The sequence below is a fragment of the Microcebus murinus genome, chromosome 16 (assembly GCF_040939455.1).
Source record: "Microcebus murinus isolate Inina chromosome 16, M.murinus_Inina_mat1.0, whole genome shotgun sequence".
Classification (NCBI taxonomy): domain Eukaryota; kingdom Metazoa; phylum Chordata; class Mammalia; order Primates; family Cheirogaleidae; genus Microcebus; species Microcebus murinus.
The window spans coordinates 29,277,935-29,348,701 of record NC_134119.1 but is presented as its reverse complement, the minus strand read 5'-3'; the positions used below and the strand labels follow the sequence as shown (position 1 = coordinate 29,348,701).

Here is a 70,767-nt window from a genome sequence, read left to right as displayed (position 1 = left end):
CTACAAAGACCAGAATGCTCTGCTCCAAACTATTTGAGAAAGGTGGTACCAACTGAGAAGGCCGGGAGTCGGTTTAGACCACAGGACGCTCGCATGCTGGACTTCTCCAAAGCTAAGGAGGATGGATTGCTGAAGGTCAGGAGTTCGAAACCAGCCTGAGCAAGAGTGAGACTCCGTCTCTACTATAAATAGAAAAACATTAATTGGCCAACTAATATATATAGAAAAAATTAGCCGGGCATGGTGGCGCATGCTTGTAGTCCCAGCTACTCTGGAGGCTGAGACAGCAGGATTGCTTGAGCCCAGGAGTTTGAGGTTGCTGTGAGCTAGGCTGACACCAAGGCACTCACCCTAGCCTGGGCAACAAAGTGAGACTCTGTCTCAAAAAAAGTAATAAAATAAAATAAATGTAATGTGCTTGAATCATCCCGAAACTATTCCACACATTGTGTGGAAAAATTATCTTCCATGAAACCGGTCCCTAAAAGGTTGGGGACTGCTGCTCTAGAGGAAAAGAAAAAGAAAAAAACAATCAATTAGAAAATAGCAACAATGAAAACAACAACAACAAGAAAAAACCTGTTCATAATACAAGCAAAAACAACATTTCAAAAAGTAAGCCTTAGACCTTTATGGGAAAATTAAAACCTATAGAACTTTTAATAACTATCAAATAGTTAAATGAGGTTATATACCTTGTTAATAGATGGAAAGACACAATACTAAAGGCCAGGCAGGTGGCTCGTGCCTACAATCCCAGTACTTTGGAAGGCCAAAGCAGGAGGATCTCTTGAGGCGGAGTTCGAGACCAGCCTGAGCAATATAGCAAGACTCTCTACAAAAACATATTAATACAAAAATTAGCTGTTTGTGGTAGCATGTGTCTGTAGTCCCAGCTACTTGGGAGGCTCAGGCAGGAGGATCTCCTGAGCCCAGGAGTTTGAAGTTACAGCGAGCTATGATGACGCCACTGCACTCTAGCAGCTGGACAACAGAGTGAGACTCTATCTTAAAAAAAAAAAAAAAGAGGCCAGGCGCGGTGGCTCACGCCTGTAATCCTAGCACTCTGGGAGGCTGAGGTGGGAGGATCGCTCGAGGTCAGGAGTTTGAAACCAGCCTGAGCAAGAGCGAGACCCTGTCTCTACTAAAAATAGAAAGAAATTAATTGGTCAACTAAAAATACATATACAAAAAATTAGCCGGGCATGGTGGCACATGCCTGTAGTCCCAGCTACTTGGGAGGCTGAGGCAAGAGGACCCCTTGAGCTCAGGAATTTGAGGTTGCAGTGAGCTACGATGATGCCATTGCACTCTACCCAGGGCAACAGAGTGAGACCCTGTGTCAAAAAAAAAAAAAGAAATCCTAGCACTCCGGGAGGCCGAGACTGGTGGATCCCTCGAGGTCAGGAGTTCGAAACCAGCCTGAGCAAGAGCGAGGCCCTGTCTCTACTAAAAATAGCAAGAAATTAATCGGCCAACAAAAAATATATAGAAAAAAATAGCCAGGCATGGCGGCACATGCCTGTAGTCCCAGCTACTCAGGAGTTTGAGGCAGAAGGAAGTACTTTACACATATTAACTCATTTTATCCTAACAGTAACCTCATGAGGTAGGTAATGTTACCATACCCATTTTATAGATGGTAGAAATTGAGGCACAGAAAGATTACACAATTTCTCCAAGGTCACACAATTTGTGTGCCACCGAGTCAGGATTTGAACCTAGGAAGGCCACATTCAGAAACCAATCCCATAACCTTTGCCCTGCACTGAGAGAAAGTTATGGAAGAATTCATAACAAACTAACAATTGTGGGAAACTCAGAGAGAAGAGTTAAACTGGACTTGTAGACAGAAAGGATAGATAATTTGAGCCTTATCTTTTTTTTTTTTTTTTTTTGAGAACGAGTCTCACTCTGTTGCCTGGGCTAGAGTGCTGTGGCATCAGCCTAGCTCACAGCAACCTCGAACTCCTGGGCTCAAGCGATCCTTCTGCCTCAGCCTCCCAAGTAGCTGGGACTACAGACATGTGCCACCATGCCCGGCTAGTTTTTTCCATATATTTTTAGTTGGCCAATTAACTTCTTTGTATTTTTAGTAGACACGGGGTCTCACTCTTACTCAGACTGGTTTTGAACTCCTGATGGTGAGCCATCCTCCTGCCTCGGCCTCCCAGAGAGCTAGGATTACAGGCATAAGCCACCGTGCCTGGCTGAGCCTTATCTTTAATTGTTTAAAAAAAAAGATATTGCCATGTATTATTTGTGTGGTTTGAATTTATTTTTATTTTTTTATTTTTTGGTAATGAAAAGATTGCAAAGGAGCGAGAAGGAGGAGCCAGTGGGATAGAAAGTTATTTCAGCTTTTCAAACTCTGGTTTTAGAAAGTGAAAAAGGGCCATGGTGCTCACCTGTAATCCTAGCAATCTGGGAGGCATGAGGCGGGAGGATCGCTCAAGGTCAGGAGTTAGAGACCAGCCTGAGCAAGAGTGAGACCCCATCTCTACTATAAATAGAAAAAAATTAATTGGCCAACTGAAAATATATATTAGCCAGGCATGGTGGGGCATGCCTATAGTCCCAGCTATTGGGAGGCTGAAGCAGAAGGATGGCTTGAGCCCAGGAGTTTGAGGTTGCTGTGAGCCAGGCTGATGTCAGGGCACTCTAACCTGGGCAACAGAGTGAGACTCTGTCTCAAAACAACAACAACAAAAAAAAAAAAACGTCAAGGCAGGAGAATCACTCAAGGCCAGAAGTTTGAGACCAGCCTGGACAGCATGATGATACCCTGTCTCCAAAAAATAAAAGTTAAAAAAAAAAAAAATTAGTCAGACATAGTGGCACGCCTATACTCCTAACTACTCAGGAAGCTAAGGTGAGAGGATTGCTTGAGCCCAGGACTTCTAGGTTACAGTGAACTCCAGCCTGGAAAACAGAGTGAGACCCTGTCTCAAAAAAAAACAAAACAAAAAAAAAAAACACACGTGTGCAAACCATATATATAGAGATAGAGAGAGAGTTTGAGAGAGAGAGGGAGGGAGGGAACCAACCTCTATCCTCCCTCTTCTAAATCTGATTCTTCTGTGTCTATTAGTTGCCCCACCATCTACCTGGTGGTCACCAGGCTGGAAATCTGGACCTGCCTTCCAGCTCAGGCCTCCTATCTCCTGGAGAACAGCTGCCAGCCAGTCATTCAGTCATTGGCTCTGGGTGGTGACATAATTCCCAGACACCTCCACGCAGGTGACTTCAATCACCCAAAGACACACCCCCGGAGAAGGTTGTAGGTATAAGTCACTGGTGATAGTCATCAAAAGTATTCCCCACAGAAGAGGGCACTATTCTGTCTTCTAGTCTTCTATCCAATCAACTGTAGGGGTGGTACCCCAAAATGGCTTGCTAAGTGCTCAAACAAAGGAAACGGAAATGCCTCAGAAGTAAGCCTCAGAGACAAGGTGACTCTGACCTTCCCCTGTTCCTGCTCTTCCTCAATCATTCCCTTCCAAAGTGCAGGGAGGGGCTGTCACTGAAATTCCCTCATCTGACTGAAGGAAATTCTTCAAGTGTTCTGAACTCGCTGTCTTGAACCCCCTCCCTAGGAATCTCATCAAACATCCAGGGAAGATGAATCACCAGACAGGAGATTAAAAGTCATCACCACACCCAGACAGGCTATTGCCTATTCTACCTGAAGGCTGCTCCAAAATGACTTTTTTTTTTTACCTGAGAGACTTTACCCGAATAATCAGACAACCTTTGTTTGCAGTGCAGTTCTGCCCCTCACCTTCCCAAGACTTGTTGCCACTTGCCCCAGAACCCAGAGGATCTTTGTCCCTGGCTATTATCTGTTCTTACGGCCCATTAATTTCCCCTAAATATTATTTATTCTTCCTCTAAAGTTGCCTATATTCCCCCACTTCCCTCTCTCCTCTGAAGAGAGTATTTAAACTTCAACTCTCTGGCCTTTCTTCAAGTCTCATATTTTGTGTGGCTCTCAGGCACATGTGCACCTTAATAAATTTGTATGCCTTTTCTCCTGTTAACCTATTATCAGTTTATTTCAACAGACTCCTTATATTGAACTTCCAGAGGAAAATCTAAACTTTCCCACATAAGCAAAAGGAGGGCTGCAGGTATTACTACTGACATAGCATCTAATTTGGGGAAAGGGTTACAGAGACCTTTGCACACTGATTAAAAACAAAAGACTGTAGAAAACAACCTCAGTGTCCACCAACTGATGCATGGAGAAATAAAATGTGGTATATCCATACAATCGAGTAGTATTCTTTTTTTTTTTTTTTTTTTTTTTTTTTTTTTTTGAGACAGAGTCTCACTTTGTTGCCCAGGCTAGAGTGAGTGCTGTAGCATCAGCCTAGCTCACAGCAACCTCAAACTCCTGGGCTCAAGCAATCCTACTGCCTCAGCCTCCCAAATAGCTGGGACTACAGGCATGCGCCACCACACCCAGCTAATTTTTTCTATATATACTAGTTGGCCAATTAATTTCTTTCTATTTATAGTAGAGACAGGGTCTCGCTCTTGCTCAGGCTGGTTTTGAACTCCTGACCTGGAGCAATCCACCTGCCTCGGCCTCCCAGAGTGCTAGGATTACAGGCATGAGCCACCACGCCTGGCCAAGTAGTATTCTTCAATAAAAGGAATGAAGTACTGACACATTCAACAACATAGATGGACCAGAAATATGCTATATTAAAAGAGCCAGAGTCAAAAGGACCAATACTGTTTGATTCCATTCATGTGAAGTGTCCAAAATAGATAAATCCCTAGAGATGAAAGTAGTCTAGTGGTTGCCAGGGGCTGGGATGTAGGGATGAAGAGGGATGAGGAGTGACTGCTAATGCATGGGATTCTTTTCAATAAGCCACGTAAGATCAGTCGTAGCCAGGCTGGGGTGGTATCTCTGTCTTCCTCTGGGAATGGGAAGAAAGAAATCCCTTGAAATTCCAACTTCTGCATTTGAAGTGGGCACTGGTCTGGTATTGAGGCCAAGGTACTTTAATACTTGAAACTTCTTCTGTTTAAAAAATTGTTTTGAAATTACAAAAATAGGCCGGGCACGGTGGCTCACACCTGTAATCCTAGCACTCTAGGAAGCCGAGGCGGGTGGATTGCACAAGGTCAGGAGTTCGAAATCAGCCTAAGCAAGAGCAAGACCCCGTCTCTACTATAAATAGAAAGAAACTAATTGGCCAACTAGTATATATAGAAAAAATTAGCCAGGCATGGTGGCGCATGCCTGTAGTCCCAGCTACTCGGGAGGCTGAGGCAGTAGGATTGCTTGAGCCTAGCAGTTTGAGGTTGCTGTGAGCTAGGGTGATGCCACGGCACTCACTCTAGCCTGGGCAACAAAGCGAGACTCTGTCTCAAAAAAAGAAATTACAAAAATAATACATGCTGTGACAGAGTGAGAGTACGTGTCAGGTGCTATACACTCCTGCCTTCATTAACTCATTGCAGCCCTCCTGCCTAGTGGGTGTTATTTCTAATTTCCAGATGAAAAAATTTAGGCTCAAGGCAGGTGACATGACTTGCCCAAGGTCACACAACAGAGTTAAGATTTGAACACAGATCCATCTGGGTTCATGTATACATATGAAGTAAAAAGTAAAAGTACCCTATACCTCCCACCACACCCCATCCTCAATCCTATATCTCAGTTAGAAAATGAATGTTAAAAGATGAATGTGCATCTTTCAGAGACCTTTTAATGCAAATGCAAACCCCTCATATATCTCTATCTATACACATACATATTATATGTATATATTATATGTGTGTTTATATATTTTTAAATTTCCATTTTCTTTTTGTTGTTGTTTGTTTGTTTTTTACCCCAGTAGGTCCACTATCTTGGGAGTGACTCTAATTCCCATTTTATTTTTTTTATTTTTTATTTTTTTATTATTTTTTTTTAAACCCATAACCTGGTCAAGTCGGGAGGAAAATGTCAGGCAAACTCAAATTGAGGGGCATTCTGCAAAATACCTGGCCAGTAATTCTTAAGACTGTTGTTAATGGAAAAGAAGCCAAACTCTGTAAAATAATTCAAAGAGGTTTATTCTAAGCCAAATTTGAGGGCCATGACCTGGAGCAAGTGGACTGGCTGTGGTTGAGTTACAGTTTGGTTTTACACATTTCAGGGAGACAGGAATTACAGGTAAAGTCATAAATCAATTACATAGAAGGCAAACATTGGTCTGGCCCGAAAAGGTGGGACATCTCAAATGGGGCGAGGGGCCTACAGGTTATAGGTGAGTTTAAAGACTCTTTGATGCCGGGCGCGTGGCTCACGCCTGTAATCCTAGCTCTCTGGGAGGCCGAGGCTGGCGGATTGCTCGAGGTCAGGAGTTCGAAACCAGCCTGAGCAAGAGCGAGACCCTGTCTCTACTATAAATAGAAAAAATCTAATTCCCATTTTAGAAAGTAATGCTTTCTTGTTTTTAATACTTAGAAAATACAGGAAATAATAAATAGTAAAGAAAAATAGGCCAGGCATGGTAGCTCACGCCTGTAATCCTAGCACTCTGGGAGGCCGAGGTGGGAGGATTGTTTGAGCTCAGGAGTTTGAGACCACTCTGGGCAAAAGCAAGACCCCATTTCTACTAAAAATAGAAATTAACTGGACAACTAAAACATATATATAAAAAATTAGCTGGGCATGGTGGTGCATGCCTGTAGTCCCAGCTACTTGGGAGGCTGAGGCAGGAGGATTGCTTGAGTCCAGGAGTTTGAGGTTGCTGTGAGCTAAGCTGATGCCACAGCACTGTAGCCCAGGCAACAGAGTGAGACTCTGTCTCAAAAAAAAAAAGAAAAGAAAAGAAAAAGAAAAAGAACTATAATCTATCCTTTAGTGGCAATATGTCTACTATTAGCATTTTAGTATATTTCCTTCTGGCCTTTTAAAGATTGATTTCATTAGATATAGAATAGATAAAAATATATGTGTGACATTTATGAAAAGTATAAAGAATAATGAGGCAGGCCAGACGCGGTGGCTCACGCTTGTAATCCTAGCACTCTGGGAGGCCGAGGCAGGCAGATTGCTCAAGGTCAGGAGTTCAAAACCAGCCTGAGCAAGAGTGAGACCCCGTCTCTACTAGAAATAGAAAGAAATTAATTGGCCAACTAATATATATAGAAAAAATGAGCCGGGCATGGTGGCACATGCCTGTAGTCCCGGCTACTCAGGAGGCTGAGGCAGCAGGATCGCTTGAGCCCAGGAGTTTGAGGTTGCTGTGAGCTAGGCTGATGCCACGGCACTCACTCTAGCCTGGGCAACAAAGTGAGACTCTGTCTCAAAAAAAAAAAAAAAAGAATAATGAGGCAACAAATGTCTCTGTACATATGTACAATTCAGTTTAATAAGAAAAACATTTTCAGGCTGGGCACAGTGGCTCACGCCTATAATCCCAGCACTTTGGGAGGCCAAGGTGGGAGGATCACTTGAGGCCAGGGGCTGGAGACCAGCCTGGGCAACTTATTGAGATCCCATCTCTACAACAAAGTTTTAGAAAAATAAAATTAGCCAGGTGTGGTGGCATGTGTCTCTAGTCCCAGATACTTGGAAGGCTGAGCAGCAGGATTGCTTGAGCCCAGGAATTCAAGGTTACAGTCAGCTATGATTGGGCCAGTGCACTCCAGCGTGGTGACAGAGCAGTATCCTGTCTCAGAAAAAGAAAAGAACAATGTTTCAGTATCTTTCAAGTTCCCAGTTTCATCTTGTTCCTTGGGTTCATCCTGTACCCTCCCCTATTAATGTGCAACAGCTATCTTGAATTTTGTGTTCATTATTCCCTTACCACAGAGGTATATATACCTGTATTGGTTAGTTATTATTGCAAAACAAATTACTCCCAAGCTTAGCAGCTTAAAATTACAAACATTTATTATCTCCTACAGTTTCTGAGGGTCAGGAATGCCACCTAGTACAGTGGTTCAGTCTCAGGGTCTTGAATAAGGCTGTAGTCATCTAAAGGCTTGACTGGGGCAGGAAGACCCTCAGGTGGGAGCAGGAGACTTCATTTCCTCACCACACATGGGCCTCTCCATAGGGCACCCCTTAACATGGCAGCTGGCTTCCTCAGAGTGAGTGAGTGGAAAAAGAGAGAGAGAGCATGCATGCACAAGAGCACAAAGACAGAAGCCACAATCATTTGTACCCAAGACTTAAAAGTAATGACATACCATCATCTCTGCTATTTGCTATTAGTCACACAGAACTCTGGTACAGTATGGGGGAGGTGGTCCACACAAAGGTGTGAATACCACAGGGAGGAATATTTGTGTGCCATTTTAGAGGAGGCTAATTACTGAAAACCTAAATAGTACATTGATTAGTTTTGCCTGTTTTAAAACTGTGTATAATAGAATACTGTCACCCAGGCTGGAGTGCAGTGCCATGATCATAGCTCACTGCAGCCTTGAACTCCTAGCTAGGCTTAAGCAGTCCTCCAGCTTCAGCCTCCCTAGTAGCTGGGACTACAGGTGCCTGCCACCATGCCTGGCAAATTTTTAAAAAAATTCTTTGTAGAGATGGCATCTTGCTATGTTGCCCAGGCTGGCCTCAAACTTCTGGCCTCAAGCAATCCTCCTACTTTGGCCTCCCAAAGTGCTGGGATTACAGGTGTGAGCCACTGAGGACAGCCTCATCAACCTATTTATTGAATGTGTCAGTTTTAATTTTTTTCCTGTGTGATCAAAACCTGGCATAAACATGTGGATAAATCTGCATTTCACTTCTTTTCTTTAAATAAGATTCCAATCCAAGACCATTTTCCAATGATCTTTCAAGAGCCAATTTCAAGGATCTTGAAAATATTGCAAAGCTCCTTTCCCAAAAAACTATATCCATCTTTCCAAAATATAAACTTCTTCATGTTTTTTCTGGTTCAAAAAGCCTACCAGGCTCCTCTGATGCCTATTTGGCACAATGCACACGTGGATACACAGTTACATTCCATCTTCCCTCCTGCACTCCCCTCCAGCCATCCCAGTTTATTTCCAGGACACACCATGGGCTCTAACACTGGGATGCCAGGCCTCTGCTCAGGCAATGCCTTCTGCCTAAAATGCTCTTACTTCCTCTCTCTCCCAGGCAAAATTCTGTTTTCCTTTTGAGGGTCAGTTCAGTAGAGCCCCTGTCTCAGGGCAGAGTTTATCCGCCCTCTGCTGGGCTCCCAAAACACATTTAGACCTTACGACCCTAGAATGTTATTTTTCACATTGAAATAATTGTGACACCACAGATTTTAAAAATGTAAAACAGATCCTGTCCCGCCCTCCACTGCAGTTAAAAACCCTCCAATGGAATAGAATAGAAAGCTCAGAAATCAACACAATATACTTCGGAATGTAGTTACTGATAATGGAGACATTTCAAATCAATAGGGAAAAGGTAATATATGGGGATAATTGGGTTATTCTTTGGAAAAAAGTTTTGGACTCCTACCTCACACCTTCCACCAAAGTGAATTTATGGTAGAACAAGGACTTAAATGTACAATATGTACAAAATGTACCATGTAAAAACTAGAAGAAAACAAAGAAAATTCTTTTTATAATACTGAACTGGAGAATATCTAAGTATGATATAGAACCCAGAAGGCACAAAGGAACTGATAAAATACATACAAAATAAAAATTTTCCATGGTAGTAAATATTAAACTTGAAAACATTTGCAAATCATATGTAGAAGCCGGGCATGGTGGCTCACGCCTGTAATCCTAGCACTCTGGGAGGCTGAGGTGGCCGGATTGCTCAAGCTCAGGAGTTCGAAACCACCCTGAGCAAGAGTGAGACCCCGTCTCTACTATAAATAGAAAGAAATTAATTGGCTAAGTAATATATATATAGAAAAAATTAGCCGGGTATGGTGGCGCATGCCTGTAGTCCCAGCTACTCGGGAGGCTGAGGCAGAAGGATTGCTTGAGCCCAGGAGTTTGAGGTTGCTGTGAGCTAGGCTGATGCCATGGCACTCACTCTAGCCTGGGCAAGAAAGAGAGGCTCTGTCTCAAAAAAAAAAAAAAAAAAAAAATCATATGTAGAAAAAAGGATTAAAAACTTGTATAAATAATGAGAAAAAAACTCAATAGAGGCTGGGCGAGGTGGCTCACGCCTGTAATCCTAGCTCTCTGGGAGGTCGAGGCGGGCGGATTGCTCAAGGTCAGGAGTTCAAAACCAGCCTGAGCAAGATCGAGACCCTGTCTCTACTATAAATGGAAAGAAAATAATTGGCCAACTGATATATATATAAAATTAGCCGGGCATGGTGGCACATGCCTGTAGTCCCAGCTACTCGGGAGGCTGAGGCAGTAGGATCGCTTGAGCCCAGGAGTTTGAGGTTGCTGTGAGCTAGGCTGATGCCACGGCACTCACTCTAGCCTGGACAACAAAGCAAGACTCTGTCTCAAAACAAAACAAAAAAAAAAACTCAATAGAAAGACCAACTGAGGCTGGGCACAGTGGCTCAATTCTGTAATTCTAGCACTTTGGGAGACCAAGCTGGAAGGATTGCTTGAAGCCAGGAGTTTGAGATCAGCCTGAGCAATATCAAGACACTGTCTCCACAAAAAATAAAAAATTAACCCATGGTAGCATGTACCTGTAGTACCAGCTACTTGAGAAGTTGAGGAAGGAGAATTGCTTAAGCCCAAGAATTTGAGGTTACAGTAAGCTGTGATCACTGCACTCCAGCCTGGGTGACAGAGTAAAATCCTGTCTCTAAAAAACTAAAATAAAATACAAAGATTCCCCCCTAAAAGGCTAAAAATATTCACTCCCCTAAAAGGCTAAAAAGTATGAAAAATTGTTCAACTTTACTCACAATAAAAAGAAATGAAAAATGAAAGTGCCTGTTGTTTTTACCTATCTAATTGGCAAGGATAAAGTTTGATAACACATTTAGTGTGTTCAGGATGTAAGGAAATAGGCACTCTCACACTTTATTGACAGGAGGATAAACTGGTACATTTGCTATGTGGACCACTTTGCTAACATCCATTAAAAACCAAAACAAAAACAAAAACGAATTCAAATGCTCATTTACCTGCAATTCCACTTCCAGAATTTTTTTTTTTTTTTTTTTTGAGACAGAGTATCACTCTATCGCCCTATTTCTGCAACCTCAAATTCTTGGGCTCAAGTGATTCTCCTGCTTCAGCCTCCCGAGTCGCTGGGACTGCAGGAATATACCACCACACCTGGCTAACTTTTTAATTTTTTTTTTTTGTAAAGATAGGGGTCTTTTTTTTTTTTTTTTTTTTTTTGAGACAGAGTCTTGCTTTGTTGCCCAGGCTAAAGTGAGTGCCGTGGAGTCAGCGTAGCTCACAGCAACCTCAAACTCCTGAGCTCAAGCGATCCTTCTGCCTTAGCCTCCCGAGTAGCTGGGACTACAGGCATGCGCCACCATGCCCGGCTAATTTTTTGTAAATATATATATATATATATTTTATATATTATATAAAATATATATAATATATAAATATATATTAGTTGGCCAATTAATTTTTCTACTTTTATAGTAGAAATGGGGTCTCACTCTTGCTCAGGCTGGTTTCGAACTCCTGACCTCGAGCAATCCGCCTGCCTCAGCCTCCCAGAGAGCTAGGATTACAGGCGTGAGCTACCATGCCCGGCTTAAGATAGGGGTCTTGCTCTTGCTCAGGCTGGTCTTGAACTCTTGAGCTCAAGCACTGTCCCCACTTCAGCCTCCCAGAAAGCTAGGATTACTGGTATGAGCCACCACACCTGGCCTACTTCCAGGAATTTTTCCCTTACAGATAAACTCCCATATATGCAGAATAATGAATGGACAAGTTATAGCATTATTTGTAATAGGAAAAGATTGGAAATGACCTAAATGTTCCCAAATAGGGGAATGGGCAATTGAATTACGGCATATCCTTATAAAGTTCATTAATTTAAAAAATTGAGGCAGCTTTAAAATGCATAGGTTAGTGAAAAAAAGCAAGGTGTAGAAATGTTTATGCTAGCACTCTGGGAGGCCAAGGCAGGTGGATTGCTCAAGGTCAGGAGTTCAAGACCAGCCTGAGCAAAAGTGAGGCCCCTGTCTCTACTAAAAATAGAAATTAGCCAAACAACTAAAAATATATATAGAAAAAAAATTAGCCAGGCATTGTGGTACATGCCTATAGTCTTATCTACTTGGGAGGCTGAGGCAGAAGGATTGCTTGAGCCCAGGAGTTTGAGGTTGCTGTGAGTTAGGCTGACACACGACACTCTAGCCCAGGCAACAGAGCCAGACTCTGTCTCAAAAAAAAAAAGAAAAGAAAAAAAAAGAAATGTTTCTAGCATGCTATCCATTGTATAAAACATTTATACATACAAATATGCTTTTGAATATAGCTACCATCTCTGAAAGGCTACACTGGAAAGGTGTTAAGAATGATGACCTTTATGAGGAGAACTAGGGGCTGGAAAACAAGGTGAAAAGGATTTAGTTTTCATTCTATGCTCTATTGTTTATTTTTAATATTCAGTGTTCCTGTATACCTATTTTTTAAAGCAATATATCTAGAAGCACACCTGTATGTCTATTTTAAACCAACAAAACTAACATAAAACATTTTGCAATATTTAGAATCAAGCCCAACTCATTTCCATGATCAACTTTCCAACCTTCTCTCACACCATATTTGCCATCCCTGACCACCTTCCAGCCACATTGCTTCTCTTCCAGCCTTTAGAGCATGCCAAGACCTTTCTGCCTTAGGACACTGCACATGCTCTTTCTCTCTGCCTAGGTTGATGTTCTCTAGGCTCTTCCTATGAGTTGGCATTTTCTTATCCTTTATGCCTTGGGTTCAATGTCATCACTTCAAAGAGGCCATCCCTGGACACCCTAAATAAATAATTGTTGAATAAATGCTTCTCTTTCACTCAACAGGGAGGGTAGGGCTTACATCCTTGACCATCCAGTCTAAAGCAGCACTTCTCCCTTCACCGTCTTTATCACAATACCCTGATTTACTTTCTTCATAGCACCATTTACTATGTGTAATTATCTTTTGAGCCTTTAACAATGGAGTGTAAAAATAAAAATTTTTAAAAATTAAAAGTAATAATTTTGTGTATTTTCGTTTCTTTTCGAGACAGAGTCTCACTCAGTGGCTCAGGCTAGAGTGCTGTGATGTCAGCCTAGCTCACAGCAACCTCAAATTCCTGAGCCCCGGCCAGGCGTGGTGGCTCACGCCTATAATCCTAGCTCTCTGGGAGGCCGAGGCGGGTGGATCGTTTGAGCTCAGGAGTTCGAAACCAGCCTGAACAAGAGCGAGACCCTGTCTCTACTATATATACAAAGAAATTAATTGGCCAACTAATATATATAGAAAAAATGAGCCGGGCATGGTGGCACATGCCTGTAGTCCCAGCTACTGGGGAGGCTGAGGCAGCAGGATTGCTTGAGCCCAGGAGATTGAGGTTGCTGTGAGCTAGGCTGATGCCACAGCACTCACTCTAGCCTGGGCAACAAAGTGAGACTCTGTCTCAAAAAAAAGAAAAAAAAAAAATTCCTGGGCTCAAGCAATCCTCCTGCCTCAGCCTCCCAGAGTACTAGGATTGCAGGTGTAAGCCACTCACTATGCCCAGCCCATTCTTGTCTTGTTCCTAACCCTATCGTCAGCAACAATAAACATTTGTTGAATGAATTCAGCAGCACATACTATGGGACATATACTGTTCTATGGACTTTACAAATAATAACTCTTTAAATCCTCACAATAACTCGATGAAAGAGGTTGGTGTTATTACTCATTTTACTGTTAAGACATTGAGGCACAGAGTACTTGATAAACTTGCCCAACTGGTAGAGTTACAATCCAGAGACAAAGTTCTTAGCCACACCACCAAGCTTTTTCTATATATAAACTGATAGATGGGCCGGGGGTGGTGGCTCATGCCTGTAATCCTAGCACTCTAGGAGGCCGAGGTGGGCGGATTGCTCGAGGTCAGGAGTTCGAAACCAGCCTGAGCAAGAGCAAGACTACGTCTCTACTATAAATAGAAAGGAATTAATTGGCCGACTAATATATATAGAAAAAATTAGCCGGGCATGGTGGCCCACACCTGTAGTCCCAGCTACTTGGGAGGCTGAGGCAGAAGGATTGCTTGAGCCCAGGAGTTTGAGGTTGCTGTGAGCTAGGCTGACGCCACCGCACTCACTCTAGCCTGGGCAACAAAGTGAGACTCTGTCTCAAAAAATAAAAAATTATCCATCTTCCATGCTAATGAATTTAAAAAAAAAAATAAAAAAAAATAAAAAATTAAAAAAAAATAAACTGATGGATGAAACAGACTGAATGAATGAATGAATGGAAATGTAAGTATAAATGTTGATTTTTTTGCTTCTAAAGATCCCTCAAAGCTACCGCCAGGAGGCGCCCGCTCTCCGGGCCTGCTGTCAGTCACTCAAGGCGCGCACTCCCTTGCGTCTCGGGCTCGCGCGCGTTGCCGCGGCACCGGAAGTGACTGAGCTTGCAAGTTCCCCCGGTCTCTTCAGGGGAAACTGAGGCCGGCTTGTTCAGGAGAGACGGCGCGAGCAGTCAGCCAGGTAGGCCAGCCCGGGTCCGCGGTGCAGAACACGGCCGCGAAGAGCCCTCACGTCTGGAAACCACCGGGCTGATGAAGGGGGATGTGGCCCCCCACGGCTCTCGGGGCTCGCAGGTGAGAGCGCCACCTCCCTTGTGTTTGACAGTTGCTTCGCCCAATGGGAGCCTTCGCCGTCCGGCTTCCGTGCCGACTGGGCTCGCTGATTGGCTATGTCGTGGCGGCCGGCTGGGGGCGAGACCCCTCCTCCCAGAAAGGTCTAGGGGGCGCCCCTGAGGGAGGGAGGTTGCCTAGCAACGGGGCGGTGGCTCGCCGAGTACCCGGCCTAGCTAGCGCGAGAAGCCGCGAGGCCGCCGCCCGCCCACCCTGGGCTCTGGAGAGGTGCAGCATCTGGCCCCCGAGCCCTCCCTGGGGCTCTAGGAAGCTGCCTTAGGCCTGTTCCCGGGAAAACGTGTTCTCAGCTGTGGGGAGCCTCGAGCAGGCCTCGACCCCTCTTCCTGACCCGAGGAGAGGCCCTGCGCCTCACCCTCACCCCGTCTTTGTGCAGGGCGCCGGCGGCCATTGTGTCCGGGCGGGGAATGGAGGACTCGGCAATCCCCCTCTGCCACGTCCAGGGCCTTTGGGGAATTCAAAGAAAACTAGCGGCATTTGTGGGGGCTCTCCGGCCTTCAGACTCCTGGAAAGGCCCGGGGGTGGCCTTTCCGAAGTCAGATCTCAGATCCGTGGCAGTTTCCCCCTCTTTGCGTCGGTCATCGAAACCTTGAGCCTCATTGAGAAGTCCCTTCAGGGCTTTGGAAGCCTGACCCTAGGCTGCTATTTAAATAAGGAAAAAAACAAAACAAAAAACTAAACTAAACCCGTACCAGCCACCTCCGGGAGAGTTCTCCTGGCTCCCAGTAGGAGGCGGAGAGCCAAGGGGCGTGCAAGAGCGAGGGGGCTGGGCTCCTGGGTGGCAGGAGGCCGCGGCTGCAGAGCGGCCGCCCTCGATCCGGGCGATGGAGGAGGAAGCAAGCGAGGGGGCTGGTTCCTGAGATTCTCAATTCCTGTGTCGCCTTCTGAGCTCCCAGCCTTGCCGGGTCGCATGATCCCTCCAGCTGGAGTTGTTTTTTTTGCCATACGCCGCGAGGCCGGCTGAGTTACCGGCATCCCGGCCACCACCTCCTCTCCTGACCTATGATACAAAAGATCTTCCGGGGGCTGCACCTGCCCGCTATCTGCTGAGACGGATTTGAATGTAGGTGGTGGGGGGTGGGGCGCTGCCCATGAGGGTGACTTTCCGAGGAAGGCATTTCAGAGAAGAGGGGGTGGCTGGGGTAAAAAAGGCCAGTGGGAGATTCAGAGCCCACTGGTGGTTTCAGTTTGACTTCATTAAAGTCTCTTGGAACCTAGACCAGACGTTCTAAGAGCCACAAAGAAACCAGTTCTGGTACCTGAAAGGGGAATGGGTTGGTGTGGGGTAAATGGCATGCATATTAATTTTTTTTTCCTGAAGCTCTTTCTCTCCTTTCAGAATCTTATCTTGGCTTTGGATCTTAGAGGAGAATCATTAAGCAGAGACCAGACTCAGTGAGTGAGCAGGTGTTTTGGACAATGGACTGGTTGAGCCCATCCCTATTATAAAAATGTCTCAGAGCAACCGGGAGCTGGTGGTTGACTTTCTCTCCTACAAGCTTTCCCAGAAAGGATACAGCTGGAGTCAGTTTATTGATGCAGAAGAAAATAGGACTGAGGCCCCAGAAGGGACTGAATCGGAGATGGAGACCCCCAGTGCCATTAATGGCAACCCATCCTGGCACCTGGCGGACAGCCCCCCAGTGAATGGAGCCACTGGCCACAGCAGCAGTTTGGATGCCCGGGAGGTGATCCCCATGGCAGCAGTGAAGCAAGCACTGAAGGAGGCAGGCGATGAGTTTGAACTGCGGTACCGGCGGGCATTCAGTGACCTGACATCCCAGCTCCACATCACTCTAGCGACAGCATATCAGAGCTTTGAACAGGTAGTGAATGAACTCTTCCGGGATGGGGTAAACTGGGGTCGCATTGTGGCCTTTTTCTCCTTCGGCGGGGCCCTGTGCGTGGAAAGCGTGGACAAGGAGATGCAGGTATTGGTGAGTCGGATCGCAACTTGGATGGCCACTTACCTGAATGACCACCTAGAGCCTTGGATCCAGGAGAACGGCGGCTGGGTAAGAACCAAGCCCCTTGAGTGTCCCCTTTTTTTGGCCTCTGGTCAGAGAGATCCCCAACAGCCCTTCCTTGTATCTGTTGTGTTGGGTGATTGTTGGAGGTGTTGATTCTTCAGGAGACCTGACTGGCCTCATTTCACCACAAGAGGTCAACTGTTTGGAAATAAAGATGACCTAGTTCTTGAAGGACCAGGCATATTTCACTCTGGTCACCCTCATGACTCCACTCTTTCATATTTGTGTTCCAATTTCTCAGCAAGGAAAAATCTAGCCGATGTGTTCATTTGGCCCAAAACCTGTGTGAGTGGGAAGTTAGCTCAATTTTCCCTTTACCCTAACACAGTCATTACCCATGTAAAAGGGTGATGAGTATCATACCTGGAGATGATGATGAGCATTATAACCCACAGGCCCCTGCATCCTTTTTCCCCCAGAGGTGTCAGTCCTATCCAGAGCTTCTCTCCCCCAAATCAGGTTCTCTTTATTTTGGAGTTTGCATGTATGGTGTTTTCCTCTCAGACCAGACGGGGCATGGCTGGGCAGGGGTTCCCCTGGCTTGGATGGGTAAGATTGTCAGATTTTAGGGCAGTGCAGGCTGTGTAGGTTGTGTTAGTGCTGTGCACCCTAAGTTCATTTTCCCCAAAGTGTGCAACTTTCTGCATGGATGGCTTGTTTGTGGAGCTCTTGCTGTGTCACGCATTAAGCTTGGGGACTTTGCACCTCACTGCCTGGGTCGGTTGGGGAGCTCCAGCTGCTCTGCCTGTTACTTTCCGGCCAGGGCCCTGGGGCCTCTTCACTGAGCATTGTTTGCTGGCAAAGCAAGAACCTGGTCTGTGGGGCTCTGAGGGACATTAAGATTTGATGACAGACTTTGGACAAAGGTGTAAGTGCCAGCTCTGTCACTCAACTAGCTTTGTGATCTTGGACAGGCCAATTTACCTTCTTGAGTCTTAGTTTGTTCCACTAAAAATATGTGGCAAGCTTTCCTTGCCTTACAGGGTATTGTAAATCTTGGAGATAATATGAGCACAGTGACTGACACTAGCAAGTTTCTTTTCCAGGGAGGGAAATTTTTCTTGCCCATCATGGAGTCAGGGTGAAATATTGGTGAGAGCTGCTTTACCAGTGGTCACTATAGGCAATTTTTTTGCTCTTCAGTGAACTCAGTTGTATTTCCTTGCTTATCTCCTTGCCCCAGGAAGATGCTGGACTTTCGAGAGGTATTCTGTTCTCTTAGAATATGCAGAAAATCAACAGAGTGCAAAATAAGTCATCTATTGAAGGAGCTGTGGTGGAAGGAGCCATGTACCGTGCATTCAGGAATGTCAGGAATGCAATTGTCGCTAGGCTGGGCCTAGGGTGTGGCAGGCACTTCACTTTACCACAGAGCAAGATACTCCTGAGTTTGCCGGGGAACCCCACCCTCTAATTTCCCATTTCCTTGCAACTTTATCAACTCTTCCTTGCCTAAAAGGCAAGGAGGTCAAGTCAGTAGAGGTTGGATGACAGGGGTGGGTTTGGGACTGGTAAAGGTGGTAGGCTTTCTTGAGCTAAGACTGACCAGACTTGAAAACCATTCTGTAGATGAACTCCCTGGGGAGATAAATTATTCAATAGTTCCTGTGGGTTGGTGCAGTGACCTCTCCTATTCCCTCCTGCTTTGATTCTCTTTTGGGGCAAATAGTTGTTCAGCTGATTACAGGAGGGACAGGATTCCAGTGCTTCAGACATACCATCTGAGGTATCTCCAAGTAAGTACTTGGGCTGCTTGCCCACTTTGCCTGACTGTTGTCTTTGGCTGGTGGTCCTAATACCAGGTGGGTTGTTGCCAGCTGTAAACAAAAGGCAGTCTAGGGGAGGGACCTGGTCTGCCAAGGTTCCTGCAGAGACTCTGCAGAGGGCTACCCCAACTAGAGAATTGCCAGCTGCCCAGGGTAGCCTGTGAAAGAGATCTTAGATACAGCAGCTCTGGGCAAGTTCATTAGATCTCCATGGGACTGAAATTTCATCTTCCACCTCTTTGCTTAAGAATTATCAGAGCCCGTTGGACAACATACCACATGTCACTTCCTCTTGGTGAACAGAGGGAATGTGTGCAGAAGAGCCAGTTATGTCAGAACCATTTCTGGGCATGCATTCTCCTCCTGAGGCCAGGGGGTAAAGAACATTTGACTCAGGATCCTTTGAGTCAGGGTACTAGTATCTGCCCACTTCCCTCTTAGGTGCCATCCTGTTCAAACCTGCACATACTGACTACTGCAGTGGCATCTCATAACCTTCCTGGAGGCTGCAGCTGGGAGATCCTTGATTATAGGAGTTATGGGCCATTCTACCCAGGGATATGCTCTAAATTTAGCATCCCTAAAGGAAAGAGGAAGGAAATTAGCCTTTATTGAGTACCTCTTAAGCATTAGGCATTGTGTTAGGTCTTTTACTTAGGCAGGCAATATTTACTGAGCATCTACTATGAGGCAGGCAGTGTGCTAGGTGCTGGCCATAAGCCAGACATAGTACCTTCCTGTATGGAAATTACGTGGTATTTCATATATGCCACACACTAACCTTCCAATATAGGTGAGTTTATTCCCAGTTTACACATGAAGCTTCTAGTGGCTAAGTTACCCTAGGTATCCCTTAGCCAGTTAAGTGTCTGAATGAGAACTTACACTGACATTGGCCTAACTCTAAAACCTAAACACTTTCCATTCATATTAGGTTATCTAGGGAGTAATAAAGTGACCCAGACAGACTGGAACTGGAAGCCAGATATGCTGCTGCCCCAAGCAAAATATGCCTGTGAAGATGCTCCCTCTGGGTTGTGCTCCTGGCATTGTTCAGGTAGCTGTGGGAAGGATAGTGCCTTTGTCAGGAGTAACAGGTTCCCAAAAGCATGTGAGTAGCCTCAGATTCTGGCACTGGTAAAACTCTGACATGGCAGGTGTCAAAGTTTTGCCCAGAGTGGACTTCTTGTTAGTTTTTTCATTGTTAAAACCCTCTCTGTCCTCTGGCATCATTCCTTTAGCCCCATTAAAAAAAAATAAAATAAAAAGAAAGAAAAAATTATAATTAATAAAATTAAAAAAAAAAAAACTCTCTCTGGCCCTGCTAATAGATGATAGTAGTGTGTGTATCGGGAGAAGGTGTCCTGCCCCAGGTATTTCTACTTAATCATGGATTGATGCTTTAAGGACTGGAATTCCAGACTCTTAGCCATACTGTTTCTTGCCTGGAATCACCTGATGAAATGCTGACCCTGTTCTGGTCTCTCTTGTCCATCTGTCTCTCCCACCTGTAAAGTGGAATAATGATAGCCAGCAGCCATAGCTTGACTCATAAATGATCTAGAACAAAAGCCCTTCCCCTACCTTAATTGTAGGGTGGAAGTACTTCTTTTAATGAATGGGCTTCCTCCCTCAGGGAACTGACTTTGACCTCTGGAGTTATTTCTTAAGAATCAAAGCTAGTCCCTGAGATATTTACCTAGAATATTGTATACGTGACCTTCCCTGAAGGGACAGAATTGTTTCTGGTGCTTTCCAATGGGAATATGGGCAAGGACCCAGGTGGGCCAGGCCACTTTGAGATAGCCGTCCCTGAAGAAACCCTTTAGTCTAATGGAAACATCATTGTCAAGAGAAGTGAACAGTGCATGTGGCAAGAAAACATAAAAACATAACTTCACTGGGCATGGTGGCTCATACCTGTAATCCCAGCACTTTGGGAAGCCTAGGCAAGAGGATCGCTTGAGGCCAGGAGTTTGAGACCAGCCTGCATAACTTAATGAGACCCTGTCTCCTTAAAAAAAAAAACCCAAAACTCCCATAACTTGGCCTTTCTCAGGCTGTGTGTCTTCTGTAGGTCTCTTGCCTATTTTGGCTTCTTCAGCATGTATGCTTAGATGTATGCTTCAGGATATTTGCTTAGTGGAAGCACCTCAGCTCCCTTGGCAGATGTTGGCAGTTCTGCGGTTTTCTTGGGGAAATCCCATTAGAAACCCCAAATGTGGAAATTTTTAGTAATCTCATTCAGGGCCCAAAATGAGGTATAAGTATCTCAGGGGCTCCCCCCTGGAACACCTACTTCTTCTTGGTGTACATTTTAGGTTGCTTTTAAAACTCTGATACCATCACAGGGTTTTCCAGACTTCCTAGGAATAATTTCCCCAGTAGCCCCATGGAGCCCTTTATCATCTGGTTGAAAATTACCCAGATATTTTTTAGGTGGCCCCTAAAAAATTTTCTCAGAATAACCAGTTCAGAACCAGGGCAGTCACACAAAAGTCAAGTTTGGGGTGCATAAAGCAGAAATTCTTAGCTGTCCCTTCCCTCAGCAATATCTGTTCTGAGGCCAGTGGGCTGCAGTGTCCTCTGTGCCTGACCTTCTTGGCTTCTCCAGTGCCCTCAGCCTTCCATCATGAGGCTTGCTTTCAGCAGTTGTGGTTCCGCCTGGATTTAGTGTGGATAGATACAGGGGTAATTCCCAGTGCACTGTTCTTCTTTCTACAGACACATAATCTCCTACCACCTTGATTAAGCAGAGCCCTGTCCCCACCCTCAAACTCCAACCTCATTCCACAGTGTCCTCCCTAAGGACTGCCTCCCTTTTCTTTGAAAGAGTCACTCTGCTCCTGGATCCTCCCTCTTCTGTCCCTCCAGCTGATAGTCTGTCTTCCCTATTCCCAGTTGTCAGAACTGAGTTAGACAGTCCCACTGGGTCTTTTTGTTTAGCCTGGGGAAGAGAAGACCCAGGAGAATGTGATCACCAGCTTCAAATATCTAAAGAAAGAAGGACTGAGCCTTTTTATTGGTATGGTACCTAGCAAAACTTAGATAAATAAAAAGAAGTTCACAGTTGGTAGAGCTTAAATTAGTGCAGAGAAGACATTTCTAACAGATTCGCTCTTTCTCGGTTTTAGGAGCTCCTGAAGGTGGAGTACATATCTTGTCCATGCTTGTTTCCTCAGCACTGAGCAGATGTCTTGAGCATAGCAGATACCTAATGAGAAATACGCACTAAATTTCTGAAGAAACCTGACCCTCATCCCAGAATAACAATATTGGAAGTGGCCCTTCACCTAATCATTTATTCATTGATTTAAGCAATATTTATTGAGCTCCTACAGTGTGCCAGGGTATACTAGACACTGGGAGTACAACAGTAAACAAACTAAGTTTCTGTCCTCAGGGAGCTCACATTCTATTGGGGAGGGACAGACAGTAAATATATAATTACACATACATATCAGGTGATGGTATGTGCAATAAAGAAAATAAAACAAGCTGGGGCTTAGGGCATTGCCTAGCAAGGGAGGGTGGGGCTGCAGTTTTAAAAGAGTGATCAAAGAAGATGTAGGGGAACAGAAAATGGCTTCCCGTTGCCCTTCTAGATTCTTTGCCTGGGCTATGAATTAAGTTGACATAAGACAAATTAACAGGACAAAAAAACTATTTTAATCCCACAAAATATGAGACTCGAGGAATAGTCATATGACTGAAGCTTATATAGCATCTTGACTTACAGAAAGGAATAGGGCTTGTGGCTTCTAGGAGGTGGTGCCTATACAAGTTATGGGCTGTGTTATATTGTTATACAGATAAAAAAATCTCTCAGGTATTAAAATTTGACTAGAGCAGCCCCCTTCCTTATACAGATACTTTTACTAATCTAGATTTCCTTATAGGTGTGAATTTCTTTGACAAAGGGACAGATTTTCAGAGCTAGTCCTGTGTCTGCAGTTTCTCAGAATAACCAGCTCAGAATATGCCAAAGAAGTATATTTTAGGGGTGGTATATTCTGATCTCCTACAGTCATATTTGGCAGTGATATGTCCTGAGCCCCAGCAAAGGTATTACCTAAAACTAATTTTTTTATATTTGAGCCAAGACCTGAAGGAGATGAGGTGTTGGATGATGTAGGTACCTAAGAAAAGAGTGTTTCAAGCAAAGAGAATGGACTCAGGAGAGAGTGTGTTTGGCATTTTCAGGGGTGAAAGAAGAAAGGAGCAAGAAGGTCAATGTGGTTGGAAAAGAAACAGCAAAGGGAAGATGAGTGGAGAGAATGAGTGGTAGGAGATGAGGGGAGAGAATATTGTGGAAGAGCAGGGAAAGGAGCTGGGGGCCAGATGACATAGGGTGTTACAGGCCATGGTTAGGACTTTGGTGAAATGAGAGGAGAGAGGCCAAGAGGAGGTTTGGAGCAGAGGTGGTGTGTCTGAATTCTACAAGGTGGCAGTAGGGAGCCCAGTGAAGAGGCTGGTACAACTGCCAGGTGAAAAAGAATAGTGGCTTAGACCTGGAGGTGAAGGTGGTGAGAGGGGACTAAGGCATAAGACCAGTCTTGCATATGGTGTATTGATAGGTCCAGCCATCCTGGAAGTGATATTTTTCAACCACTTGGAGGTCCTAAAATCAGAGCTAAGTAAGCTAGATGTTCTTTAGGAATAGCTCTCTCCAAATGTGGTATCCTGATGAATGATCCTACTCTATTCTAGGAATATGTCTGTCTGAATAACTGAAACTTGTTTGGGTCCATGTCCTAGCTCACCCGTGTTTAGTTGTGTGATGCTGGGCAAGCTCTTTTCACTTCTCTGAACCTTGGGGCAAATAATAATACCTGCCTCACAGGATGGTGGTGAAGACCAATGATGCATGCCTAAGGTGCATAGAGTCTGACACCATTTGGTATTATATTTCTTATTTACCACATATCAGAGACCCATTCACAGAATCTTGAGTGTACACTCTCCTTTTTCTAGACTCCATAGTGACCCACCAGCAAGCACATCCTCTGGGCAGGCCCTAGGGGAGGCGTTCCTGTGGTGGTGGGAGCTCCATAGCGTTCATGTGCTCTCGTGGTACAAGCACTCATCTTGGTGTTGGGATCCCAGTTCTACTCTCAGTCTGCTCCTAGTTTACTGTTTCACCTTGGCCAAATCACTTCACCTCTAGGCCCAGTTTCTTCTTCTGCAAGATGGAGGGTTTGAAGTAGACAATCTATGAATTCTGGTTTTCTTTCACTGGCCTCATGCCTTTTGGCAGATTCTACCATTATGTAATATTTCACATTAGTTATGTTTTAGATGGCTCTTTCCTGTTGACAGATGTAGCAACTTAACTAACCCCAGCGTCACCGTAGGGGAGTTTATCACTGACCCCACAATAATAATACTCCGCATTTATGTAGCATATTATATCTTCCAAAGCACTTGTGTATATCTGCTTTGCCTGTTTGATCCTTAGAGACGCGCAGGAAAGATGCCTTCTCCGTTTCACAGGAGCTAAATCAGGTTAGAAAGATGAAGTGACTTGCCCAAGGTTACATCAGGAGTAAGAGGCAAGGCTTGGACTTTCAAAATCTGAACTTGACTTCTAGCTTGCTGTGTGACCTGGGCAAGTCTTTTAACTTGTAAATGGCTATACTAATAGTTGCTTGTTCTGAAGATACTGTAAATGAATTCATGCCTTAAGGCTTTCAGAATCGTGACTGTTTCTATCTGCAGCACCTTTATTGTCCCAGGGTTCCTTCTGTCATCATTTGGCCTCCCTTTTATTACATATCGATTTTTGTAAATAGTGTTTTTTTATAAAGAAACTGCCTTTGGGACCTTCTGCTACTTGGTTTCATCCCTGATGAGACTCTGAGGCTAAACTGGAGCCTCACTGCAAGCTCTGAGCCACAGGGCTTTTTGGGCAGTCTCCAGTGCTCCCCTCGGAACTAGAGGTTTTTCTCCTGCTCTTCAGGAAATGCCATTGCTATGACTTCCACAGACTGTTTCCTGTCCCAGCCCTGCAGCCTGCCGGCAAGAGTCCCAACCTTGTTGGCAAGAGTGTGGAAACTGGAAAGTAATGTCCCTAGAGGCGCCCCCCTCCCCCAAACTACTTTTTTTGGACATGTCCCTCCCTTTCCTTTTGTCAATTACTTTCTTTGCTCCCCTCCCTTCCCCCTTCACCTAGCTTCACTCTCCAGCCTGTGGTTCCTTTAAGATTTAGAAGATTTCCAGTCCAAGTTTGAAGGCCTGAGGAAAAGAAAGAAATAAAGATTTAGAAAATGCCTTTCTGCTTAGTTCTACCAGGCCATTTCTCCCTAACCCATGCTAAGCTATAGGGAGTCAGTGCTCCTGGGTTCTCTCCTTATCTTCATCACTTAGGAGCAGTTTCTGTCATGGACTTGCCTTAGAGGGGCATTAGACCTGCCACTGTAAAACCCTGTTCCATCCATTAACCCTGAGCACACCCAGGGGATCCCCACCCCAGCTCTGCTTAGGATGGGATTCCTAAGGGAGATCTCAGAGGTTTGGCACATATAAATTCTGCCTCTTGGAGATTGACTATACAGGGTGGAGTGAAACTGAGCCTGCCGCCCTTCCCCCCATCACCTTTCAGGAGGAAGCTAAAAGGTTGAAAACCTTGTTGGACAATCATCTGAGGAATGGGAGCTGGCCTGGGAGGGGATTGGAACGCACTCAACTATGCCTCAGATCCTTTGTTCCGCTCTTGAAAGGGAAACATTCCTCTCCCTCCTCCCTGGCCACACACACACATACACACGTGCCTTTGTTCCCCCAGAGGAGTCAGGCAGGGCCAGGAACACAGTGTCCCTTCCAAAGAGCCTGACTCTACTCCCTAGAGGCTGGCTCCCTGGTCAGTGGGCCTGGGATTTTTGCTCAGGAGCCTTGTGTCCTTTCCATGGAAGAGTCTCATGGAGGCTGAAAACTTGCCTACAAACAGCTGCCCAGGGACTTCTCTGTAATTCATGTGATGCCCATGTCCCAGGATTAAACAGTCCCTCCCTTTTATTCCACTTGGTGATTAATATTATTGTTAACATTACTATTAATAGCACCCAACATGTATTGAGTGCTTACTCTATGCCAGGCATTGTTCAAAGTGCTTTACACATATTAATTGATTCCATTCTCACAGCAACACTCTAAAGTAGGTACTATTATTATCCCCATTTGATAAATGAAGAACAGAGAAGTTAAGCAACTTACTGCAAGGTAGCACAATTAGTAAGTGGCAAAGCCTGGGAGGATAGCTTCCAAGCCCCCCTTTTAAACACTGTGCTGTGTTCCCTCCTCCAGTTCACCATTGTCTGGATGATTTTTGGCATCTATCTATGCTCACTATGTGGCAGACCTTTAGTGACATCATCTGTGTGTTGCTATCCCAGCAACCTTATCATTATAGGACACTGAGATTTGGGAGGGCTCACAGCAGAAGGCAAGAGTCAGGATTTGAAACCAGGTCAGTCTTACTCTAAAGCTGTGCTCTTTATCTCTATTCCTTAAAAATCCTACAAGATGGGTGGTGGTATCTATGTTTTATGGCTGAGAAAAATGAGACTCACAGAAAAGTGATATGCCTATAGCCTCACAGGCTAGTGCCAAGAAGAGCTGGGATTCAAACCTAGAGTGTATGGCTTCAAAACACTCTACTGCCTTATTAGTCTGTAGCATAATAATTTCTTTTATGTACATGATAGTACTTTATAATTTACCAAACTCCTTTATAAAGGTTATTTCCCAGTGAAATAGGTGAGGTACATTCAGCCCAATTTCCAGGGAGGAAATTAAGGCAAGGTGGCTTAACCCATAGTAAATGGCAGCATCAGACTTAGAATCCATGTTTTGGCTTTTCACACAGTATTATCAATGCTACCTGCCTCCCCTAAGCCTGGATTTATGGCTCAGAGCTCTCCTCAGAGTTTTGTTTCTTTTGTTAAATCAGAAAATACCACCAAATGCCTTATATGTGCTAAGTGCTGGGGATTCTATGGATATTGTGGTAAGTAGGACTGAGTCCCATCTGTCAGTGGTCTGTTTCCATGCTCCATACCTTGGGCCTTGTTGGGGTCCCTCTGCCATCTGAATCATTTTAGGTACATCACCCATCTGTCCCCTCAGCTCCCATACTCACCAGGCAAGGTTCATTTTAGCGTGTATTAATTACCTTCAACAGGCCAGGTGCAGTGGCTCACGCCTGTAATCCTAGCACTCTGGGAGGCCGAGGCGGGCAGATTGCTCGAGGTCAGGAGTTCGAAACCAGCCTGAGCAAGAGCGAGACCCCATCTCTACCATATAGAAAGAAATTAATTGGCCAACTGATATATATAGAAAAAATTAGCCAGGCATGGTGGTGCGTGCCTGTAGTCCCAGCTACTCGGGAGGCTGAGGCAGTAGGATCGCTTGAGCCCAGGAGTTAGAGGTTGCTGTGAGCTAGGCTGACACCATGGCACTCACTCTAGCCTGGACAACAAAGTGAGACTCTGTCTCAAAAAAAAAAAAAAAAAATCACCTTCAACACACACACAGACGAAACTCTGAACTCACATTTGAAACAGCTCGACTCCTTGCTGGTGACATAGCACTAGGCAAATCAGCTTCAAATTCTCATCCAAAAACCTGAGAGAATAATGCCAACCTACCAGAGTAAGTGAGGCGTGAATGAGAAAGCAAAATGCAGAAGTATTTTTTAGTAATAGTAACAGGTACTCTGTGTTGAGTACTTGCTTGCTCTATGCCAGGTGCTGTGTTAATGCCCTTGTATAATCATCTTACTTGGTCCTTACAACTGCTCTGGTGTGAAGATGGAGAACCCAGGGGTCAGAGAGGCTCCATAATACGTCCACAGTAACACATCTTATAAGAAACAGAGCTCAGTCTTCAACTCAGATGTGTCTGGTGTGAAAGCCTATCCTCAAGCCACTGTATCATTGCTTCTTTTGCAAACCCAGACTGCCTTATTTTATCCTGACTACCTGGCACAGGGCCTGGGGTTGTACAAGGGCCCAGCCAGGGTCTGCTCAATGAACATCAAGGGTGGTTGTTATTAGATGCAAGTTAGACTACCAAAAAATGTGTCTGCCCCTAAAAAAGCAGACTCATTTGAAGTAGTAAGAATAGACTGGAATGAAATACTCGGTGAATGGCTTGAGGCAAACGGTGCCAAATCTGTGGTATAGACATCAAAAGCAGAAGAGGTTAGACCCACTGGCTGCATCCCACAGGTGCCCCGTGCCTCTGCCACCATCAGCTTCCCAACTGATTACTTGGCCCAGAAGTCTCCACCCTCAGCCTGCTTCATTAGCTTTCTCCTTTTCCCTAGCCAATTGCATTGCATCCAGACCCTCTGTACCAACAGTGGAAAGGGTCAGAAAGGGGAGAGGTCACTGGGGGCTGGAATAATCATAGCTTTCTCAGCATTGTGGCTTTGTATAATTCACACAGAGGCTTCAGTTTCCTCGTATGTAAAATAAAGATAATGATAACTTCTTTATGAAGATAATAGTAATCTCTTCCTCATAGGCTTGCTGTTTTTCCTCTGTCTGGATCACTCATCTTGTAGATCTGATCCGAGTTCTCTTATCATTCAGGTCTCAACTCAAATACCTCCTCAGAGGGTAAACTCATGTTTACATGTTTACCGTCTGTCTTCTCTAGTAAAACATAAACTCCTGAAGCTCCTAGAGTGTGGGGACTTTATCTTGGTTTTTCTTTCATCTCCAGCATCTAGCAGAGTGCTTGGCACATAGGAGACGCTCAGCAAATATTTGTTGAATGAATAACTGTGTAGACCACCTGGCACAGTACCTGACATACACTATGCTCAGTCAGTGTTAGGCATCGTTACCTATTGGGAGGATGTAGACCATGAAGCCTTTCTTTTAAAAAATATGGCAAGTATAGGCTATATGAGTAAGAACCACCCAGACAGATCTGGAGGGTGGGATATGAGTATGAAGCATTTGGGAGATGGTGAGGAGTCAAACTGGCTGGAGCCAAAGAGGGTCTGCATTGGCAATAAAGGTGGTCAGGGAAAAGGGAGCAGGTGACTGATGACAGAGGCTTCTGGGCAGAGGGATGAGGATGGCTAATGGTAGAGATGTACTCAATGAGGAGAGACCCAGAGCACCTGTGGGATGCAGTCAAGTCTCCAGTAACCTCCGAGAAAAAGAATCCCAACCCAGGGCTCAGCAGACAGAACTACAGGGAGAGAAGCCAGAGGCACCTGCAACCTACAGATCAGGTAAGCTGCCCTGGTTGTTATTTTGGGGCTCAGGACCAGGTGCAGATTGAAAGGATTGATTGAAGCCTTTTGGCAACTCTTCCCTCAGCAGGGTAAACATCACCTGTCTCCTACCACCTGCAGTGACAATGCCAGGAAGGTACCCTGGGCAGGTCCCAAGGGGCCCAGCTTTCTTGCTGCCCTGGTGGAGCGAGAAATACTCTCCAGGAGAGGCCACTCCGTCCCTGCCCCATAGCTCCCTCTCTGAAGGGTTCAGGTGGCAATAAGGTACCTTCTGTCCAAAAGGCCCCAGTGGTTCTGGACCAAGGAAGGCAGGGGTGGGGCATTGGGAGCCGTTGACATCTGGGCTCAGCTGGGGGGAGGGGGCATTTGGAGCAGGTGCAGATTTCGGGGAGGGTGGGGCATGAAGAGAAGTAGGGATCTTGGTAGGCTGCAAAATTTCCCTCCCCATCCCCCATCCCCAGCTGGCTTCTCTAGGAACCTGATGACCTAGTTACAATGCTTAGAAATTGTCAGCTTAGCTTGCAGTTCAGGGCTGTGTCAGCCTTTCCTCTCTCTGAGGCTTCTTGGGTCCAAAAGGTGCCTTGGTATTTCCCCAAGGGGGTTCCATGCTAAGGATGTGCACCGTATCACATGTACAGGCTTCTTAACCAAGGGAGGAAGGAGCCAATAAGGTTTCTTCCTTCTTCCCTGGTGTGCCCCCACCAGCCCCTGGGAGAAGTGACTCCCCTTCCCTTTTCTGTTTCTCTTTAGTGGGTTGGTGAGTGGCAAAAGGAAGTCACAGACTTCTTCAAGAGGGAGTTGCCCTAGGGATAGCTTGAGTATACCTAACCATTCTATCCTTACCTCCATCTTAGTGTGGTGTTAAAACATGATGGGCCAGGCATGGTGGCTCACGCCTGTAATCCTAGCACTCTGGGAGGCCGAGGCCGGTGGATTGCTCGAGGTCAGGAGTTCGAAACCAGCCTGAGCAAGAGCGAGACCCCGTCTCTACTATAAAATAGAAAGAAATTAATTGGCTAACTACTATATATAGAAAAAATTAACCGGGCATGGTGGCACATGCCTGTAGTCCCAGCTACTCAGGAGGCTGAGGCAGTAGGATCTCTTGAGCCCAGGAGTTAGAGGTTGCTATGAGCTAGGCTGACACCACGGCACTCACTCTAGCCTGGGCAACAGAGCGAGACTGTCTCAAAAAAAAAAAATGATGGAAAGGGGTGAGGAAGACTGTGCTGGGAGCTCAGGAGGCTCCAGTCTTCCCAGGCGGTAGCTCCTTCTCTGGTAGTACTGATGTCTGCCTTCCCAGTGCCTCCTTGGGAAATTTCTTCACTGTTAAGAGTCAGGTCCATCATTTGACAAACAAATGTTGAATCCCACTTGCTCAGTAGTTATTCCTCACAAATTATTTAATCTCTCCCAGCCTTGGTTTCCTCATCAGTAAAATAGGAATAACAACGTATAGGGCTTTTCTCAAAACACTCTTTTTTTTTGAGATAGGATCTTACACTGGGCTAGAGTACAAGTGCAGTAGTGTCATCATAGCTCACTGCAAACTCGAACTCCTGAGGCCTCCTGCCTCAGCCTCCCAAGTAGCTGGGACTATAGATATGCACCACTGAGGCTGGCTAATTTTTCTATTTTTTGTAGAGACTGGGTCTCCCCACATTGCCCAGGCTGGTCTTGAACTCCTGCCTTCAAGCGATCCTCCCTCCTTGACCCCCCAGAGTGCTAGGATTACATGCATGGCCTTTAAAACATTCTTTTTTTTTTTTTTTTCGCAGCCTAAAACATTTTTGTAAGCATGTAAATAACTGCTAATAAGATACATGGAGCACTTAGCATAGAGCCTGGTATATAGTAATTACTCACTATGACAGCTACTATTATTACTCTTATTGTCAGATGTAATCACAGGTGATCAAGTGGCTGTGATTGTTATTGGAGCTACTCTCCAAGACTAAACTTCCAGGCTGACAGAATATGTAGATATCCTTTGGACCAAGAGCTCAGAGATTCTTTCTTTTCTTTCTTTCTTTCAACTCAACACTGTACTCATAAGGAAGAGTTTAAGATTCCCAAAGCTGGGGGCCTTGACTCACATACTTGTGCCCTACAAGTACCCTAAGTCATACCTTGTACACCATATAGGTGTGGCCAGTGTTGTTGACTAAGCATTTGGCAATGGGGCATATTTTCTTTGATCTTTGCCAAGGACCCCCAAGAAGCAGGGACTACCTTGGTTGTTAACTGGAAGACTTAATGAGTTAAATATTTAAAGTGTGTAGAAGCATACCTTAGCACATAGTAGGTGCTTGACATAGGTTTGAATGATTAAATAAGGCATTGTAGGAACTCTGGAGTTTTTCCAGGATGGCCCCACTCCTTTTTTGCTGCGTGGCTTTAAGCCTCTTGCCCAAGCTCTGCCTGTTGCCTCATATGTTGAAGAAAGATAACAGCCGCCTTGCCTGCCTTGTGGGCTAGCAGGGAGGCCCAAGGAGACGATAAGTGAAAAAGCACTTTGAGAACTATAAATGTTTGGCCTTGTTGCTGCTCCTTGACTAAATTTACAGTCATAGCTGTGTCGTTCATTCATTCAACCAACAAACATTTTTTGAGCGAAAGCAATATCTTATCACTTACCCAGCTTCGTGAATTTGGATAAGTTATTTTACTTCTCTAAGCCTGGACAGCTATAAAATGGAAATAATATTCATTTTGCAGGGTTATTGGGAGAAAGACTAAACAAGGTGCTCTGGGCTTATTGAGGATGGAAACTATGTCTTATTCACTGTTACTGTTATTGGGCCTACTACTTGATAGCTGTTTAGTGACCAAGTTAACAAACATCCCTGATGATGAATGGTGTATGTAAAGTGCCCCTGCACAGTTCCTAATACAGAGTAAAAGCTCATCAAATGCTGGATCTTTCTCTTTCCTCTCACTATGAGACTTGGTCATTCATTGATTCAGCCATTGGTTGCCTTCTGCAGTCAAATTACCAGGCAAGGCCAGACTCTGAGGATGTATGACTCAAATGAAATGTAGATATGCATATTAACTCCTAACCCCAGGATGTCCTCACCTGCCTAGGCTGGACTGCTGAGTGGGAACTCTGACCCACCGGGATCAGTGCTACGTAAACATAAAACCCAGTGTACAACAGGCCTGGCCCCACACTCACCTCTGATTCAGAACAAGAACAACCACCCACTCTCCTGTCTGCTACTCAGTGAGGAGAATTTCCCTTTGCTCACAGTGCGCAAATTCAGCTAGAACCCTACGTCAGGGAAGTCCCAGGGAGTCTCTCAGAAATGGCCTTTTGGGGCAGGGTCCAGGGAAGGAGCCCAAGTCTAAGGCTCAGGGTCTCCTGGGACTAGGTCAAGCAGCAGGTGCGGTGTGAGGCCCGGGGCTGGTGGCTGAATGATGAAACTGAGAGATGTATAGGGCCAGACAAAAAGCCCAAAGGAAATTGCCTGCCTGTCCATGCAGGTGTCTGGGCACCTGGGGGCAATTTCTGGGTCTGATTTAGTGGTGGAAGTTCAGGTTCCATATTAGTATCCCAAGCTTCAGTGAAGGAAACCTGTTGAACTCCCAAGCAAAGCCTGCAGTTGACACCCAGCACCTTTGAACCCTTCTCAGCCCCCTTTAGGGTGAGAGGCTCCTCCTATGGGCTCTATGGTACCTGTGGCTGGAAAAGCTCCAGGAACAATGGCATAATAACCATAGCTCCCTTATGGGGCCCCTGCTGTGTATTGGGCACTGTTGTCTTTAGGAGAAGGAGGTCATTTTGTTATAGGAAGTATGGGCTCTGGAATTAGACAGAACTAGGTTTGAATCTGGGCTTTATTTTGTACCAGCTGTTTGATCTTACACACATTCCTTCCCATTTCTGAGCCTCAGTTCCCCTGTCTGAAAAATGGGGATAATAAGAATACCTCATGCGGTTTTTGTAAGGATATATGTAAGAGATTAGCACAGGTGTTACAGTAATTTTTTTTTTTTTTTTTTTTTGAGACAGAGTCTCACTTTGTTACCCAGGCTAGAGTGAGTGCCATGGCATCAGCCTAGCTCACAGTAACCTCAATCTCCTGGGCTCAAGTGATCCTACTGCCTCAGCCTCTCGAGTAGCTGGGACTACAGGCATGCACCACCATGCCCGGCTAATTTTTTGTATATATGTTTTTAGTTGGTCAATTAATTTTTTCTATTTTTAGTAGAGACGGGGTCTCACTTGGGCTGGTTTCGAATTCCTGACCTCGAGCAATCCGCCCGCCTCAGCCTCCCAGAGTGCTAGGATTACAGGCGTGAGCCACCACGCCTGGCCGTTACAGATATTTTTAATAGTAGTTAATATTTATTTAGCACTTACACTTCAATGTTTCATATGTGTTAATTCATTGAATTCTCAAAATAGTACCATTGAGGCAGGTTCTCTTATTATTCTTGTAGAAAAGTTAAGAAATTTGTTCGAAGTTGCACAGCTAGTAAGTAGTGAAGCCATGATTTGACCCCAAGTAGTCTGGCTCCAAAGACAACTAACTTGTCCTATCTCTGGGTAAGGAGGAACCTAGTAAATGTTGCTGCTGTAACTATTGTATCCAGCATTGTAGCTGTCTGTGGTTTTTGGTCTATCCACTGAATTCTGAGCTCAGTGAAGACCAGAAACCCATCTTAATCACCTTTCATCCCCAGAGACCAACATAGCACTCATGGTACTCATTAATATTTGCTTAATGGCTGAGAATACTCTCTCTCTTTGTTAATCAATCAGTAGCTCTTTATCGACCATTTCCTGTAGGCTAGCTTTGAACCAAATCCTGGGAGGAATGCAAAGTACAACTGTGCCTCTGTAAACGGAAGATTGGGTATGTGGGTGGGGGTGTACATTCCAGAACATTGTGTCATTGGCAGAAACTTCCACACAGGAGGCAGAAACAATACAGGTGGCTTGGGGATATTTTCCAAGTTGAGCTTCCCACCCTTCCCTGAGCTGGTCACTCCCTCCATCTACTGAACAGGGTGACACAGATTCTCTACTCCTGCCCAGAGCAGGAACCACTCCTACCTCCTCTATCCCTCTCTAATCTTGAGGATGCATCTTTCTTGTTCTGGCAACAAGTTCATGGGAATAACAGGAAAAAAGAAGATAGGAACTGGGAAAGGACCTTAGAAAATCACTCCTTCCCCAACACTGCAGCCAAAGTGGCCTTTTAAAAACTAAGCTCATATCTTATCACATTCTTGTTTACAGTCCTTCAGTGGCCTTCCAATATACTTGGAATAAAATCCAGAGTTCTTACCAGTTTCTGAGGCCTATATGATCTAGTACTGCCTCTTCATCATTCCACTCTCCCTCACTCCATTCAAGCCACATGGGTTCCTTGCTGTTCCTGGATCCTGGTGTACTTATCTCTGCCCAGTGGCCTTTATAGTTGCTGTTCCTTTGCTTGGAATGTTCTGCTCCTCAGGTTTCCTTTCTGTTTCCTATAGTTGGCTCAGCTCACAGGTCACTTCCTCTGAGAGGCTTTCCTTGACCTTTAGTTTAAAGTAGGTGAGCTACTTCTGAATCACCCTCTAGTCTTTTACCTTCTTTTATTTTTGTCGTAACAACCACCTCTACTTGAAATTTTCTTTTTGTTTGTTTACTTATTTTTTATCTGTCTCTTCTACTAGAATATAAGCCTCATGATTATGGGAACTTTGGTTTGTTAATCATTGTATCTCCATTGTCTACAACTATTCTTTGCGGGTAGTAAACATTCAGTGAATAATTTTGAATTGAATGATTAAACAAATGAACAAACCTACCACATGAAAAAACAGGCCCAGAGAAGAGAAGCTAATTAGAATTAATAGTGTTCTTTCCGCCTGCCTTTTGAATGCTTATTAAGTGCCCAGCACTCTACTTGGTGATTTGCATGCATTATTTTTGCCACTTACCCTTAATTGTTATAATAAGTTGTTTGGAATATCATTTTTGTATATACCACTATAGCATTTAAAAGAAAATTAAACCAATTCTTATTTTTTATTAGAACCTTCCTTGCTCTGTTTTACAAAGAGTTGGAAGCAACTTAGGAAAATTCATACAACCAAAAGGATAAAATAGCTAAAGGAGTCAGGTGAAAAGAAAATACGGGTAAGAAGAAAAGAGCCATAACTTAAATGTATACCACACAAGTCCCTTTGAACTGAGCAAAGTTTTTCTACCATTCTTTATGATAACTAGATATTGCTGACATTCTTAAAAATTACGTTTTTTTCACACCTGTAATCCTAGCACTCTGGGAGGCCGAGGTGGGCAGATTGCTCCAGGTTGGGAGTGCGAAACCAGCCTGAGCGAGACCCCGTCTCTACTAAAAATAGAAAGAAATTAATTGACCAACTAAAAAATATATATATATACAAAAAATTAGCCGGGCATGGTGGTGCATGCCTGTAGTCCCAGCTACTTGGGAGGCTAAGGCAGGAGGATCGCTTGAGCCCAGGAGTTTGAGGTTGCTGTGAGCTAGGCTGACTCCACGGCACTCACTCTAGCCTGGGCAACAAAAGTGAGACTCTGTCTCAAAAAAAAAAAAAAAATTACGCTTTTTAAAAAAAAGTCTCATCACACACATGACCTTGGGATTGTCTCACACTGCGTGTATGGGTTAGGATTTGCTGGCTCCCTTCCTGCCTTGTCAGCTGGGCTCCTGGATTGAGGCAGCATGATCTCTTCCTGCCAAAGGATCTGATCCAGCAAGGAGAAGCCTAGACTCCTCCTCAGTCCTCTCTGGGCCCAGCCAACTTCGTTTCAAGAAGCCTTTTTCCCAGAAGGTTTATAAATTGAGATATCTCCATTAACGGCCCAGTTCTGCTTTCAGGATACTTCCAGTTGAATTAGAGAGAAAAGACTTAATGCGTGTGAAATGAGATCTTGGGAAAACTAACTAATAAATGCTAAATGCCAGATAAGGGAAGGACTGCACAGAAGAGGTGAGATTTGCACTAGGCCTTACCAAGAGGCAGGGAAAAGAGCGGCTGGTGTTCCCATACCCAGGTGGCAGTGCCAGCTTCTGAAATGGAACCCAGAGCCTTGAACTAACTGAGCAAAGAAGTAAGTGTAGGCCCATTGTCATTTTAACCTTTGGCCATCCCGGGTGCATTCATTCCTTTGGCGATTCAGCAGATGTCTGTTGAATACCAACCATGTGCCAGGCCCTGTGCTAAGTGCTGGGGGTACTGTGATGAATAAGACAGTCAAGGACATTACTCTTACAGAACTCTTATTACTTTAGCGGGGGAAACAGCTAGTCCAAGAAACAAATATTAATAAGATGATGTCAGATAGTAGACTAAATGCTGTAAAGAAAATGAAACTGAGTAATGGAGTATCTAGGGAAGCAACTGTATACCTGGTGGTCAGGGAAGGTGATTTTGCAGACAGAGAAAAAGTAAGGCAGGATTGAACTTAGCTCATCTAAGACTTGAGCCCTCTCAGATACTCAGCCCTGACACTGGTCGACCCAGTCTGGGCCTTTGTTTACTTTTGTGTTATAGGTGAAGATGATCTTTCAAATCTCCCCTGCAGAGATCCAGTGGAAATAAGGGGAACTACCATTTATTGAGCACCTAGCTCATGCCAGGCACTCTACATGCATTTTCTCATTTAATTCTCCCACCTAGCCTATGTGGTAAGTGGTCTGCTGGTCCTACCTTCTTTTTTTTTTTTGAGACAGAGTCTCACTTTGTTGCCTGGGCCAGAGTGCCGTGGCGAGCTCACAGCAACCTCAGCCTCCTGGGCTCAAGCCATCCTCCTGCCTCAGCCTCCTGAGTAGCTGGGACTACAGGCATGCGCCACCATGGCTGGCTAATTTTTTCTGCATATTTTTAGCTGTCCAATTAACTTCTTTCTATTTTTGGTAGAGATGGGGTCTTGCTCTTGCTCAGGCTGGTCTCGAACTCCAGATCTCAAACGATCCACCTGCCTGGCCTCCCAGAGTGCTAGGATTACAGGCGTGAGCCACCGCACCCAGCCTCCTACTTTCTTTTCCAATGAGAAAACGGAAGTTAGAGATGAAGTCTTATGCCCAGATTCCTGCAGCTTATACACAGTGAAACCTGTATTCAGACCTAGATTGTCTGGCTCTAAAGTCAGGCTTCTTTGCACTGCTCCACCCTTGAAATAAAAGAAACATTGTTGGTTAAGGATGTGCAGAAAATTGCTTAGTAAAACGAGAGTTGGGAAAGCATCTTGATTTGAGGGTCTTAAAGGATACCTACTGAGCTCACAATTGAGAGGGTGCTCTATGCTCATCTGCAGAAGGATACCTCCAGAGCCTGGGGTTACTATAGGCCTTTGCCAGAGGCATGTTTGGACTTAGCCAGCTGAGTATCCTCCAGTTTCCTGCTTTTACCATCTCAGCTGCTGGTCAGGAGGTTTGGGAAGGTGACATCATCTAGCTGAATCAGCTGCTGCTTCTAGACACATTACGGGAACTGAAAGTCATTGCCCCTTCCTTCCCGCTCTGCAAGTTTCTTTAGAATGAGGCTGGGGTACGGGTGTTCCACCTGTCTGCAGGGTCATGGCTGAAACAGTACTGGCTGCTTGTAAAGAGCTAAAAGGTGCATTTTGATGGAAAAAGCTGTCCTCAAGGCTTCTCAAGCTAAGGGAACAGAGTGCCCTTGAGGGGTGGGAAGATTCACAGGAAGGCCCTCCCCACTCCCTCTCTTCCACCTTCATTTTGCCATGTGACCTTGGCAAGAACTCCTGACCCTTCTGATCTCCTTTGCCTAAGTCTTAGGCTCAGGCCCAGCACTGTAGGATGGATAAACAAAATGTTATTTGTGGATTTTGACCTTATGACTTTTAGAGTCTGGTCAAAGGGGACAGAAAAACTGCTTACATTTCAGAGCATAGCAGCTACCATGCTATGATCTGTTGGAGATCTCCCCTTAACCCAATGATTGAAAAGGAAAAAAGTAAATGAAATACAGTTTTTAAAAAGAAAGAAAATTTTAAAAAAGTAATAAAAAGCTCAATGCCAAGCAAGTAAGACTACAACGATTACTTGCCTGTTACTTTGACTCTCTCAGCTTCACTATTTTCACATGTAAAATGGGTGCCACCATTTGGCTCCTTGGGTCATTGGAATATTAATGTGAGATAACACATGTAAAGCATTTAGCAGTGTACCCAGCATCCAAGGAATATGCTCAGTGGATGATAGACCTGTAGATAGGTTCTCAATAATAGCCCGGTAGAGGAACAGACCGTTGGATAAGTTTGGGGAAGGTTTTCTGGAAAACATTTGCTTGTCACTGGACTTTGGAGCCTGGATAGGACATGGATAAATGCTGACTGGAAGCAGCGTATGCAAGTGGGAATAGGACAGGCTTTGCTGTGTGATACTGGCAGTTTGCTGTGTAATCTTTAACAGGTGACTTTACCTCTCAGTGCCTAAGTTTTCTTCTCTGTAAAATGTAGATACCCTTAGAACCCACGTCATAGGACTGTTGGGAAGATTAATGAGATGCCACACTGATAAATGGAAACCACTGAATAGAGTCCCCAGCATGTACTGTTGCCGTTTTCTATTTAGCAGGAGAAATGGCCTGGGCAGAGGCTGGGAGGTGGATATAAGAAGGCACAGGTTTTTCTCATTCTCTCTCTCACATCTGTCATCATCTCTCACCTAGACAACTATAGCAGCCTCCTCCTTGGTCTGCCTGCTTTTGCCTTTGCCCCGCTCTAATCTGTTATCCACATAACAACCAGTGATCCTTTTAAAATGTATATCAGGTCCTGTCATTCCTTGGTTCAGAACTCTCCAGTGACTCTTTTTTCATGAGATTAAAAGCCAAAATGTATACAGTGCAGAGACAGATGACTGGGAGACCTTCGTGGGCCAGCAGTGACAAAGATAATCACCTAAAAACAAGTGCCCTAGAGTCCACTGAACTTCGGCTCCAACTGCCCAGGCTCATTCCTTCTCAAAGCTAGCGTTGTTCCAGCTCCATGTCCTTGTGTGTGTGCACGTATGCCGGCACCAGTGGATGACACAGTAGTGATGCTGTGCATCCAGGACATTTCATAATAGGAAAGGACATTGACCACTGCCTTGGAGCTACTAAAGGTCATCAGAGCTGAGAAAGCCAAAGGCACTCAGGCAGCCGTCCTTCCCTCTGAGGCTGAGTCATTTCCTGGGGGATGTTGGTCATTCATTCATTTGTTCATTAACAAATATTTATTTGAGTTCCTGCCATATGTCAGCCACTGAGCTAGAGGTTGGGCATACAGTCTGAACAAACCAATGTCCCTGTTCTCACCAAGTGACATTCCAGTGGGGATGACAGATTCTAAGTAAATTAACATGTCAGATAGTATTTAGTGCTATAGGAAATAATAAAGCAGGGTAAAGGGATTAGGGATGGGAAAAGGAAGGGTAGGGTAGTCAGGAGGGCCTGTCCGATAAGGTGACATTGGATCTGATTGCAGTGAGGGCATGATCCATGCAGATATTTGGGGGTAGGGTATTGTAGGCAGAGGGAATAGCAAGTACTAAAGCAAGTACAAAAAACACTCCCCAACATATTTAAGGTACACCAGGAAGGCCAGTGTAGCGGCAGCATGGTAAGCCAGGGGAGAGTGTGAGGGAATTATGTCTGAGAGGTAGCCAGGGCCAGGTCCTGTAAAGGCTGCGTAGGAGCTTTTATTCTGAGAGCAGTGGAAAGGCAGGATTTTTGAGCCAAGAAGTGATGGGATCTGACTGAGGTATTAGAAGGATCTCTCTGGTTGCTGCGTGGAGAACAAATATATGGGCAAGGGTGGGAGCAAGAAACCAGTCAGTGAGAAGCCAGGTGGGGTGGATGACGACAGTACCAGGGCAGAGACAGTACCAGGGCAGATCGGTGGTGGAAGTTGTGAGCAGGCCAGAGCTTCAATATAATTTGATTATTGGGCCAACTGGATTTGCTGATAATTGGATAAGGAGTGAGAGAGAATGAAGTCCAGTTTGTTGGCCTGAGCAAGTAGAAGAAGCTTGCTGCCATTTAATGAGAAGGGGAAGACACCATGGCCAATAGTGGTTTCCTGCTGGGGCTGTGGAGTTGGATTGCCAGCATTCAAGTCCTTGTTTTCCTGCTGTTTGACCTTGGGCAAGTGTGAGTTTCCTTACATGCAAACTGCTGTCTAGGCAATAGGCAGTTAAGTGTTGTGAAAACTACATGGGGCTAAGTTGTGTGAAGGGCTTAGGACGTGCCTGGAATATAGTAAGCCCTCAGTAAGAGTTGTTAGCTCTGATCATTATTATTAGTGTTGGAAGGCAAGGAAGTCCTGTGGCTTAACAGGCGCCTGGAAAGCAGGCAATAGGTCCCAGCCCACCTCCACCACTCCCTCACGGAGCCCACCCTCCAAGAGGCAGCTCAGACACCATCTGTCCAGCAGAGAAAAGCCACAGGGAGACAGCTTTGGGGAGCATTAGATAGATGAGCCCTTCCCAAGAAACCTAATCTCATTCTCAGCAGGTGCTAATCCCACCACCCTCCCTTGGTATCTGAGCCCAGCCCACCCACTTCCTTCCCCACCCCCATCCTGCATCCTAGACCCTCTTCTTCTCACCAGCTCCAGGCTGCTACCAGCAAACTTCCTTATCAAATGGAGGGGCTCTGACAGGGGCCCACCATCCATCTGACTAGGCCCAGCCCCTCACATGTATCAGGTCACCAAGGGCTACAGGTACCACCTGTCCAAAAGCCGCCCCCCCTCCAGGTGCCAGTTCCTGGGCGTGGTGCTTGATCCAGGCTGGAGCCAGCTGGAGCCAGGAACTCCCACTGTGCCCCAGCTGCTGCCTGCCCTTCCACCCACAGGCGAGAAACAGGCTTAACCCTTTGGACACTGTGTATGTAGTTAGAGTTAGTGGTTGCAGTTCTGGCTTGAAGTATTGCACTGTTTCAGTACACTTTTTTTTTTTTTTTAAGAAATTTATCATAAATACAACAGAGAATATCTAATGCCTATGTACAGTTTCAAGAACAGGAAAATGATCACCTGTAAACTAATCACCCAGTTTGAAAATCAAACATATTTGAGTACTTTAGAGCCCCTTTTGTGCCCCTCTCCAGTTATGCCACTCCCCTACCCATATTCCTGAGTTTTTGTGTATCATTCCCTTGTCTTTTTTTTTTTTGAAAAGTTTTACTGTGTAGGTACATATTTATAAACAATATAGAATATTCTTCTGCATGTTTTTAAACTTCATTTAGTCATCATATTGTACATTTTCATCTGCAGTTTGCTTTTTTCATTCATCAGAAGATATATGTAAGATCCATTCTTGTTACATGTATAGCTATAGTTCATTCCTTTTCATACCCTTTGGTATGAGTGTATCTCAAGTTATGTATCCATTCTACTGTCAGTGGTTATTTGAGTTCTTCCCTTGTTTTTGCTATTTCAAATAATGCTGTTGTAAATACTCTGTGTGTTCCTCCTGCACATGCACACCACACCATTCAAAGAGTTGAGAGTTTGGCAAGAGTTCCCAAACTTTAGCTGCCCATCAGAATCACCTGAAAGGCTCCACCCCTAGAGTGGTTGGTTGTATATGTCAGATTTGGGGCCCTGAGAATTTGCATTTCTAACAAGCTCTTAGGTGATGCTGCTTCTATAGGTCCTGGGACCTCACTTTGAGAATCATTGCTGAAGGTTATACATAGGAGTGGAACTGCTTGATCAGAAGGTAATGCCAGATTGTTTTCTTGTGTTTGTATGAATTTTCACTGTCACCAGCAGCATGTGAGTTTCCATTGCTTTACATCTTTGTTAATACTTGATATGGTCAGACTTTTAAATTTTTATGGAGCTAGTGGGTGTGAGATGGTATTTTGTGGTTTTAATTTGCATTTCTCAGATTACAAGTGGGGCTGCAAATCTTTTCTTACATTTGTTGGCCATTCATGTTTCCTCTTTGTAAAATGTTCAAGTCTTTGCTCCATTTTCTTTTGATTTGGTTTTTTAAATGGATTTGTAGGAATTCTTATATATTCTGAATACTAATATTTTATCTGCACATGTTACAAATACAGTCTTTCAGTTTGTGGTTTTTCTTTTCACTTTCTTTATATTATATCTTTTGATGACTAGAATGTCTTAACTTTAATGTAGTTGAATCTTTTCTTCTATGATTTATACCTTTCATAAAGGTGTTGAATAAATCCTTCTTTCCTTAACTTGTGGTCCTAAAGACATTTGTCTATATTATTTTCTTCTAAAAGTTTTAAAGTTTTTCCTTTCATATTTAAGTCCTTAATAGATCTGGAATTGCCTCTTATGTCACCTTAGTATGTTTTTGTTGGTGGAATACTTTTATTTCAGTAGGTTTTAAAAGACTATACATCTGAATTATTTATGACTTAAGTTGTACTTAGAGCTTATTATATATGCTGCATTAATATTTCATATTGAACAAAGATGTTCTCTTTGGGCAACAGTTTTGATCACATTTTAAACCTTTCCAAGATTTTTGTTGGACTTTTCAGATTTTTTAAAATATAAATATAAATTTATGAGGGAGTTTTTAAATTTTAGGTGGGATTTAGGTGTGATAATGGTATAGTTATATGGTTTTTTTTTTCCTTTAAGATTCCTTATTTTTTAGAAGTACATACTAAATTGTGTGATTTGCTTCAAAATAACGTAGGGTTAAGAGAGAGTGGTTGCGGAACAGATGAGATCAGATTGGCACCAAGTTGAAAATTGTTGGAGCTGAGTGAGTATCTTTTTTTTTTCCCAAAAATTGCACCAAAGTAAAGCAAAGCTCTAGTTGATGCAGATGTGTTGTGTAGGCATTAGCAGTACTGCCCTCACTACTCATTAATTGGATAGTTGCACTACCCCAAGAAAAGGATGGTTGCTGGGTGAGTCTCATTCTATCTACTTTTGTAATGTTTAAATATTCTCATATAAAAAGTTTAAAATATCCAAGGATTATTTACAGGGTTACTTGTGAGGTAGAGCCTCTTTTCTTAATTTTATTAGCCATTTATGTTTCCTTTTTTTTCTTTCTTTCTTTTTTTTTGAGACAGAGTCTCACTGTGTTGCCCAGGCTAGAGTGCCGTGGTGTCAGCCTAGCTCACAGCAACCTCAAACTCCTAGGCTCAAGCAATCCTTCTGCCTTAGCCTTCTGAATAGCTGGGACTATAGGCATGTGCCACCATGCCCGGCTAATTTTTTCTATGTATATTTTTAATTGGCCAATTAATTTCTTTCTATTTTTAGTAGAGACGGGGTTGCTCAGGCTGGTTTTGCTTAGGCTGGTTTTGAACTCCTGACCTTTTTTTTTTTTTTTTTTTTTGAGATAGAGTCTCGCTTTGTTGCCCAGGCTAGAGTGAGTGCTGTGGCATCAGCCTAGCTCACAGCAACCTCAAACTCCTGGGCTCAAGCAATCCTGCTGCTTCAGCCTCCCGAGTAGCTGGGACTACAGGTATGCGCCACCATGCCCGGCTGATTTTTTTCTCTATATATATTAGTTGGCCAATTAATTTCTTTCTATATTTAGTAGACACAGGGTCTCGCTCTTGCTCAGGCTGGTTTCAAACTCCTGACCTTGAGCGATCCTCCTGCCCTGGCCTCCCAGATTACAGGCGCCCTATTTATATTTCTTCCGAGCCAGTTTAGTCTATCTACTTTTAGGAGTCCCCAATAGAGTGGTCTTAGCACACAGGAAGGAGATAAATCATAAGGAAAACAGGAGAGTGAATGGTAGAGGACTTGAAGGAAGAACAGTGGAGGAAGGGGTTTTCAGACCTAGTTTCCAGCCCTTCCCCCAGAGACTGACTACCCTTGCTTCCTCCAGGATTAGGTTCCCTTTCTTCCCTTTTTTCTTCCAGGGCCACCATGGGATAATTTTTATTTTAACCAGAACTTTCTTTCCCTGTTATTCTACCTGGAGAGACTTAGCTCAGAGGATAGAGGAACCTCATCATTGGATCCTGGTCCTCTCCAGTCTTCCAGCATCCAAGGACAAAGGGTCAGAGATGGTAGCAACTCTAGTGCAGCTGGTTACACAGTAATGGTGTTATTTTGTTGTCATCAGATGCAAATACCAGAGTTGTCATTTTCCTCTGATAGTGTAATAACTAGCCAAAGAGTCTGTTTTTAGGCCAGGCACAGTGGCTCATGCCTGTAATCCTAGCACTCTGGGAGGCCGAGGCGGGCAGATTGCTTGAGGTCAGGAGTTCGAAACCAGCCTGAGCAAGAGGGAAACCCTGTCTCTACTATCAATAGAAATAAATTAATCGGCCAACTAATATATATAGAAAAAATTAGCCGGGTATGGTGGCGCATGCCTGTAGTCCCAGCTACTCGGGAAGCTGAAGCAGCAGGATTGCTTGAGCCCAGGAGTTTGAGGTTGCTGTGAGCTAGGCTGATGCCACAGCACTCACTCTAGCCTGGGCAACAAAGCGTGACTCTGTCTCAAAAAAAAAAGTCTGTTTCTAGGGAGTCCGGGAGTCCCAACTTCTTGTGGGTATATGTCTGTCTGTCTCTTTTTCTCTCTCTTTCTTTTCTTGCACACATATCCCCCCTTTTAATTTTTTTACTTATTTTCTTGGAATAGGTAATATATTCATGTGGTTCAAAATTCAAAAGGAACAAATGTCTCCCTCTCATCTCTGTCTTCCAGACACCCAGTTCCATTCCTGGAGAATAGATTCTGTAGATACAAGCAAACACATATATGTTTCTCACTCTTTTTACATAAATGGTTGTGTGCTGTATATGCTGTTTGGTACCCTCCTTTCTCACTTAACGGAATCTCTTGAGTTCATTTCATATCAGTGTATAATGAGCTTTCTCATTTTTATTAGCTGCACAGCATTCTACACTGGATACTATTCTTTACTTAACCAGTTCCCATTGGTAGATGCTTGTTTTGTTTTTAGTCTTTTGCAATTATAATAGTGATAGTCAATGAACGCCCTGTATATTTGTATTTGGCCCATGTGCAAATACAGTTCATCTGTGGGGGATAAATCTCTAGAACTGGAATTGCTGTGTGAAAGGATATATGCACTTGTGATTTTAATAGTTATTTGCAGCCTGGGCCTGTAGCAGGGGTACCTGCCAGTTTACAGGAGCATCTTTTTCTCTGAACACCCTTCCATCCAGGTGGAGGTTGGTTCAACACATTTATTGAGTGCCTTCTAGTGCCAGGCCCTGGATGTAAGACAGACACTTTCAGATGGGTGCAGGGGCTGTAATCCCTACTTGGGAGGCTGAGGTGGGAGGATCACTTGAGACCAGGAGTTTGAGACCAGTCTGGGCAACAAAGCAAGAGTTCATCTCTATCAAAAAAAAAATTAGCTGGGCATGGTGGTGTGTGCCTGTAGTCTCAATCTACTTAGGTAGCTGAGGCAAGAGGATGGCTGGAGCCCAGGAGTTCAAGGCTGCAGTAAGCTATGATGATGCAACTATACTGCTGCCTAGATGACAGAGCAAGATCCCCATCTCTTTAAAAGAAAAACAAACAAAAAAATACCACTTTCATGTATCAAGTGAAATTGTTACTATGTGCCAAGCACAAATAAGTTATCTGGTAATCCTCACAACCACCCAACAAAGATCTTTAGATGAGAAAACTAAAGCTCTGAAGGGTTATATAGTGTGCCATGGTCACTGGCCCAGCTCTTAAGTGGCAGAGCTAGGATTAATCCCAGGTTTGAAGCGTCCAACACCTGTGCTCTTAAAGAACATCCTTGCCTACCTCTCAAGAGGAATAATGTATGGTCCTAGAGTCTTATACAGATTAGGAATCAGGCTCAGAGAGGGTAACTGGCCATAAGAACATGTAGCCAGGAAACTGTGGAGTCCCGAGGAGGAACCCATATATTTCTGATCTGAGGCCTGTGATCTGTACTGAGCTGCCTGCTTCCCTCCTAGTTTCCAAATCTAATTTGGGGTCCATCAAGAGAATTTTCTTCATTTATCGCTTCAGTTACTGTAGAGAGCCTCAAGTCACTTGTTCTTGGTGTGTGTCTACTGACCATCAGAGGGCCTTTAGGGATGGCCCATCTGTGCTTAATATACTAATGACAATATAGTTGCTGCCATTTATTACACATTTACCATGTGCAAGATCCTGTAAGGTACACTGTGTAGTATTTTTAATCCGCAAAATAATCCTGCTTGGGAAACATCATTTATTGTCCTTGTTGTCCATATTAGAAAACTGAGAATAAGACAAGTTAAATAATAGTCCTAAGGTCAAATACTAATAAAGACAGATCTAAGTCCAATGTGTTAGACTCAGAAGTCCAGGCTAGGCGTGGTGACTCACGCCTGTAATCCTACCACTCTGGGAGGCTGAGGCGGGAGGATTGCTCAGGGTCAGGAGTTCAAGACCAGCCTGAGCAAGAGTAAGATCCCGTCTCTACTAAAAACAGAAAGAAATTAATTGGCCAACCAAAAATACATAGAAAAAATTAGCCAGGCATGGTGGTACATGCCTGTAGTCTCAGCTACTCGGGAGGCGGAGGCAGGAGGGTTGCTGTGAGCTAGGCTGACGCCACGGCACTCTAGCCATGGCAACAAAGTGAGACTCTGTCTCAAAAAATATATAGAAAAAGGCAGGGCGCATTGGCTCACGCCTGTAATCCTAGCTCTCTGGGAGGCTGAGGCGGGCAGATTGCTCAAGGTCAGGAGTTCGAAACCAGCCTGAGCAAGAGCGAGACCCTGTCTCTACTATAAATAGAAATAAATTAATTGGCCAACTAATATATATAGAAAAAAATAGCCAGACATGGTGGCACATGCCTGTAGTCCCAGCTACTTGGGAGGCTGAGGCAGAAGGATTGCTTGAGCCCAGGAGTTTGAGGTTGCTGTGAGCTAGGCTGAAGTCACGGCACTCACTCTAGCTTGGGCAACAAAGCGAGACTCTGTCTCAAAAAAAAAAGACCCACTTCCCAATCATATAACAGTTGGTCTTTGAACACCTGTTATGTGCTCACTGCTCCAATAGGAGAGAAGTATAAAAAGTACAAGCCTACTTCTCAATAGCTTAGTTCGTGAAACTGAAAGTATCTTAGTAAATGGAAAAGACTAAGAGGTTAGAGAAATTCAGAGGAGAAATGATGCATAATTATATTTGCTAGCAAACATTTATTAAGCATTGTAAGGTAGGTCTTATACCCATTTTATAAACATAATGCTGAGACACAGAGTTTAAGTGATCAGCCCAGGGTTGCACGGCAAATAAGTGATAGAATTGGGACTCTGAACCCCTCCATTCCATGGCATCTCAGGGAGAGCACGGTGGGTGCTATACTAGGGGGGCTTGGAGGCTCTAGGTAAAGTGAGTCTGGAGGATGGACCAGACATGAATAAGAGAAGCAGAGTTGTTGTAAGACAAAAGGCAGAGAAGTGGGGCTGTGATATCTCTAAGATATTACAATATGCCTTCCACTCTCTTTTCAAATGTGGAGAAACCCAGACTTGAGTCACAAAGTCATAGCTCAGAATCGTTAACAAGTTTGTCTAGTGCTTCCTTGTGTCCACACATTATCGCCCTGAGCCTCTGACCATGCTAGGAAGTAAATGGGATCTTCCTTTTACCTTGGAGGAAACTGAGGTCTTCTGACTTTAAATTCCAAGTCCTTTCCATCATCTGTGCTGCATCCTCATTTCTCTAGTGGGAAGAACACAGGCTCTGCAATTAGACACACCTGGGTTTTGTGTCTGTAGGATCTTGAGCAAGTGAATCACCTTTGTAAGCTTCCATTTCTTCATTCATAAAATATGAAATTTAAACACACATCACATAAGTGCCTGGCACATACAGGACATGTGGTAAAGAGCAGTGATCTTTTTATTGACATCAGAAGGGCACTGGGGACCCAGAGGCTGTTCTGGTTCCTATGGCATAGCTCTTGGAGCCTATTAATTCTCAAGGACAGGGGTTTGCAAGTTGGGGTAATGCCAAGTAAAGAAGAGGCCCTTTGGGAGGCCAGGGATATGCTAATGGGTGAAGAACATAAGGGAGCATAATAATGCCAAAGGCTTTCCTTTAGTGCTTTTTATTAGTGCATTTTTGGGTCTTTGGTTTATATATGAAGAAAATGAGATTCCCTCCCTCCAAAGGTGAAGTGACTTGCCCAAGGTCAGGATCATAGTGCTTTGGAGCTGGAAAGAGGGCCTCAGAGATCATTTGGTCCATCTTCAACCATTGTCAGATGAGAAAAGTGAAGCCACAGTGCTTAATTGGCAGGGCCATAGCCAGATAGAGCCACCATAGAGCAGGAGCACATTTCTTGACTCCAAAGTCCAAGTCCTTCTTACAGTACCATGCAGAACTTTCAAATTGCCTTTTTTCTATGGAAAACTAAAGCCTCACTGCAAATGCCAACGGTTTACTATAAGAACAACTTTATTTTGGGGAGCTTTTATCAATTAGAATCTTGTGTCTCATCTCTTCTTTCTCTCTAAATTCTTTTATTTATTTATTTATTTTTGAGATTATCTCTTTCTGTCACCCCAGCTAGAGTTCAGTGGCATCATCATAGCTCAGTACAACCTCAAATTTCTGGGCTCAAGTTATCCTCCTGCCTCAGCCTCCTGGGTAGCTGGGACTACAGGCATGCACCACTGTGCCCAGCTATTTTTTCTAGTTTTCATGGAGACGGAGTCTCGCTCTTACTCAGGCTGGTCTCAAACTCCTAAGCTGAAGCAATCCTCCTGTCTCAGTCTCCCAAAGTACTAGGATTACAGATATGAGCCACCCTGCCCAGTTCTCTCTCTGAATTCTTAATAAGGATAATATACTAGAAGAAGAAAAACAAGGCTTTAGTGGAGGGCGTTGGTAGAAAGCAGATAAACATTGTATAGAATCTTTGAAACCTAGGGAGATCCCCAGAACCAGGAAATAATTTGGAACCCAGCCCTCTCGCCTGTCCTAACCAGTCTCATCCCCCATCCTGCCCTGCTCACAACAAGCCTTCAGAAGACCCAGCCTTCCCTTGGCAGCTGCATCTGGTGAACACCAACGGAAATCCCTGGTATTTTTCTTTGCATGCAACCAACCATGGAGATGTAGGTCAGGCATTGCTGGCCTGGCAGTTATAACAGCTCTATCTTCTCCCCCTGCACCTGCAGCTGAGTTCACTAAACCCCACAGGGATGGGAAAAGGATGGTCCCTTCTAAGCAGGGATTGAATCTCCAAGGACCCATATGAGCAGAGCTGGCTGGGACTGGAGAGGGTTTTGGAGGAGACCATCTGGAATGTGAGTTCTGAGAGGGTGGCTCTGTCTGTTCCCTCCGAATGCCTGATATCTGGCTGGATTGGTGGTACTTGGCTTAAAGTCATCACTGACAGAGGAGTCTGGGGAAGTCCTATCCTCCACCTGGGCTCAGCTGGGTCCCCAGACCTATACTTGAACCCTCATGCCTGTCTAGTGTTTACGGGATTAAAGCTGCCACCCTTTGGGACCTAGCCTGTTTTCATTTCTGCTCTCAGCTGTCTGGTCTCCGTGGACCTCACCTACAGGTTTGTACATGCCCGTCCCCCACGGTGCAGCCCCATGAGGATCCTCCAGCCTGGCACACTCCTCTTTGGCCTTTGTTCTCTTCAGCAGAACTACCCGCTCTGTGCCTGACCCAGGGGAGGGCTTTCCTGGCCCATCAGACAGGTTCTGTTCGTCCAGCCTAGCTACATCTTCCCTGAGATTCAGTTTCTTTGTCCTCATCCTAGGGGGCGTGGCTGTGGGGCTGCTCTGGACCGCACAGTTGGCTAGCTGACTCTGGCCTGCGCTTTCTCCTGCCCTGGGCCTCACATATGTCCTCTGTGAAAGTGTCGGGCCAAAATCAGTACATGTACTGTTGATCTTCAAGATAACTTATAGGTGATATGCAAATGGACATTTTTAATTTTAATAATCAATGTATTTTATGTTGATTTCCATCTGTGGCACATGATACTAGTTTTCTGTTTATAGTAGTAATAATAAGTTGCTTTTCATTTCATTTATTCATTTAGCAGATACTTACTGAGTATCTACTATATGCTGGCCACCATTCTAACTACTGAGAATACCTGCCTTTGTGAAGTTTACATTCTAAGAGGACAGAGAGTGATTGGACAGTGGGGGTGGAGGGGTCAGCTAAGAAGCTTTTGGTGTGTTTTTGTCTTTTTAATAACGGGTGATTAGGAAAGGCCTCTGAGGATGAGGCATGTAAGCAGAGACCCGCGTGATCTGTGGTACTAAACCATGTAACAGCCTGTGAAAGAAACATTCCAGACAGAGGGAACAAGTGCAGAGTCTTCAAGGTGAGAAGAGTATGCTTGGCATGTTTGAGGAGAAGGGCATAGGAGCATAAGAAGGGACAGCCATGGTGGCTCACTCCTGTAATCCCAGTACTTTGGGAAACCAAGGCAGGAAGATCTCTTGAAGTCAGGTGGTCAAGACTAGCCTAGGCAGCATAGTGAGATACCATCTCTACAAAAAATAATCTACTTGGGAGATTGAGGCAGGAGGATTGCTTAAGCACAGGAGTTCAAGACCAGCCTGGGCAACGTAGTGAGACCCTATCTCTTTAAAAAAAAAAAAAAAAAAAGAGGAAGAGAGATGCAGAAAGAAATGTTTGGGAAATTAAGAATTTCAGTACATTTAAATTTTTAAAAAGTGACTTGGTTAATATAAAAATGTTAAGTAAATAATAAGAAGTAATACATATTTCATCCAAAACAGTGATGGCTGAAATTGTAGATAGAGTGGAACAGATGTGCTTGCACTTCCTTCCAGCTCTAAAATTCTGCTTTAGTGATTTCAGACCACATGGTCTCCTGTTTGTGGAGAATGGGAACTTAAGGCTCAGCCTAGGATGTAATGGATGTAGAAGGAATGACAGGAGAGGAATCCCTTGGACCAGGCGTACCTCCTGTTCATTTGGAAGGACTAGGAAGTTCTTGCACACATCTGGCCTCCGGGCATTGCCTTTTTCAGTCAGTCAGTCAGTCAGTCTCTGAGTAACTTCTGCCTAGTCTCTCCTAATAGAAAATAAGCTAGTCCTAGTCCACCTGAGCCTGTCTGCTCCATGGCCCCTCACATGCCTGGTGGTTGGGTGATATGTATGCTGAAAGGGGGACAGCCACAGCCTGGGAAGACTTCCCTGCCTGGGAAGACTTCCTTGCCCCACTGTCTCTCTCCAGTCCCTGCCTTCCTCCTCTTACTGCCACCAACACTTGCTCTATGAAAGCAGCAGAAATCATTTTGTCTCTTTCTTCATCTGGGTCCCCATAGTTATCAAACTGGAAAAAAATCTTCAAGGACCGCTTCCCCTGGCTTTTGTAGATGGGGAATAGAGGCCCAGAGAGGCAAGCAGCTCCTACAGTCCACATGCAATCCATCAGCAAATCCTTTCAGCTCTACTTTTCAAAAATAAATTCCGAATCTGACTGCTGCTCACCAGCTACCCCCGTTGTGGCTAAGCCACCATCATACTTTCCTAAATGGCCACATCAACTTCTCACCAGAGCTCTTTGCCTCCACTCTTGCCCCTGGAGGTCTCTACCCAGCAGCCTAGAGGGACTCTGTTAAAACTAAAGTCGGGTCATGCTTCCCCTGCTCAGAACCCTGCAATACTTCTACAGGGCAAGCCCAAGTCTTTAAATAACCTATAAGGCCCTGCACAATCTGGCCCTTGGCTACCTCCAGATCTAATCACTACCAATTTCCTTTCATTCACTGGGCCTCAGCCACACTGGCATCTTTCCTGTTCCTGGAGGACCTCAAGCATTCTCCTGCCTCAAGGCCTTAGCACTTGTTCCCACTGCCTTTTCTCTGATCCTTACAATGCCTATTCCCTCACTTCATTCAGGTCTCTGATCAAATGTCACCTCTTCAAGAAGTTTTCCCTGACCACGGATTCTAATCCTGCCTTGTTCCATGTTTCTCTACTCTCTTTCTCATACTTATTCTTTTTAACATTTATCATCATCTGACATATTTGTTTATTGCTTGTTGCTTCCCATTAGATTATAAATTCATAGAGGTAGGAATTTTCATCTGATTTAGTCACTTCTTTATCCTCAGCACTTAGCACAGTGCCTGACACTTAGTGGGCACTTAATACAGATTTGTTGAATGAACAGGGCAGCTGGTCTGGGCCTTCCTGCAACTCCTTAGGTCAGTCTATCTCACAAATAGGTCATGTTCTGTCTTAGAAAACTCAACTAACAGCTCCATCCAAGCTACTTGGCATCACTTTTTTTCCCAGATAATGCCCAGATAGAGGGGCAAATTCTTTGCAAGTACTGGCCTTGCAGCGTGGGGCTAGGGGAGAGGAAGATAATCACAGAGCATCATCAGCACATCTTTCCCTTTCCCACCCCTTGAGGTACCCAGGAAACCCAGGGGGCATACCACTTCCCTGTCTTCAAAGTCATCTCTGACTTCCAGGGCCTAGGAGTAGCAGATTCTCAATATTGGGTGGGTGAAGGAAGGAAGAAAGGACTTAGTGAAGTCTCTTCATCCATCCTTTTGCACTGGCAAATTTAATGTACTATGGAGTCAAACATCCTTACTGGTGACCTCAGGCAAAGTCTCATCACCTTTCTGAGTCTTAGTTTCCTCATTGGTAAAATGGGGACAGCATCTATTTGCAAACTTTTGAGAATTCAGGCAGCACATAATACCTGGTATTTTTGTTGTTTATAGCAACAAATGAGAGACGCACTGTGAGAAGCACAAATGGAGCCATTTATTTTCAGCTATAAAAAAATAATAACAGCTAACATTTATTGAACACTTACCATGGATCATTTAATTCTACCAACCCTGTGAAGCAGGTACAGCTGGATCATTTTATAGCTGGAACACCAGGCCTGAAGGAGTAAAGCATCTTGCCCCAGGTCCTGCAGCCATGCAGTTAAGTGAGGTTGGAAGTCACACTGTCTGACTCCAGTGGTCAGGAGACCTGAGGCTAGGCTCTGCTGTGTCCTGTGTGAGGCCTTGAGGGTGTCCGTTCACCTCCTCTGAGTTTCAGTTTCTCATCTGTTCAGAGAGGGTGTTAAACTACATATCTCTGTGAACAGCAGATAATGATGCTCTGTGATTTCTGGGTGGTCCACATGCCACACCAGATGGGACAGTGAATTGCTTCTGGGCCTGGTGGTGGTGGCCGCGGCGGTGCTATTCTGCATTTTGTCAGTGCTCTGGATGTTGACTGTGAACAGCACACCTCTCGGTGGTCCTGCCCTCGACATCAGAGTTCTCCACCCCTCCTGGTACCATCTCAGGCATCTTGCTGTTCTGCACCTTAGGGTGGTGGACTGAGGCAGAGATGAAAAGGAGGGAAAACTAGAAGGAACCGGAATGTATTAAATGCAACCCCTCCCCCCAGCCTTCAGTCCTGAGTTTTTGGTTACATGGGATGTGAGCATTCATCTGTACACGGGGCAGAGAAGGGAAGGGTGTTACAGGGATTTGCTCCCTTCCCCAAATCCTCCAGAGCTCTTGCCTTCTGCTGTGGAATTCCAAACATTTCCGATCAGATAAAGGTAGCTGAAAATACCCGGGACTTGTCTGGACTAGTTGGAGGCGGTGCTAGGGTGAAGAGGTCCAGGCCACAGGGGATAGAGCCTGGAAAGGTCTGTTCCCTCCAAGGAGCTTGCCCTGGGTCATATGTGCCCATTGCCCTCTCCTCCCTGTAATCCTGCAGGTTTGTGAGCAAGGCTCAGCAGGCTTTGAGTGGAGGAGGACCAAACCCTGTTGTGGCAACAAATCCTTCTATTTTGAAATGTTAAATGTTGCCTCTTGCCTTATACACTAATTCCTGGATCTTTTCTCTTCTCTTCTCTTCTCCTCTCCTCTCCTCTCCTCTCCCCTCCCCTCCCCTCCCCTCCCCTCCCCTCCCCTCCCCTCCCCTCCCCTCCCCTCCCCTCCCCTCCCCTCCCCTCCCCTCTCCTCTCCTCTCCTCTCCTCTCCTCTCCTCTCCTCCCCTCCCCTCCCCTCCCCTCCCCTCCCCTCCCCTCCCCTCTCCTCCCCTCCCCTCCCCTCCCCTCCCCTCCCCTCCCCTCCCCTCCCCTCCCCTTCTCTTTTCTTTCCTTCTTTCCTTTCTTTCCCTCCCTCCCTCCCTCCCTTCCTTCCTTCCTTCCTTCCTTCCTTCCTTCCTTCCTTCCTTCCTTCCTTCCTTCCTTCCTTCCTTTTCTTCCTTTTCTTCCTTTTCTTCCTTTCCTTTCCTCCCCCCTTTTCTTTTCTTCCTTTCCTTTCCTCCCCCTTCCCTTCCTTGCTTTATTTCTTTCCTTTCTTTTCTTTTCTTTTCTTTTCTTTTTTGCATAATATCTTCTAGGTTCATGGATCTTTTCAATACCTCTGAGAGAAATAACCCAGGTAGTCATTCCTTTGTCCATGTGTGAGTTATTTCCATCCTCCTCGCACTGTAGCACTCTCAGCACCCTCTGAGATGATCCCTTCACTTAACAGATGCCAGAGTCCTAGACAGGGGAACAGACTCACCCCAAGCAAACCTGTGATGGAGCTGGGAAATGAAACCCACATCCACTGTCAGCCCAGGGCTCTGTTTTCTACAGCATCCAGTACAGATCAGCTCCAGGCAAGGAGGTGGGCATAGCTTTGGAGAAAAGAAAGGAGAAGCTGCTTTGGACCATGGAGTACTTGGGGCAAAGACCCCATTAAGAAGTAGAATTTTAGGAAGAGGGTTGGCCCTAGTGTCTGTAGTTTGCTACCCCAGTCCCTCCTGCCTGTTACCTCAACATAGTGCAGGAGATGTCTTTTCTAGAGTCTTCTCATAAACTTCCTGAGCCTGGGAGAACTTGGTGTCTGGAGAATGCTAGGCACTCTGCCCAATCATTTGGTATCTTGGGGCCTCATCCTTGTTTTGCCATGCAGTGAGGAAGAGGCTGAAGAAAGAGGGAACTAGCTGCTGTTCTCTTCCTTCCTCACTGTCCACCAGTCAGCCATACTCTTCAGCACCTTCTCTGGGCCCAGTACTGGGCTAGGCCGAGGGGACAGAGCCCATGGTCAAATGGGGAAGGAAATGAATAGCTGGCCTCCTTGAAGAAGTGACCTGTGGATTAAGACCTAAGAGATAAGTAGGAGAGAGCTTGGTAGAAGGACCAGCATGAGCAAAGGTCCTAAGACTGAACAGAACGTGGTATGTGAGGAATAAAGCAGCCTGGCCCTTTACCAAACTGCAGAAACACTGCAGGGCCTTGTAGGCCATGGACAAGACTCAAGCTGAGCCTTGGTCTAATATTACTGTGGTCCCCAACCCCCAGGCTGTGGACTAGTACCAGGCCACAGAGCTCTGTCCCCCCCAACACACACACCCCTACCTCCGTCCATGGAAACATTATCTTCCATGAAACCAGTCCCTGGTGCCAAAAAAGGTTCAGGACCACTGTAATAGTAAGAACAGTAATAGTAGCTGACATTTACTCAAAGTTAACTCTGTGCTGTGCACAGTTCTAGGAGCTTTACATATGTTTCCATTTGAATCTTTATAATATTCTTTTGAAATAAGGACATTTTTTAGCCCCATTTTACAGATGAGGTCCAAAGTTAAACATCTTAGTCTGGTAGCAGGACTTACTAGTTACCTGCCTGCTCGGTGCTATAGCAGCCTGGCTCTGTAAAAGAAATAGAATTGGCCCTGTCCAGATTGTACCTCCATTTTACAGCTGATGAAACTGACATTGGAGAATAGCAGGAAAGCAGCAAAAGAGAGAGACCAGAGCTAAAGCCAGCCAACATAGGACAGACAGAGGGAGCGAGGCTTCGGCTCCCTAACAGGGAAGAATTTTCCAGTGGGGCTATCCAAAGATGAAATGCTCCACTCGGAAAGGAGGGAGCTCCCCCATTACAGATGTAACAGCAGAGAGCGCTGTAGAGATGACTGTGAACTTCCAGGGGTGTGAAACAGACCTGTGTGACCTTGGCACTCCACCTTTCTGAACCCCATCTGTGAAATGCGGAGATTAGGAGTGAACTTGAGTATCACGTGTAAGGTTGTATGGGTATGTTGTAAGATCACTCTGGAGTCTCTGACTCTGTTCCAAGGGTGAGCCTTGGTCGTTCTCACCTTGGACACTGGGAGGAGAGTGGAGGGCTGTGGCCATTTAGTTATGAAAGAATAGGGAGTCACCAGGGATGAACTCAGAGGGTTGAGATGAGGGGAGGCCTCAGAATCCCAGGGGATGAACGCATATGAGCACATAGCAGCTGCTCAGGAACAGTTAAATTCTTGAGCTCTAGTGCCAGACTGCCTGGATTCAAATCCTGACACCTGCTTATGAACTGTGTGACTTGTCCTCTCTGCTTCTGTTCCTCATCTATAACATGGAGAGTGATAACAGCACTTAGTGGGGTTATCATGAGAATTAAGTGAATTATTATACACAGAACACAACACCATGCCTGGTACCTAGTAAAGATCAGCTGTTTTATCACCATCACTTCCAAGGTAGGAGGTTGTGATCCCTAAACGAGCATCTCTGCCCCCAGTAAATGTTTTTCTGAATTCTCTCTCTCTGCTCCCAAGCCCAGCACCCTGGCTCTGAGCTGAGTAGATGGAGAGGCCCATACTGGGCCTGATAGCTTTCTCGATTCCTCAGTGGAGGTGTTATCTCCTCCCGGCACAACCACTTCCTTTTCTGAGAAATGAGCGCATCTGTCAGGCATAGCTTCTTAGAACTAATGCTGGGGGAGGAGGCAGAGGAGGAGAGGCTGGCAGCTGACAGGGGCAGAGTTGGAGAAAGATTATCATGCGGTTTGCTCTGAGGGTGCCTCCAAATATTCCCTAAAGCCCAGGTGGCTTGAGCTCCCCATGATACCCCCTGATCTCACCACTACTGCCTTGTGAGGTCAAGGCAGGAGAAACTGAGGCTCAAAATTCAAAAAGCTTGCTGTGTTCCCCGCAGCTGTGCTAGCTGGACTGAGGTGTTGACCCCATCACAGTCTGGCCACCCCTCTCTTTGTCCCTGCCCCACTGAGTTGCCTCTCCAAGTTGCCCACGTCCAGGCCTATATTTCCCTGGGCTAGAGGGAAAAGGCTATGTTCCTCTCACATCTCTGAGACCAAGCACTCCCCCAGGAAAGCCAAGGGAAGTGGATTCCAACCACAAACCTCACTTCTTCCGAGTCTCCACCTGTGGCTCCCTGCCAAGAGAGTGATAAGGCCCCTTCCTTTGCCCCACCCCGCTTCTTACCATCTCCCAGTGAGCTCCTAACAAGGCCTTGTTTGTCTATTTGGCAGGCCTCTCTCTCAGGGAAACTGAGGCCAGGAGCAGAAAGTGACTCTGCAAATGACTCACAGCCTACCCTGCTGTGACAGGCCAGAGCAAGGTACAATCATGATGTCCCTGGCACTTTCCCTGGCTGCTAGGAGCCCCTTCCTCTTCTCCACCCACCTCTTTCCTGAAATAACCAAGCAGGAAGGAAGCAGTGGGCCTGAGCCCTCCGGAGTCACCCAAGAGGAAGGAAGGGCCCGTCTGGCACAGATGCTTGTTCCTCACTAAAGCCAGGATGGAATGGTTTCACTTTCCCTCCAGGTTTTCATCACATCCTTTTCCTGTGGCACCAGTTCCCCTCAGCTGGCTGTTGCCAGAGCTTATTCATTTAGCTGGTGGCCTCAGGCCACTCTACCCTCCTAGAGGGACCCAGGGCCATGCCCTGGCCCAGAATATGGGGTTTGCTACTGAACACACTGGAGCTTAAAACTAGCTTCTCACTTATCTGTTTTAGCCATATCTCTTAGTATCTCTGAGTCTCAGTTTACCTGGGCTTAGAATGAGGACCTCCTTCAATCACAGATGTGCATGCATCTGGCCCACAATGAGAGCTTTAGAAGTATTGTCCTTTTGAAACTGAGCAGAATACTGCATTGAGGTTAGGAGTAAAGGCCCTGGAACCAGATTGTCAGTGTAGGCATCCCAGCTAGGTCACCAGCTCACTACATGACCTTGAGCAAGTTACAAACCATCTGTGGGCTGCAGGTCCATTGGCTGTGTGATGAGTTCACAGTAGTACCTGCTGACAGAGCATAGAAACAACTAATGAACTAATCTAATCTACAAAAAGAGTGCCTTGCAGGGTAAGTGCTGAGGAAATGGCAGCTGCTGCCACTAAGGAGCTCAGGTTTTTTGTGTGTAGAGATAGCAGGGACTAAGATGGCAAAATTGGACTTTAGAATGAGTGAGAGGCCAGAACTCAGATCCTAGTCTTACCACTTTCTAGATAGGGATCTTGAGTAAATTCTGGAGCCTCTATTTTCACATCTGTAAAATGGGGCTATTGATAAATGTTATGAGGATGAATGAAAGCCTTCATTTGTTCATCTAAAATAGATTCTTTTAGAATGGCATCTGCTGTTTTCTAGGTATATAGCACCAGGTTCTAGAGATGCAGGTGACAAAACCACACACAGTGTAGTAGGGAAGATAGGGCAAAAAATGATCTCTCAAGTATAATAGTACATGTAATTGAGGAATATGGCCTAGTCAGGATAAAGTGCTTTAGCTCAGTGCCTGGCCTACCCATAGGTGAAACATTTAAATGTTCGATATAAGTCAGCTATTGTGAATAACAGTTATTAATTTTATTACTGTTAACAACTAAGGACACTATGGACCAGAAAAGAAAGTAACCTGCTCAAAGTCACACTGCTAGAAAGAAGTGGGACTGTAGGCAGTGGCAGAGAGGGACAGCAATTGAAAGACTGATCAGATTCAAGTAGGGACTATACTTTAGCCCCTGGCAGTGTGGGTGGTCTGCTGGCACTTGGTCCCTTTCCCCTGGGGCATCATGCAACCTTTTCACCTGATTTGTGCCGAGTTGCAGATGGCTGCAGGGTGACCTGCATCATTCAGTTGGCTGCCTGTGGACAGAGATCTAGCTCAAGTCAGTCTGTGCCCGTCTGGGTGGGCCCTCAGTTTCAGTCCTGGGTCACACTTGGTCCCTGCCTGCACTGAGCCCCAGACTCTTGGGGAAGACTGGCACACAGACATAAGGCATCAACCCAGGGATCTCCCATGGCTGCTGCCACCTTATCATTCCAGTCTCAGCTCAGACCTCACTTTCTCAGAGAGAGCTTCTTGACTGACCACTCCACCTACACCCAGTCCCCTGGGTTTTCTGTTTACCTCCCCATGACTTTCTTCAAAGCCCCATCATCTCTAAAATTGTCTTGTTTTTTTCTTGTTATCCTCTCTGTGTTTATCCCCATCCCCCACAAGGAGTCTTTTTAGGCTTTTTTGTCCTAATTGCCCCTCCATGAAATTTGAATACCACAGCTATACTGTACATCTCTTTATGTACTGTGGTCTGTGGAGAGCCACAAATCACTGTAATATCTAAGAATTTTTCACTTTGCCACATTAGAGGTAATCTCACTGCCATTGAAAATGGACTAGAACATAAGCTCCATGAAAGCCTTGTTCATTGCTGAGTCTCCAGTGCCAGGCTTGGAGTACAGTAGGTGCTCAATAAATATTTGCAGTATGAACAAAAGTCCAGGGATCCTAGGAGCACAAAGGAGATATCCATCCCAGAGTTGGGGGAGGAATGAGAAAGCAAGAAGGGACTCCAGAGTAGAGTTTTGCAGGCTGAGTAGAGGTTGGCTAACTAAGGGAGGTATGGGAAGGGTGACCAATTAGAGGACACAGTGTTGGCAAAGGCATAAGGGCCTGAAGCACTCTGGAGTATGCAGTGTGGGGCCATCCCATGTGTATGGCTCTGAAATGTTGGAGGAAGGACTTTGAAGGTGGTCCTCGGTTGGGCCCCTCCTGAAGACCAAGCTAAGAGACCGAGGTTCCTAGTCAAGGCTCTACGACAAACTAGTGGTGGGAAAGTGTAGAAGGGGCAGGTGAGTTTGGCCTTGCTGATTTGTGGGGTATTCCTGGCTAGGAGTCCATGACTCTTCCATCATTAGCCATTGCCTGCCCCTAGTGGCCCTAAAAACCCCAACATGGAAGTCAGCTACAAAGAGAAACTTCCCCTTTGCTTTGACCTAAGCTGAGGATGCAGACAGGCCCTTGGGCCTGGGTCTCCTGGACACCTCTGTGACATCAGAGACTTCACTACAACCCACTCTTACACCTCATCCCTTGCCCACCATGCCACGCCTGCCTAATACCCATGGGAGCCACCCAAGGAGCAGTGGGGGCTTATCTATGCTTTTCCAGACCAGACCTGCTCTGCAATCCTGTTTATTTATCCAGAGCAGTCACCCGCTGAGAAAATGGCTGTGTTTGTTTCCAAGTGTGTCGTGTGAACTGTGGGCTAAATATACCCACACCACCGCCTCTCCAGCACCCGCCCTGGAACAGCACGCCCCATTTTGCTCGTGTTCTCTCTGCAAAAGCAATCCCCAGAATCCACGCCCCTTGGAAATCCTACTCCCCCTCCCCAGGAGAAGGAGCTGCAAGAGAGTTGAAGGTTGTCCTGACCAGGAACACACGAGTGGGGACTGGGCGGTTCAGTGCCTTGTTCTCTGTGGCACTGAAATTAGAATGTTCCCTCCACCCAAGAATGACTGTTCCTGGACAGTGAATGCTTTGTGCCCTTGTGGGGACAGGGCCTGTTTACTTCAACCCAGTCTTAGAGCTGAAAGTTTCCTGTGGCTGCCAGCCCTCTACTTCAGGAAAATTCCCATCAAGGGAGCCAGGCCTTTCCCACTTTGGCTGCAACCCCAGTGTCATTGGTTCTTGTGGAACATTTGGCCCCTTGGGATAACCAGGACTTTCTCCCATGCTCCTCACAGCCCAGAACTCTCCTCCATCACTGATAAGCCTTTTTTGTGACTCCACCTGGACCTACTTAACTCAGGAGCAGAAAAAATTAAGCCTCCCATAAGAGTTTTCTTGTCTGCCAAGACCTGCAGAGGCTGTGCAGGGTGAGGGGGAGACAGAGAGACATTTCCACACCAGCCACTGCCCTCCTCTCCCCAGATCCTGGACTCCACCTCCACCCTGCTCCCACGTTCCTTTTCCTTAGAATCCTTTCAGCACTATTGACAGGACAGTGGGGTGTGGGGTCCCACCCCACACCCCGCTTAAGGGAAGTGTCGTGCTGTAGCAGCGCTGACTCTGAAGCCAGGCAGTCCCTGCCATCTGTTAGCTGAGTGTTCCCTACTTTAAACCTCAGTCATCTTATCTGTGAAATGTGGCACCTCTGGGGATTCTGATGAGGGTGAAATGGGATGACAATACCTGGCACTTAGTAAACATGTAACACAATTGTTCTATTCATGTTTTTATTGAGCACCAACTATGCACCAGACACTGGTATATAGAAACAAGACAGCACCTCTACAGGAGATAAATCATAACAAAAACAAAGTACAGAATCTGGTTATGAAAAATGCAGAGAAGAAAAGCCAGGTGGAGTGGTGCGTGCACCGCTAGTCCCAGTCCTCAGGAGGCTGAGGTGGGAGGATCACGTGAGCCCAGGAGTTCTGGGCGGTAGTGTGCAATGCCCATCAGGTGTCCACACTAAGTCCAGCATCAGTATGGCGACCTCCCAGGAATGGGGGATCCACCAGGTTGCCTAAGGAGGGGTGAACTGGCCCAGGTAAAAAACACAGCAGGTCAGAACTCCCGTGCTACTCAGTAGTGGGATCTCCCTGTGCGTAGCCACTGCACTCCAGCCTCGGCTACATAGTGACATCCCATCTCTTAGAAAAAAAGTACTGCAAAGAACAATAAAGCAAGGTAAAGGGATAGGTAGAAAGAGATGGGATGGGTACCATTTCACAAAGTACCCACCCCATCTCCCTGCTGTTCAGGGAAGGCTCTCTGAGGAGGTGACATTTGAACAGAGTCACAGGTGAAATGAGGGAGGGAGTCAGGTGCAGCAAAATCCCAAGGCAGGAGAAGCTGGAGGAACAGCAAGGAGGCCAGTGTGATTGGAGTGAAGCGTGCAGGGGATAAGGGTGTGGACATCCATCAGAAAGGGTTCAGGGCCACATCCCATTAGAGCTTGCTGGCCAGGTAAGGAATGGGGACTTTATTCCAGCCTTGGAAAGGTTGAGAGCTTGGAATGTGGTGTGAATGGAGGGCTTTCTCAGTGTCCTTTTCCCCAACTAGATGGTAAGCATCTGGTAAGGCCTCTGGCTCATGGCTCACTGCTGGCTCGCTAATGGCTTCATAAATGTTGAGGATTCTTTCAGTCAAGTCAGCAGCTCAGTGGCACTCTGCTAGGTACCAGGGATACAAAAATAAATGCCACTTGCTTGCTAAGTGCAGGAGAAAGCTGCCGGAGGACTTTGAGCACAGGCATGCTGTAATTTGATCTGTGTTTTTAGAAATCTTCTCTGCATGGAGCATGGACTGACAGTGGTCATCAAGACTAGAAATGGGGCCAGGCAGGTGTCACAAGTGACAGACTGTGGGCAGGACCTGTGATAACTGGAGATGGCGGGCCCTGTCTGGGGGAACAGCCGCTTGGCCATTTGGGACTGGGTGGAAACGTAGGGTCGGTGTGTGGGAGGCTTGGTAGAGAGGCAAGAACATGGGCTCTGGAGCCAGCCAGTGGCCCGCTCATCCCCCCCACACACACACACTGAGCACTTTATTTCTAAGGGCTGGACACCAGGTTTAAATTCTGGTTCCACCACTGACAAAGCTGGGTGACCTTGATCAAGTCCCTCAGCCCTCAGAGGCCCAGCTTCCCAGTCTATAAATGGGGAGAGACAGCCCACATTGGAGCATTGTTGGGAGGACTAAAGGACAAATTGGGTGCAAAGCTTACTCATGAAAGCATACTCTCAGCATCCCTCTCCCTGCCCCACAGGCTGGCTGTACCCTAAGCTGGGTAATTTAGCCCACAGCTCCTCCTTCCCCATATAATGTGCTTCCCTCCTGACCTAGCTTCAGGGTAGAGGGCTGTTACTCACTTCCTCCTGGGCCAAGTCACACTTGCTGGGGTGGGGGACAGGGGCAGGGCCTCATAGACCCCATGATGGGGATCTGCCAGTCCTACATTGTTGTTACCCTCGCTGCTCTGCTCCCCTCTTCCCATCTACCAAGCTGCCCTAGCTACAGGCTCCTTCCAGAGGGAGAAGGAGCCTCTGTCTGACTAAAAGTCCTAAGACCCATTCAACCCTTGAATCTGCCCCAATCTCTGAGGATTTATCCCCTTCCCTCCTTCTCCTTCCCCCTGGCACAGCAGTGAAGAGCACTACCCAAGCTACTGGTGTCTTCCAGGCCACACGTGGTTTGGCTCCTGCTCACCCCTGCTCTCTTATCCCCCCGCCCCGGCACTCTGCTCTAGCCACCTGCTGCCTGCCCATTTGTTCTCTGACCTTGCCCATCTTTCCTACCTTGGGGTCTGGGTTGAGTACCATTTCCTAGCTCTCTGACCTTGGACAAGCTCTTTCTCCCTCTGCACCTGTTTTCTCAGCAATCACATGGATTGCTCATCCCCAGCTGGGGGGCAAGAGACAGGGCAGCCCTTAACCCTTTATCTGGCCCAGAGTGGGCACTTAATGCTTACAGTTTTTCAAATCACCCAAGCTATTGCAGGCAGATGGCCACCTGCTTTCTCTCACCCACCCACATTGCTATCTGAGAACTCAAACGGTGCCTTCCCTTCTCTTCTCTCTCTCTGCAGGACACTTTCGTGGAACTCTACGGGAACAATGCAGCAGCTGAGAGCCGGAAGGGCCAGGAACGCTTCAACCGCTGGTTCCTGACAGGCATGACTGTGGCTGGCGTGGTTCTGCTGGGCTCACTCTTCAGTCGGAAATGACCAGACACTGACCATCCACTCACCCTCCCGTCCCTGCCTTGTCCCACCACATCCCTCCGTCCAGCCACCATTGCCACCAGGAGAACCACTACATGCAGCCCGTGCCCACCCACCCACCTACCACTGGTTTGGGCCCAGACCTGGTCCCCTGCAATTAGTTTTCTAGAATTTGCCACGCTTCTGTGAGAGCCACCTTCCCCCACACCTCAGTTCTCTCAGCCTCGAAATCCCCAAAGTTTCCCCCAAATCTGCCCCATGGAGGCAGGCAGGTAGGGGAGGGCTTGTGGCTGGGGGCAGGAGGGCCCTGCCTGATTGGTGGAACCCTAACCCAAAAATGCTTTTCTGCCAGGGAGCTGGAAAGTTTTAGGAACCTCTTCCCGAGAAAGAGAGACTAGATTGCCTTTGTTTTGATGTTTGTGGCCTCAGAATTGATCATTTTCCATCCCCCACCCCACCCTTGGACCTAGGCTCCTCTTCCTTCCATCCCCACCCCCCCAAGAGCCATTTAGGGGCCAGTTTTGACTAATTAGGGATTCAGGCTGCTTGGAATAAAGAAGCAAGGACCAGGACTCCCTCCCCACCTCTGGTCTGGCCAAAGTCCCCACTCCCAGTCCGAATGTCCTCCAGAGGCCTCTGGCTAGAGGCCAACCCCACCCAGGAGGGAAGGGGCTATAGCTGCAGGAAGCACCCCATGCCAAAGCTAGGGTGGCCCTTGCATTTTAGTACCACCATAGTCCCTTCCCCTCCCCTGGCTCCCATGACCATGACTAAGGGACCAACTGAGCCCAAGGCAGAGGTGTTTATGGCCTCAGCTGCCTCACTTCCTGCAAGGAGATCAGCTGGTGGCATCTTTGCCTTGTGCTGTTGCCCATGGGGTCCAGGGCTTCAAGGGCCTCAGCTCAGAGGTGAAGGGGAGCTATAGGGACAGCCATGGGAGCCCTCGGGTCTTCCCTACCTCAGGCAGGAAGGGCAAGAAGAAAAGCCTGGTACACAGGGTTGGGGTAGGGCAGACTGGAGGGGCCATCTAGCCTGGGCAGCCGGGCTGCCAAGGACAGAGTGGCCTGGCCAGGAGCCCTTCAGGCCTCCCTCTCTCCTCTGCTCCACTCTTGGCCTGTCCTGGGGATCCCAGCCCAGCCCCAGTCACCCTGGGCTCTCTGCTGTACATATTCGAGACTAGTTTTTATTCCTTGTGAAGATGATATACTATTTTTGTTAAGCGTGTCTGTATTTATGTGTGAGGAGCTGCTGGCTTGCTGTGCGCGTGCACGTGGAGAGCTGGTGCCCGGAGATTGGACGGCCTGATGCTCCCTCCCCTGCCCTGGTCCTGGGAAGCCGGCCAGGGGTCCTGGCTCCTGAGGGGCACGTGTCCCTCCCCCACCCCTACCCACACTTGTTCCAGCTCTTTGAAATAGTCTGTGTGAAGGTGAAAGTGAAGTTAAGTAATAAACTGTGTTGACTCAGTGAACAAAGGGCCTGGGCTCTGGTGTGCTCTGGGATGGGGAAAGGAGGGCTGCTGAGAGCTGGATACCAGTCTCGGCTCTGCTGCCCTCAGGCCAGGGCCTTGGACAAATCCATTCCTCCCTCTGGACCCAATTTTCTCAACCTGTACATCGACAGTCTTTTACTGAGCACCTGCTGTGTGCTGGTCAGTGGGACTGTGTGTGAACAGGGCAGACAGTCTCCACCCTCAGGAGCTGACATGCCAGTGGAGAAACAGTCAAATAGCCACTTTGCAAGTGCTTACTGAGCTCTGCATGGGCACAGCCTCAGGCACTTGGGATTCTGCAAGTAAACAAAGCCCTTGTCTTTAAATAGTGTCCATTCTAGTGGAGGACACAGACAAATAAAAGCACAGCTCTGTCTGCCATAGAGTGGGCCGGAGGAGGGCATGCTACCTTTCCTCAGCCTGATATCATAAGGGTCATGGCTGACACTCCTATAACAAAAGACAGATTAACAAGAGGACAAATTTGTTCAATCAAAGTTTTACATGACTCAGGAGACTTCAGTAATGACCCCAAAACCCAGGGACAACTGTCCATTTTTATGCTTAGATTCAATGAACAGTGGACAGCAGGGCAAAAAGGGTATGATCTAATGGTAACAGACTGAGTGGGGAAACCCAAGACCTTTCTGTTCAGATTCTGGTTGGCCTCTGTGTAGTATTCCTTCCCAGGTATAGGACAGGACCCTTCTAGAATGAGGGTCTTACAACAGACAAGACATAGGTAGATCAGAATTTCTTTATGGCCAGCTTCTTGCACAGATGGAAAGATTAGAGTAGTATTTCTAGGGTTTGTGGCTTGCTTTGGAGGAGAGGGGGTTCTGGTTTCTATGTCCTACCTTGGGGAAGAGGAATTCGCTCAGGGCAGAAGGTCAGAGAGAACTTGCTTCTGAGGTCTTCCAGGCTCCTCTAGCTCAAGAACTCAGTATCGGCCGGGCGCTGTGGCTCACGCCTGTAATCCTAGCTCTTGGGAGGCCGAGGCGGGCGGATTGCTCAAGGTCAGGAGTTCAAAACCAGCCTGAGCAAGAGCGAGACCCCGTCTCTACTATAAATAGAAAGAAATTAATTGGCCAACTGATATATAGAGAAAAAAAAAAATTAGCCGGGCATGGTGGCGCATGCCTGTAGTCCCAGCTACTCGGGAGGCTGAGGCAGAAGGATCACTCAAGCCCAGGAGTTTGAGGTTGCTGTGAGCTAGGCTGACGCCACGGCACTCACTCTAGCCTGGACAACAAAGTGAGACTCTGTCTCAAAAAAAAAAAAAAAAAAAAAAAAAAAAGAACTCAGTATCCCAAAGCACCATACTTTGGGGTATCGTTCCCTGAGTTCAAACAAGGGCAGGGGCTGAAAAAGGACAGCCATGAGAAAACTTCAGTCTTCTGCCAAGACATGAAGGACTTAGTAGGGAAGGAGGTAAGAAGGGGTTAGACCTGAGAGAACATTATTCAGGTAGGTCCCACAAGATTTCAGATGGAATAGACAGCTTTAGCAAAGACTCAAGAGTGATGGGTTTTTGGGATAGTGGTGCCATTTATAGAAAAATGTAGCACATGTCTGAGGCTGTTGCAACCCAAGAGGCTCACGGTGCTCCAGTGGCATTTAATATGGGATCAGAGCTTGCCTGGGAGTCAGGAGTCAGGGAAGACTCCCTGGTGTCAGTAACACGAGAGCCAGCCCCTGAAGGGGCATCATAATTGACTAAAAGAATTTGGGAGGCAGGAGAGTAGGGGAAGAGAGCAAATGCCCCATTTGAGCAGGGGTTGGCTTCAGGCTGAAGGAAAGTTCATGTTCCTGGAGCCGAGAGTGAGGGGCTTCCTGGGTTAAGATGATGATGGGTGAGGGGACTTAGCTTGATCCTGAAGGCAGCGGGAGCCTGAGAAAGGTGATAATTAATGAGTGATATTCCCCCTAGATCCCTCAAAGCTCGCTCTGGCTGCTGCGGAGGTTCTGAGAGGGGGAGCAGAACGGAAACCCACAGACCAGTGAGGAAGCCTGGTTTGGTTAACGCTCTGGTTTTGAGGGTGGGCAAGCCAGGTGTGTCCCGCGGCGTCACCATTCCTGGTCTTGTGACTTTGAGCCACCTACTTACCCTCTCCATGCCCTAGCCCTTCCCTCTCCAGAATGGGTATGATGGTAGTACTCATCTCACAGGGTTGTGGTCAATCGAACGAGATAACCCAACAGAGGTGGGAGAGGACTGCATGCTGGGGGTGGGTGCAGGGATGACCCCGCCATCCGGCAGGCTCTCCAGGAGGAGGGAGTTCCACGTGGCTGCAGCCGGCGGTTCGGGGGGTGTCTAGGAATGCGGTCAAGGACTCCAGGGGCGGGCGCTCCAGCCGGGGGGCGGGTCTGCAGGCAGGACCTGGCACCAGCGCTCCGCCCCGCCGACTTTCTGGAGCGGGCTTGACTGACCCCTGGTGGCCGCGAGATGCCGCCTGGAAGTCAACCAAGTGGCTCTCGCTCAGCGACCAGGAGGACTTCTATCTCCCGCCCAGCCACCTTCCTCCAGTGTCCCCCATCCTCTGCCCTGCTCGCCGCAACACGTCTACACTTTCAGTCCGTGGGTACCAGACTCAGAGCTTGCCCGGCTCTGCAGGGCCCAGAGTCGCATTCCCCTTGGGTCAAGACCAAAGCCTCCAGACTCCCTCCCCGCCTCCCCCAACGATGTATCCCTAGCTCCTGCCCCTACCGTAGCCACTCTGGTTCCTTCCCCCATTCTCCATATGCTTCCAGAAATCTTTTCACATACTGGCATAGATATAAATATATTTTTAACCTGCCTCCCAATTTGTTTTTTTACAGAAATGGTAATGTACTAGACACACTTTGGCTTTCTTTTTCCACCTACATAATGCATCTTGTAGAAGTTTCCATATTCAGACACAAATCCTCATGTACTCATAGGGAAGTTTCAACAATTGTCAACTCACAATAACTGTATTCTTTTTTTCTAGCTGTGTAGTATTCCACGAAAATTTTAACCAGACCCCTAACTCAGTGATTCCCAACTTTTTTTTTTCCAACCCTTTTGCAAGTCTTGCTTAAGTGATTCCCAACTTTATCCATGCCATGGCACACACATAAAATACTGGAATTGCACAGATGGAAAGTTGGAAGGGGGGTTGGGACTGTCTATGTGGGTGTTGGAGAATATTTCATTCCATTTCCATATGTTACATATTTGTGATGAAAGAAAGGAAATAAAACATATTTCATAGGAAAGATATACAGTATTAACTTTTTTTTTTTTTTTGAGACAGAGTCTCACCCTGTTGCCCAGGCTACAGTGCCATGGCATCAGCCTAGCTCACAGCAACCTCCAACTCCTGGGCTTAAGCAATCCTTCTGCCTCAGCCTCCCGAGTAGCTGGGACCATAGGCATGCACCACCATGCCTGGTTAGTTTTTTTCTATGTATATTTTTAGTTGGCCAATTAATTTTTTTCTATTTATAGTAGAGACAGGTTCTTGCTCTCTTGCTCAGGCTGGTTTTGAACTCCTGATGTTGAGCAATCCACCTGCCTCGGCCTCCAAGAGTGCTAGGATTACAGGTGCAAGCCACTGCACCCGGCACAATTGAAATATTTAAACATTCTAATATTTCTTTTTTTCTTTTATTTCTTTTTTTGAGACACAGTCTCACTCTGTTGCCCGGGCTAGCGTGCCATGGCAGGCCAGGCGCGGTGGCCCACTGCACCCGGCCAACATTCTAATATTTCTTTAATTGACTATGTTTGTCAATGTTAATATTTCTTGTAATCAAGTGGATTTCAAATCCATTTTTCTTTTTTTGGAGGGGGAACATAGTCTTGCTCTGTTGCCCTGGCTAGAGTGCCCTGGCATCAGCCTAGCTCACAGCAACCTCAAACTCCGTGCTCCAGCGATCCTCCTGCCTCAGCCTCTTGAATAGCTGGAACTACAGGCGTCCGTCACCTTGCTCAGATAATTTTTCCTATTTTTAGTAGAGATGGGGGTCTCACTTCTTGCTCAGGCTGGTCTCAAACTCCTGAGCTCAAGTGAACCCCGTCTTGGCCTCCCAGAGTGTTAGGATTACAGGCGTGAGCCACCATGCCCAGCTAGATTTCAAATCCAAATGGACTTTTTCATTTGGGGCATTTTAAAATAATGAGTTCAGAGCACCGGAAAAGATGTAAAGCTTTCACTTTCTTTTTGAGGCAATTATAAATGTTATTAAAACTGGACAAGGCTGTGTAGCACAAAGAAAGAGAGAGGAAGGAAGGAAGGAATTAAGGAAGGAAGGGAGGAAGAGAGGGAAGAAAGAAGGAAGTAAGGAAGGACAGGAAAGGGAATTCTAGGCCAAGGTTATTTATGAACACGTATACCAAAGATCTAAATATAATATTAACAAATCGAATCTAACATCATATTAAAAGAATAATATAGGCCAGGCACGGTGGCTCACGCCTGTAATCCTAGCACTCTGGGAAGCCGAGGGGGGGGGATTGCTCGAGGTCAGGAGTTCAAAACCAGCCTGAGCAAGAGCGAGACCCCAGTCTCTACTATAAATAGAAAGAAATTAATTGGCCATCTAATATATATAGAAAAAAATGAGCCGGGCATGGTGGTGCATGCCTGTAGTCCCAGCTACTCAGGAGGCTGAGGCAGCAGGATTGCTTGAGCCCAGGAGTTTGAGGTTGCTGTGAGCTAGGCTGACGCCACGGCACTCACTCTAGCCTGGGCAATAAAGCGAGACTCTGTCTCAAAAAAAAAAAAAAAGAATAATATATCATAACCTAGTAGAGTTTATTCCAGATAAATAAGATTGAGTCAATACAGGAAATCTTTCTATGTAATTCACTGTATTGAAAGATTAACAAAAAATAGTTATAATGATTTCAGTATATGTCACAAATAGTATTTTGTAAAATTCAATACCCATTCATGGTTTTTTAAAAGAAAACAAATAACTTTTAGCAAACCAAGGATTGAAAGTCAACTTTCACTTCTTTTTTTTTTTTTTTTTTTTTTTTGAGACAGAGTCTCACTTTGTTGTCCAGGCTAGAGTGAGTGCCGTGGCGTCAGCCTAGCTCACAGCAACCTCAAACTCCTGGGCTCAAGCGATCCTCCTGCCTCAGCCTCCCGAGTAGCTGGGACTACAGGCATGCGCCACCATGCCCGGCTAATTTTTTATATATATCAGTTGGCCAATTAATTTCTTTCTATTTTATAGTAGAGACGGGGTCTCGCTCTTGCTCAGGTTGGTTTTGAACTCCTGACCTTGAGCAATCCGCCCGCCTCGGCCTCCCAAGAGCTAGGATTACAGGCGTGAGCCACAGCGCCCGGCCAACTTTCACTTCTTTATAGTCTTCTGAATTCTATAGACAGTTAAGATAATGACTATGTGCAGTGCTTGTGCAATTTTAAAAAATTAACAAGTCATGCAGGAAAACCAGCAACTTCTATCATGATCGATTCATTTCATAATGTCCAGCTCTCCAATTTGGACTCCACCATCACAGCCTTTGTCATGAGGCAAAAATAATAAGAACTTTTCCTTAATATATAGAAAATAATAGAAATGAACATATATGACCTACATAAATGTATGTCTTTTCATGTTTCATAAATATCCATGCACCAATGTTAGAATTATAGGCATGGGAACTATTTATTCCCTCTTAAATTATTTACGCCATCTCATTTCAGTAGGTTCCTACATAGTTTGAATAATTTCACTATAAAGAGACTTGTGAATTCTCATGAAATTGAATG

The 70,767-nt window shown here is 45.9% G+C and overlaps 1 protein-coding gene and 1 non-coding gene across 4 annotated transcripts; one reads left to right on the top strand and one right to left on the bottom strand.

Moving 5' to 3' along the window:
• Nucleotides 1–14,483: 14,483 nt before the first annotated feature.
• BCL2L1 (BCL2 like 1) lies at nt 14,484–65,000 on the top strand. 3 transcript variants are annotated; one of them, XM_012754997.2, is made up of 3 exons: nt 14,484–14,701; nt 16,095–16,770; nt 63,394–65,000. In XM_012754997.2, exons 2-3 carry the CDS (start codon nt 16,207–16,209, stop codon nt 63,529–63,531), a joined length of 702 nt encoding a protein of 233 aa, XP_012610451.1. In that variant the 5' UTR covers nt 14,484–14,701; nt 16,095–16,206; the 3' UTR covers nt 63,532–65,000. The 3 variants fall into 3 exon arrangements, with proteins under 3 accessions (XP_012610451.1, XP_012610450.1, XP_012610453.1); XM_012754996.3 differs by lacking the exon at nt 14,484–14,701 and adding an exon at nt 14,850–15,818; XM_012754999.2 differs by lacking the exon at nt 14,484–14,701 and adding an exon at nt 15,882–16,010.
• On the bottom strand, nt 42,562–42,687 carry LOC142861531 (U4atac minor spliceosomal RNA). Its single transcript, XR_012912757.1, has one exon. It is a non-coding gene; the product is annotated as a U4atac minor spliceosomal RNA (small nuclear RNA).
• Nucleotides 65,001–70,767: the final 5,767 nt, after the last annotated feature.

Bases quoted from the DNA above. Each gene is read 5' to 3' on its own strand.
- BCL2L1 (XM_012754997.2), top strand. From the start codon at position 16,207: ATGTCTCAGAGCAACCGGGAGCTGGTGGTTGACTTTCTCTCCTACAAG. The intron at 16,771-63,393 runs GTAAGAACCAAG...CTCTCTCTGCAG, and splicing joins TCCAGGAGAACGGCGGCTGG to GACACTTTCGTGGAACTCTA.